General features: G+C 39.0%; 1 protein-coding gene across 1 annotated transcript; it reads left to right on the top strand.

The window, feature by feature from the left end:
• Window positions 1-27,285: 27,285 nt before the first annotated feature.
• LOC124153492 (carbonic anhydrase 2-like) lies at window positions 27,286-68,031 on the top strand. The gene is made up of 7 exons (XM_046526695.1): window positions 27,286-27,484; window positions 28,962-29,030; window positions 57,113-57,289; window positions 60,844-60,994; window positions 64,490-64,601; window positions 65,632-65,859; window positions 67,805-68,031. Exons 1-7 carry the CDS (start codon window positions 27,391-27,393, stop codon window positions 67,904-67,906), a joined length of 933 nt encoding a protein of 310 aa, XP_046382651.1. The 5' UTR covers window positions 27,286-27,390; the 3' UTR covers window positions 67,907-68,031.
• Window positions 68,032-72,089: the final 4,058 nt, after the last annotated feature.

The raw sequence follows: 72,089 nt of genomic DNA, 5'->3' as shown, positions 1-72,089 counted from the left end.
TGTTGAATAGCAGTTTACATTTTATCCTGGATTTTTTAAAATTTCAAGCCTTGCTTGCAATTGTATAATGTAAGTATGAATAATAAGGGTGGTCAATAATATTTATAATATCCAAACTCCATAATTTTACCAATGAAGGATATCTAACTAATCAGAAACTTTATTCTTAAGAAAAAACATTTCAATAATGACTGTGAAAGACTGTAGGGAGTAAATGTGACTTAGTTGCATGGAAATTCTTCTCAACTATAGAAATTTAGGGGTTTAGGTGACGTTGCAGTTTCCGCAAAAAACTTTTAACCTATTCAAATTTAAAAACTACCAAACTTTAGGTGATATAATTTTAAATTTATCACCAAAAGTTGATTTTGTTACTAATAACCGCAATGTCTGCCGCAGAAACCAGAGAAACACGAGGGTAGCCCCTATACAATAAGCAATGAATAATTAAATACAGACAAAATATTCAAGCGCGATTCGGCATGGTCAAATATTATGCGATCAATTTAACGTTTTCTTATGAAACCACACCAAAAATTCATCTCCAAATTAAGAATTAAAAATGTTATTGGACCACCTTATTGCCACTGCACCCACACGCCGGTATACTCGCCAATGATGATACAACTCCCTAACTGCTGTACAATATTGCAAGGGGTAGGCTGGGCACCATCAGTTGGATTCTATTCTAGGTAAGCTACGACAGCCTCTTATATAAACATATGGGAACATCCACTTTAAAAGTATTCTCTTGATGGGAGACGTAATTGTGAATGACTCGTTGCTTTTCCTCACGAATGATCTCGAGGTCTCAAAAATACCAAAATTTCATGCAAAGTGATACTTAAAAAACACAGTCCGATGTGGGCGAGAATGCACTATGTAAAAGTTTCATTTTCGTGGTTTTATTCTGAGCCATGAAGAAGGAATGACTTATTGTTAATTAACACTTATTGCTCAAAAAATTAGCTCGATGCTTTCAAAAACTTGGCAATAATTTTATTACTAATTACAAATATTTTCCCCAGGAAAATCAGAGAAATGTATAACACTTAAATGACAATTATTTTGTTATTCCTAATAATTTTTGAAAACAATATACCTCTAACATAGTCGTCATAATGTGGTTATAGAATTTTAGTTTTGTAAATCTTCTACATTTGAGAAACAAGCGCATTTTGATCAAATTGAATAATTGTTCACAAAAAAAAAGAAAATACGACCCGCAGAGAGGGAAGTTCTCTTAATGCCCTTATTTTCTTGAGTTCACCAGCTCGTGATTTGAATACTTTTTCCACTAATAATACAAAAGAGGATTCTCATGTCGGCCTCTAAATATATTGTCACCCATCGTGCATTTGAATGGGTTTACAGAAGTGGCTGATGGACAAATTGATCCGAGTTTCACGGGGAAATAAGGCATAACTAGGGGCTTTAACCGAAATTTATACACATGATAATGTGATCCATGAAATTCATTACTTGTCAATACAATTCCTTGCAATAACAAACATTATTCAGCAAAATATTGGAAAGAAGTGGATCGCATTGCACATCACCGCACCGCGGAAGTTACTGAAAAGCGATTAAAATGCGACCGAAGTGGCAACAGAAATCAGCCTTCTATGGGACGGAATCGGGCCTCCTCTATGTAGTCTCCTTGACTTTTTCGTAGAGTATACCTCGTGCATCATTTTAAGACAGTTAAAAGTTCTATTTAAGGGTGAGAAACCTGATCTATTTACCCGTGCTGTCCTTAGCATAAACGTTCAAATTTGAGCAACTCGTCCAGTTTTTTTTTACTCAATCCTCTTCGTTCCATTAATATTGCAGGGGATGATATTTAAGTACTAGTAAAACCTCAATTGACCAGTTAATACCATTAATTAGGCGTATAAAATGAATAGATTTTCCGAGAGTCACGATACTGAGGGTTCTTCAATTTAGGTTCCACTGAATAAGTTTTGGAATAAAGTTCCAACACCGTGAGGGCGACAAATAAATTTTTTGAACAGTGGACAAAGAACGCAACGCAAACAATTTAAACTGACTAAACCTCGAGGTAAGGTAAAAATAAATAAAATTAGCATTAGTGAGTGAGAGAGAGAGAGAATAGAGCTCTTCGAATTGGAGCTGAAAGGGAGTCTGTTATACTGATTTCGGCAATCTAATCGAATTTAAGTCAATGGACAGGAATAGATTCAGTCTTCAATATTTTATCTTCAGATGAAATTTTACGTAAATACTAATAGTTCTCCCGTGATCGCTACGCTCGTTTGACATGCTGAAATAAATGTCTTTCAGCCTCCAAGCGGGCCTTCTGAAGCGCCCAAGTCGCTTCTCTCCCCATGGACCTGGCAACTGCGCCGCCGCCGCTTTTTCCCTCCTCTAAGCGGAGTTCACGAAAAAAACCCGCCGGCGACGGGGCGCGGCGATGCGATTAATGAGCCGTTGCGCGAGTTTCCCAGCGCACTCGATCGCAAACATGAGAATTAAGCATGATGCTCTCGCCCAGATAGAAGAATGCTGCGGTACAACGGGGCGACGGTCTATCCATTTTGTTATAAAAATGTCTCGATTTAATTATACAGTTTCCAGGGTAATTCTGTGAACATTTTTAATATTTAACATAATCAAATCACTAACTCTTATTTCCATAGTCTTTAATTTGTACTGACCTAGGTTTTATCACACAATGTCATTTTCAAGTACTAAAAAATAGGCATTATGTGCTGAAACCAAGATCGGTCGAAATAAAAGAGTACGGAAATAAAACGAAGTAATTTCAATGCGTTAAAAAAAGACCTGGTTCTATTCCGCAGTAAGCTAATGCTCTCAGATATTAAAAATTAAATCACAAATGAGCCTTTCTGTGATTATTTGAAACAATAAAGACAGAGCAGGTCATTGACAGCGATTTAATTTGGAACGAGATTTCATTTGGCTGTCTTACTAAATCCTTAATATTAATTTATGAGTTATTAATTTAATTAATTTAAAAGGAGGAGTTAATTCCTTTATACTGCAGGAGATGATGTTTAAGTTCAAATAATACTTCCATGGACCAGTAAATTCAATAGTAAGCCCTTAATTTGGTATATTTAATTAATGGATTTTCAGTATTAATACAATACACATAATAATTATTATTAGGCACAAATCAGAGCCGTTAGAACTTACACGAGCAATTGAATTCATGAATGCTGATTGAGATAAACCTTGAAATGCGATTAAATATGATAAAGTTTTTTGAATAAAATATCAAGGCGGAATTCATTTTTATTGCTACTCATCCTCGTGTGAAAGAATTTCGAGAAATCATTCACAAAATTGTTTGAGTCACTTTAATGACAAAAATAAATTCAGCGAGTGGCCATCCGCCTCTACCTCCCACACTACTTTAGGTAGTACACACAAATATGAGACTTACCCTCCCCTCCAAAAATATACTTCCGTCCAAGGAGTGAAACGGATGTTCCAAGACAGGAAACTTGAGTTGTCATTCGGTCTATGACGGTTTTACGCGGGGAATTTTAGTCTGCACTCCGTTGAGGAGTAATGAAAATAGCATGGTTCAAAGTGACAAATCGCTACAACGAATGAGCCAATGAGATTCAGAAGAAATAGCACTTGTTTTCAGTCACTTTGGAATATACATTTGTTATACTTCGTGCATCAAACTTCACATGAAAGTGTCTCCAGAAAAATGGCCAAAATACTTTTGGCCATTTTTCTGGAGACACGGCTGGAAACACCAACCGCTTTGTTATCACTGCCCCAAAAATTTTCAGTTGGGAAAACTCACATCACTCGGTTTAAATGAGGCCCAACACAGTCGCATGTATTGAGAAAACTCATGGGAAATCAAGTTCAAATCAACAGATATACGTTTCCAAAAGGATAGATAGATTCGTATTTACCTCTGACAGTAAAGGATTTAAATAATTGGCCGGTCGACCCGAAGAAATCAATTCTGTGATAACACGTACATTAAATTGCTTTCAACATCCTTCAAGTTTCCGGCCGGTGTTATAAAACCTCCCGCCACCAGCTTATTTAATTGGAATTCATGTTAGTATAAATATTTATTAATAATGCCAACATATTTCAATTCCTGGATTCATGACACTACTAAAATCAAGATAATTTTATCATTCAACACGACTTAAGCAATGTCCATTGTCCATGTAATACTACACCCTTAATAGCAGGCTTAATCAGGAACTGTTCCCCTGATCAACCCGTCTATTTTCACTTGCGTGTACATCCCCGCGAAGAACCGATTACTTAATGATACATAATCGCACAAAATCTATATGGCAGGAAACAAATAAGAGCACCAAATATTCTTGGTTGGAACTGATGATTGCATAACACTCAGGATAGATTTCGTTGTTGCAAGTGTAACTGCGTGGAATTTACTAATCACTATGAAAAGTAATAATATTAGATTTTTTACTCCACATATGTTTTCCATTAACGTGGGTTGAATAACAAAGTTAAAATTATTACTTTTCATAGGTCCGGATGGCATTCTTTTCATTCTCACCACCTCCCTCAGTCAGATAATAAATACTTTGCAATGCAAGCAGTTGTAGCATCTCATTTCCTGAGTTCTTCTCATTTCGAGAATGGGAAATCTAAATGACGATTGCATGGATATGGTGAAATCACAGCGGGCGATGGGTAGACTTGGTTTAAATTATGTGCATACTCTTAAAGGAACAATAAATCCATGCGCATAAATTTATCTCACACTGGTAAGAATGATTTCCGTGCGACAAGGTATCTTGAACGTTTTCAGATGGAGAATTTCATTGCGATACGTCCCTCCTTCGAAGATACTCGAGAAGATACCAAGCCTGATCCCAAACAAATGTTGATACTCACACGGAGTTTTAGGGTAGTGTTGGCAATATATTCAACGACCATACGCGATGAAAAAATTCATGAAATATATTAACGTTAGGGAAAAATTTTGGGCAATATAAGCTGTATTTCTTATTTTGGCGGGATTTATTATAATAGTCCGATGAATTTCTCAAAATCATTCCATTCCATTTCTTTATAGTTTCCATAAGGAGAAACACGCCTCAAGGAAGATCGATCGCTAAATATTTTGGTCCCTGGAGAAATAAACTTAACTTAGTCATTAAAAGAATTCGAATATACAATTTGTCAATCATTGCACCGGTATAATTCAAAAAAATGTTATTTTATGAGTGTGTGTTTATTTTCTGAACGTCTTAGAGTCACAATCGATTTTACTGCGGTGTATTTTTCGGCACACGCGGATATGAAAGGAGTTAATCAGCGAATGATGATCTTGGTTGATAAGAAAACGAAGGGTAACCTTGACCCCGTAAGCAAGCACAATGGATATTTCACGAGCATATATTCATTCTTAAGAACTAGGGTAGAATTAACCATGGCGTATTTTTAGACACGAGTGTACATGGAAGGGGATGTGGAGCATAATGATGATATAGAAAATAGGATAACTTTTGGCAACCTTGACTTCGTGCGTAAAGAAGCGCAATATACATTTCAAGTGTATGATATTTAATTTAATTGCCTGACCTGAGAAAAGTCTGTTAACTATTAAGAGCTAAAAGGTGATTTAAAATTCTCACAAGGAGAACAATGACGTACCAATCATCAAATCACTCTATATTCTTTCATACAAACATGTAATTATATACTGGATGAAGTAATTAACTGTTGAGTTTTAACTCAAACTTGTTCTTGAAAGCATTGTCAGCAAATTCCTATTTTTGTTTTCACGATGAAGTCTCGAATAGAAAGAATCAGTGGCGTAGCCTGGGGGGGGGGGGGTGGACCGAGGGGGTCCAGACCCCCCCCCCCCCCCCAAATATAAAAGCACAATTATTTTCCTTAATAAAAGAAAACAAATTATTGAAAAATCATGAATGAAAAGTGTTAAAATTAGTTTAAAACCCATTACATAGTACCCTATTTTTCAAAAATTTCCCCCCTGGTTTTGGACCCCCCCCTCCCCCCCCCCCCCCCCCCCGAACGAAATTCCTGGCTACGCCACTGGAAAGAATCAAGTGTGTTCCGTACGAAAAGGTACTGGAATAATAAATTTATCAAGACGTAAACATCAAACACCTTGAAATATAAGTGGGGTTCGCAAGCGAATGATGATATTGGATAATTTAGGATAACCAAGGATGACCTTGACTCCGTAAGTACAGGCAAAAAATATTTCAAGAGCATGTAATACGTATGCTTCATATAAATTATTTGAGTCGCGGGGTGAAAGTAATTGCAGCGTATTTTTCGGTACACGAAGACATTGAAGGGGATATGGAGCACATTGATGATCTTGAATGATAGGGTACCTACCAAGGGTGACCTTGACTCGACCTTCGTTCAGAGGGGGACAGTGGCACAAGAGGTCCGTGATCAAATGAAAGGTGATCCCCGAATAAGTGGGTGCCGTGCTCCCCTGGGGCGATATATCTGAAGGATCCCGCCTCGAGTGCATTTGATAAGCCACGGATGCGTGGAGACGTGGCCCGCCCACAGAGAGTCACCCAGCCGAGATATTGCTGAAGAGAGGCCCGCTCCTTAGGCATATCATCCTCGCCTCGCCACTTTTTTTAAGGGAGGAGAAGCCTCCAACCCTCGAGGGAAGACCCTTACCTCGCTAAATTCATCGCTAAAGGCCGTTTATGACTGGGAAGGGGTCCTTGACTCTCGGTCAGATTTTTTTCTCCCGGCCATTTTCATCGATGACGCGGACGATGACGTAATTGATCGACCAAATTTAAAGCGCCTGTAAAACTGTTGCCTTGTTCTTGGATTTTGAAATGATAGTAGCTAATAATAATGAGAGATTTAAATATGCACAGGAGGTTTACAAAAAACCAATGAGACTGAAAAGAAGGAATGTTTGGATACCAAACGGTTAATAAACAAAAAATTAAAAAAAGTATTGTACATGCTCGACAGAATACAGGTTTCAGTATAATATTTGGCCAATCCCAGGTTTTAGCCGAGATGGAGTTCCAAACGCCATTCGTTCTTCAATGCGACGGAGAGGTAACTGAACCCGATGAGGATATCGGCGATTTGATTTTTCTCTTGGTCGCATCACTGAATTTTATTTAATTGGAGCTGGAATTCAATTTAGGGTGGCAAAAGGGCCGGATGCATTGGAGAACAGAGGCGGAAAACTTTTACGTTGCCACGGGAGAAATTAATGAAAGTGCTCCCACGAGGAAATCCGGTCGTGGAAATTCAAAATGATTCCCAAAGCACTGCATGAAACAAGTAACGCATTCACTCGAACACATCCATGCGTAAGAACGCAAATATACACTTAGGATGGAATTATCCGTGCAAAAAATCATTTAGCTCAGCTGGTATTCGAGCTTGGACCTCCCAATAAGGCGGTCAACGATGCCACTTGACCGGCAATCGAGAGACCCGAGTTCGAATCCCGGTTAAGCCGAAAGATTTTTTGTCCATGGAAAATGTTATCCTTGGTGCACAAGGAGAGATTGATTCGTTGATTGTTAACTCTTGAATTATATTGAAAATTTCCATTTTTGCTAATAATTAACAACAATACTCGAAAATAATACAGCGTAAGGAAACAAGTCGTCCCATTAAAATAAAAAAGTGGAAAATATCATACCAATAACAGTATATTATGAAAAGTTTTCACCATATCGACCTTATCATCCTAACTTACATTAATTGGAATAATCTCCTCAAGAACTGCGTGGAAAAAGTGCCATAAATGACAGTGTAAGAGTACGTGCGTAAAAAAGAATGAAGGTACGCAAAAACTTAATGGTAACAAAACTAACTTAAACAAAACGTAATTGTAATTGCATAAGTAGTTTCATGCCCATAGTCTGTGGTCTTAATTAGCTCCATCAAAATAAATAACAGTGGAAATGATTAAAATCGCAGTAGTTCACTTGGAATTTAAGTAACTGCTATTTGAAATTCCGTATCGAACAACTAGAAAAAGTTGGATTAGTAAAACACATCAGTGTATGATAAAAAGCAGTGAATAAACGTTGCAACATGATTTTCATAAATCGAAGAATATAATTTTAAAGTGGCATTATTACAGCCTGGTACTTAAATAAAAATTATAATATAAGACTGGATTCTTAGACGCCTAAATATATCCCTAAGATTATATCCTAAGTCCTATTTGCCAAGAATTGAGGAGCTTTGAAGAATTCTTACTAGTTTACAACTCGCCTGTGTGTTACTATGATTCATGCACCTAAAATTATATACTACCTCTTTAATAGATCATGTTAACAGGAATTTCTCACAAATTTTGCGGAGCACAATTAAATTAACAGCGTTTTGTCAATATCTTGGACATATGTAGTTCTTTCATTTTGAGTTTTCGTGAGATCTTTGAATCTCCTACGCACACATAGAGAAAAAAGCCGAGTACTCTCTCGATGAAAATCTTTGGCATCCAATGTATTTCCATGGAGCTTCAATTCATGATAGTACGTAATTAGGAGCTTCATCTTGTCAAAAAAAAGTCTGCGCAGACAAAAATTATACAAAGAATTTATTGATTAACCGTTTTATCTCAACAAATTCATTCTTATTCTCAACAAATGTCGGTCTCATTAATTATTTCCGGTGCATATTCAAAAATCATTCTTTTCTACTATAATCATGTAACAACAAAGGCATGTTGAAAGATCAATTTGACCGACCTTTTAAATTTCTGGACAACATTGTGATTTGACCTTAACCAACGAAGAAAAAACAGACATCAGATTGACGTTGTGACGATTGTTGATGATGGTTGATAATGGTTTGAGGTGGAGTTCGATCAAAGACGGCCTTATACCACCTCACCATAGTTCATCCACGTCCAATGGTACAGCTTTTCTTACACAATTGCAACAGATCTGATATATGGGTCCAAAAAATCCATCAGTAACCACCTACATCTGGAAACTTCTCCTACCAGTGGCGAAACAACCGGAATGGAGGGAAAATTGCCCCCCACGAAAATTATGTACGGGGATAGCTCCCCTCCCCTAGAAATAAGAGGTGACGGCTCACTTTTGATGGACATTGCTCGAGTTGTTCGACAAAATTATATGAGCCATCATCCCTAGCGATCGCGATATGATTTTGAACGCTCCACAAAATTTTATGCGGAGAAGATGATCCCCTCCACATAGAGAACAGTGTTTGGGAAAATTTTTATTTTCTCATTCATATGACGCAAAAACGGGAGGATGCAGGGAGGAACTCCCCCCCTCCCCCAAGTACGAAAACTCGGGGGGTTGCTGCGCCCCTACCCTCTCTTGGCCTTCTAAATTTCCCCCTCCTCTCCCTCCCTCTCACGTAGCCCTCTCCCCTTGGGAGTGGTCTCCACCGTAAAAGCACTCAATACATTTTTTCCGCTTCCTTGGGATTTCCCCGCCTGTTTCACTTCAACCCTTCACCACTTCACCCCTCCTCTCGTCTCCATCTTATCTCGCAAGTTATTCTCGCCGTATGCCTCCGGGGCGTTCAAACCAAAAAAGATATCCTCCCATTGGCCCTGAAATCCGTTTTCCTCAACACTTCTGGAAAATATCGCTGCACTGTAGTCACGTCGGCACGCATAGGCACACAAAAACATCTGAATCTCTTTCCTTAAAAGCGCTAGTAAAAATATCCGACTGCGTTAAAAAATCGCATAAATGATATTTATTAACCTGTTCATGTAGCCAATTTTACCATAATACTCCTTACAAGAGGTCCTTGAAATTTTCAGAAGATACATTAATGTAGTATTAGCCAGTGGCGTAACTAGGCATATGATTTGGGGGGGATGGGACGACCTGGAGTGGCGACCCCTCCCCCCCAGGCAACAGGGGTTCCGGGAAGATTTTTGAAAAACGACATTCCTGGATATACATTTTACCTCATTTAGGCCCTTAAAATTTAACTTTAAGCAGATGCAGTTATTATATGCCAAAACTAGACAATAGTTTTTAATTATTTTTTTGTCTGAGGCTTTGGGGAGGTATCTATCCCCTCATCTCCCCCCATAGTCACGCCTCTGGTATTAGCTATGAGAATCGTCAAAATCTACAAAAACCTAGCTTAGGTTCACACTTGAGTAAGTTCTGCAAATAGATGATAAAACATACTTTAAAAAAATAAAGAGTATCAAATAGCTGAGTGGCTTCAGTCTAGATTATAGCTGTTGAAAATCGTAAAATGTCACGACTGAGTTCATTGTGACAATCGTCAGTTATAGGCTAGACATTCGCCGACAATGCATGGCAGAGCTCGTCGGAGGAGAGTGTATAGCATTTTCCCCTCCGCCTCAGTGTTGCCTTGCATCACAGCGGAGAAATCAATTCTTCCGAGGTTGGAAATGATCTGAGGGAGTAGTAAACAATAAAAAGGGAATAAAAAAACGCAGTTTCATGATTTTTCTGGCACTCGAAGCGGAGCCGCGAATGACAAGCGGCGGTGGCGGGCAAACAGAGCGCAGAGACCTTCATGGAAAGGCGAGCTCGTCCTCCAATCCACCCACTCGCTGCTACTAGACACGACCCCCGATCGCAATAGACGAGCGACACTTCTTCACCAACCCCTCCGGATCAAGTTTCGTTCAGAAGAGGGCGTGTCCGTCGCCCACGGCTTTGTCAATTGAGGGTGTGAGTACACAAGGAGCACCATAGGTGTCTGGCAGGGAAGACTAATGAGCGGAATATTGTCTTCATTAGAGAATATGAGCTATGCCACCAAGCGCTTGCGGTGACATCTGTATTCGGTGATGATTAATCGTTTTTGAACTGAGATGAAACGAAAGGAAATTGAGTAAAACCTCAGATGAGGTTTAAGTAGCAAGCGATAAAGGGAACTGGAAGATAATATAAACAATAGTAAATTACGCATTTGTAGTGCCAACACCTGCGAGTGACTCCGTAAAGAAACACCACTGGGCCTAGTCCGTGTTTATTCCTTAAATTATGTCCATTTTAAATGACCTAATGCTCAATGCTCTAGTTTTTACCTCGCACAAAACAGCTTCCACCAGTGTCATTGCACGTTTCGCAGCATGGACCATGTTGTCTTAAAATACCAGAAACATTTCACTTTGCCTTGGAATTTTAATTGGGAACACCTGGCGCAAAATCGGGAGATCCGGATTTGAATCCCGGTCAAGGCAAGCATTTTCCCTCTGAGGAATTGTCTTAGTTCAAATGAGCCCGTGCGAAACTCCCTTAAGGTACACAACTGAGCTGGTATTCCTTAAAGAGATAATTATAAATTATAAAGAAAGAAAACTGTCAAAAATTGGTTTAAAATATGCACGAGTAAAACCCCAGGTTGATGACATATAATTATGCTAAATGTTATATTTTTTTCCAATTTGTCGCGAGATACCAGTGCGTTTAACTCGATTCTTTCGGCGTTGTCAAAACCCAGTTGGAAAAATTTAACTTTTCTGTAGAAGAAGAAACAGAAAAGAAAAGGCCAAATATTTTGCCAAATGATGGCTTTCTTCCATTCTCACTCATCATCATGGCAGCGTCCCCAGATTTCAAGTGAGTTTTGATTGGTGGGTTCTGTTTTGGTATTCCGTAATTGCTTGATGCTTTGATATGTCTTGTCAACGTCGCGATTTTCTAAATGTTACCGCTTAAATGTTTTCAGTCAGTGAGTCCTAATTAATATCTTGATATCACACGGCAGACAAGCATATTATTTTTCAGAAAATGATGAGGTTTATAATCCAGTATCAGTCAATATGCATCTATAAATATATAAGTTGATGATAGACAAAAAGATATTGGACAAGTAATATTTAAAATGCCAATGTTCGATTCAAAATGTTACACGTTCAAGGAATAGCTGCTGTCTCATTAACAATTCATTTTATGTTATAATTTTTTATATTTAAATTTTGTTTGTTTCCTTTTTCGGCCGGATGTATTAGATGTTAGCTTGTTTTGCATCGCTAATATAATCCGGAACGCGCTCTTTAGAGTGAAAGACTTGCGTAGTAAGCGAAATTCTTTATTTTTATGTTAAAATTCCGACATATTCTGTTTGGCAGGAGATGGTACGGAGTGCCCACGAGGAACAAATGGCGAGACATTGAAAATTTTGGAGGGTAAGAGCCTCAAAAATATATTTTGGGTTATATAAATTAAATTAACATTATAAAGTACTACAAATGGCGGTATAAGTGGAAAGTGGACGAAGAATGGTAATCCCGCAAAAGCCGACCTTGGTTGCTGGGGGTAAAGTCCTCGCCCGCCAAACCGCGGGTTCGAATACCGTCTGGGTAGGTGGCCCCTATCCAGGGAATAGATGTTTGCGTCGTGCTTTGTTAATTATTCCGTTTTAGAAGTCCTTTATGTGCTACTTACGGGGAACTTGGAAATAAAAAAATAAATAAATAGTGGCCCAGAGAAAAATACGAATCGCAGTTTTGGGAAGGTGTTGTGCCATCTGCTTTTTGGGGGGTCCAGACGTCATGTTCAATGGGGAAAGCCTTAGTGCCACGGTACTCCTGATTGTGTAAAAAAGTGAAATGGGCGGAAAAAGTTAAAACTCAAAATATTTTGTGCTAACGTAAGGATATTTTCGTGGTAAGAGACGACTGGGACATGCCTGAGCAGCAATTTTTTTTGGCCAATAATCGAATTCTAAAACATCCGGCAAGATATATAGCCATCGAATAGGATTGCTTCGTCATCTTTGACTTAAAAGTAAATTTTTTATCGGTTATTAACAAGGGTAAAGAGTGTATACAAATCATAATTTTACAAGAAAAAGATAAATTCCATCTCAAAAAATAACTAAGCTAGCATCTTTAATCATATTCTCTTGGAAATGATTGGTTCACTGAAACTTGAATTATACGATTACAGTAACAGATAACCATCATAAAAATTTTCCTAACTGCATATCATCTGTGATTAAATAAGACGATAAAAATTGGAGGCTGAAACGAAAATAATTTATGTGAATAATGAATGAAATATCAAAAATACCCACTACTTGAATATAAAAATGCAGACTGAAATTTAATATAGCTTCTTGTGGTCGATATTTCTGCCATCCTTTTGAAAAATTCGAAACCAATAATTTTCCTGATAAAATCATCTCACCTGATGAGTTGCGCGTGAGATTTGAAGTCGACCTCGATTTTAAGAAAACTGCATATTAATTTAGTGGACTTAATTGGTTGCCCGTATAAGGTGGCAGCGATCAGACCAATAATTCAGGTCATGAGCCAACTATTGGCTGCGTCAATTATTCATAGTTTTGCCTCGCATTCACAGATGGTGACTCAGACCAGGTGTTTCTCCGTTTTATGATTAGTATACTCGGGTCTGTCAAGGCCCTATACACGGTGAATGATCATGCGAATGATCATTCACCGTGCAAAATAGAACATGTTCTAAATTTCACTGAATGATCATGCGCATGACGGTTCATTCGCGAATTTTTCCGATGTACAAGGCGAATAATTTCATTCACATGATCATTCAGCATGATCATTCGCATGATCATTCACCGTGTGTAGTGGCCTTTAAATCCACCGCATTGAGACGCGAGAGTCATTCTCAGGGCGGGCTGACGAGACACAGCTCACTCTGAAGATGATCAAGCAGTCGAGACATTGGCCACCATAAAAACATAATGCTAGTAAAAGGCCCGATAGAATTTCGTGTAAGTACTTACTTGCTCATGAGTGGGAGTGGGAGAAAAGAGAATTCTCCAGAAAACCCTATCCAGAGGAAGGAGAGAGGCTACAAACGTTGTCTTCACGATTTTAATAACATATTCTGCTTGATGCACGAATCAAATAGAGTTATAAATTTAATAAATGTTCAGTCAAACTCGTTCTTATTTAATTTAAATTAACAATTTTTAAATGAGATATCAATACACTCATTACTTGTCCCTCTACGCTATTGCTAGACATTTAGCGTGCTTAAATACAAATCCGAAGTTCCTTGGCTCGAGACCAAGCGAATAAAATTTTGTATCCTCCTTCAATCACGAATATTTCAAAACATTTTTAACCACTATGTTCTTTTAGTGTATTTGACTTATTTAGAGTCTTATACGACTCATTTTTCTCATGTAACAATGTAGGGGAAAATGACAAAAGTTAGGCTGATTTTACGGTTGAAAAAACTGCAAAAAAAGGACGACTTGGACTGAATAAGTATTAAAGTACCAATTTTATTTGCATTCTGCACTTCTCTCAACCAAACAATAAATTTGGCATTCAAATCGCGGAGTCAACGTTCATCACCTTCCCTTGTAAGTGGTAGGACGGGACAAATTAATCGGCCATATCGTGAGACATTATAATGAGCTGAAGGCAATCGTCAAAGCACAGTGGAGGGGAAGAACGCCAAATAAAGGCTTCGAATTAGTAATTACAGCACGTGTGATGAAATATGCATAAGGGAAAACATTTGTAAATGTGAAACGGTAAGCTCATAAAGTAATAGAGAGGAAAGCAGTATTATACCAGTCTGAGGAAAATGGACGGTTGAAAGAAATAGATCATTTCTTTTTATATTAAATTCTGTAGCCTTCTACAACTTACTATTTTTCCGACGCGTTTTGCTGACAAGCGGGATCGTCAGGGTTTTACATGATAATTGGTAAAATACTAGATAAGATAGTAAAAAAAATGCAGGTAATCAACTTCTATGAAGTAAAGCCTGATGCTGTTACATATTTATAGAGAATATTTGGAACATTCCACCGCTGCAGGCCACAGTACAAAAAATATCAATCGGACCGCATAAAACCAAATGAATTCATCTGTACACACCACAGGCTGCATCAAGTAAAACTCATAATCCGTCGGCGACGAATTACCAGATCCCTTTTCGATGAGATTTTGTCATAATCTTTTATAGGCACGCAGATAATTTCGATCAACGTCACGACATTAAGAGTCGCAAAAATGAAATACTGCGACGTACTGGGAATCATTTAGATAAACATCACCAAAAACATCCAATCGAAAGATAGATGCACTCTTACAATCATTTCAGCGGCTGTTACTAAACGTGGAAATTTCATTTAGCATAGGCCGTACTCTACATGAAGCCAAGACTTCCTTCGCTAGCCATTTAATTTCTCTCGTGAGTATCTCAAACGCGTACAAAATTCAGGCTCAAGAGGAGGTATCGCGGCCTTATAAAACTAACTTTTTTGTGAACCCGGTTACCCATTTAAAATCAACTTCCTCGAGCAAATGACGGCTTTCCGCCTGAATTTTCCTTCCAAGGGCGTACTTCGGCAACCCCTCCTCCGTCGCAACCGCAATTCCTGCCATCGTCGTAATCGCCAAGGCGATTTGTCGCGGCCGCCAATCACCCGATGATGAAACACGTTCCCAACGGCTCTCTAATCCCAGCGCCGGCCGAATAAACCAACCCTGGCCATTGTTCCGGCACGTACGGAGAGAAAACAGCAAATAAGTATACTCGCATCGCTTGTAGGAAAGATCTCAGACCCGCAATTTCCTCAGCTGGCGCATGATTTCAGGAACCATTTGAGTCCACGTACCACACGATTCGAATATCTCCCGGAACCAGTAAATCGATGAAGGGGATGGCATAGAACAGTCTGTTCCGTACAATCTTGAATTATGTGGTTAAGTTGGGCGCATTTAAATCGGTTTTCAAAAATGTTCATTGCGCAGCGATGAGCACAGAGCGCATTTTCTCGATATTTGCAATAGATTATTTGCACTCGAAAAGAGTGGCGATGAAAAGCTACGGATTTTAGAGATTGTGCCAACACGATTATAAATATCAGTAAATAGCCCGGATTGTAGGTTAACTCTCTAGGAAATGCGGGTCGCTTTAGCGTCATCTATGCGGGTGGCAACTTTAGTGAACCCATTTAAATATGCGGCGAGTTACACCACATTTAGTGACCGATTAGAGATGTCCTCTACCGACATATTCGTGTTATAACTATTGAGGCATGTTCATAATTGCAGGCCCTGTTTCTCGATAGCATTTCTATTATCAGTATCACAGGCGGCCTGTTGAATACCGACGCGACGGTAGGCTGCCATCGCCGATCGGCCGACGGCGTAATAAACTACTAGCCCTCTCCTGTCATCCATCCTTCTTTATCACGTTTCATCCTCTCATTCTCCAACACATCGCCTTAAGCGTTCTCTCGTTTCATCGACCCTCAACGCACTGTCCACACCGCGATTTCAAACTCCCTTGCGGCACATTTGGTAATACCACTCCTCGATGGCAGTGCCTCGTTTGTTCGCACGCTTGATATCTGAGGCATGTTCACACCAACTTTACTAGAGACAAACTACGCACCATAGAACGCAACGCTTCTCCTCAGTCTCTTTGCTGGTGTTTTCTTTACGCTCTCACACAATTAATCAATTACAAATAACTCTCGTGGAAGGTTATTCGGGAATTCCACCGAGTCAGGTTCTCCAACGCCATCTCGGCAGACGTTTCGATGTACGAGTTGTCCATCATCATCAGGGGATCGTCATCATGCCCTGATGACGATCCCCTGATGGGTCTGAACGCCATCTCGGTCGACGCGTCGGCCGAGATGGCGTTGGAGAACCTGACCCGGTGGAATTCCCGAATAACCTTCCACGATTCGATACGCCAGGAAAGCCTTCTATCATTCTTTACAAGCAACTCTCCCTTGATGATAAATTCATCACTTTTATCTCTGTTTTAGTCCAAAGATTGATGTATATGATTCGAAAAATCTGTGAATTTTGAATGCCTGTTTATATGTATTTTTTAATCTCTTAAATCTCAATTGGTGATTGCATCATCTGTATATCAATAATGACGAAATAAAGGCTATCGGGGTTAGGTTTAGATCCACAGAGACACAAAAAACACTTCCTTGAATAAAAACGTTTGACAAACAAGGAAGCTCTGCCGTTTTGACGCAGGGGTTGGCAGTTAATTTTCCTGTTAGGCAATCGTCGGAGTCCTTGATTGGAGAATCAGTGCAACTAAATGGCTGGCTAACGAAGGGCATTGGATAATCGCCGCGCGGGAAGCCATCGCGGAATCTTCGCCAACGCGGAAAGTCGAGCGGGTGAACGTGATGAGACCCCGTCGCTTCCCTTACGATAAGCCCGTAACGAAGTCGAGAGGTCCGAGTCATCCCTTAAATGAAGCCCTTAAGCTGTCCCCAGGAGGAATGCGACTTGGCCGAGTGCACTTAAGTGAATAAGTGGAAAATGGAGGGAGAGTGGGTATTACATGATTTTCGATTCAGGGACATAAGACCAGGCCCAGAACTAGGGGGGCAGGGGGGCACGCGCCCCGGGCTGCAGATTTCAAGGGCGGCAAAATTTAAAAAGTTTATTTATTTTTTTCAAAATTGGTATACTACGTCCAATATCTTTGCGAATATATTCTTTAAATACAGTGATTTAACATGCGGGCTTTCGATGGTACAATATATATGTCAGTATTTATTAAGTCTGCGAATATATAATTATATTCACGCTGATTTCTGAAGTTTGAGTCAAAAATAGTGCTGCTTTCATTTAACTGTCTAAAGTATTCTGATGTCAACTACAGTAATGATTTTCTCAAAAATCAGAAATCATTAAATGCTTGCGTCTAATTTCTATCACAACTAAAAATTTAAGACAGACCGATGCAATGACATATCAAAATTCAATAAATTTGCAGTGTTAATCAAAATATTTTCTATTAATAAATCAAACACTACCATTTGAGAATATGTGACATTTCGAATCGTTCCCAAATAATATCGTTAGAACAAATGAAATCCCATAATTTTTTCGGTAGTTGATATTGGTAAAGGAATACACAGCGAAGTTTTCACGAAGATGACTTTCACTTCGTTTCTTAATGGATTCTCCTAAATCAGGAAAATATGGAAACTACACCAGCATGAAAATCCTCTCCTATGGTGCTTTCCGGGATGGTCGGTTTGAACGAGGCGACAGTTGCGATAATCAGAACAAGCTGAACTGTAATGGACGGTCTGACAGTGACAATTCTATTTGAGCTATTAATGCATAGTGCCCCGTTGGCAATATTTGCATCCAAAGTTGTTGTGAGGACTGTGGGTTGTCACTTCAGAACACGGATCTGTCACTCAGGGCGTGTCCAAGGGTTGCAGAATTTACAGGAGCGTGTTTGTTCGCAAGGTAGGCAATCCAGAACGACGACCGCATATAAGCCGCGGGCATCTGATCATAATTACAACAGGGTAAAAAATTGAATATCGTGCTTGTAGCATTGGCACTAAGGACTGTGTAGTTTTTATGAGATTTCTCCGGAGGAGATTAAGGAAGACCGTGACTACACGTATCCTACAGCTACGCAACCCGCTAGTAGTAGAACCAAGATGTCCGCTCGGCATTGGCACAGAGCGCAGCGCCTCCACACAGTGGATAGATACGCTCTTTGCGCTTTGGTGTTGTCACCAATATTAACCCCGCAACACGCTAAGCATGAGGTAATTCCAAGGTTATTTTTTTTATGGAACTTTAAAATATCTACGACGCAGGTGAACTAGAGAGTACTTCTAACGTCACGACCACATTTAAATTTGACCTGTTTTATGCCACATTTATACTGGTTTAGGCTGTCGGTGAGAGAAACTAAATCTGAAAATTACTACGAATTATACCGTGTCATAAAAAGATTTTATTTTGCTTTTGTTGAAAACAGTACTTCTTTTGTGGAGAGTCGCAGTAACTATCGGATTGAAGGGAGGCGCATAATTGTATTTATACTGCATCCTTCAAGTGAATATTAGGCAGAGGTAATTAATGAAAATAACAAAGTACATAAACTTATACAAAAATTATCGAATGTTCTTGTTCACCATGAAGAGGCATAGCAGTTGCTCCCTTATCTGGAAAGATTTGTTCTCAATTCCGTGACGCAATTTCCAATGTGCGTCAAGCTGTGGAGTAATTTTTTCATTATTTCAACCATGGTTCCCACGGGACGAGAACCCAACCATCTGTCAAGGATCCATAATTATTGCAGAAAATCAATTTGTTGGGAAGGGGACGGAAGGAATGGGTCGATGTCCATGGTGACGGCACGGGAAGAGCGAGGTATCCTGTCTTCATGACCTTTAGGGGGTTTGTCGTTGATACTAGGGAACAGTCGGGTTTCGCCCACATAACTGTGCTAAATGCAACGGCACGCGAACCCCTCTGACATTTGAAAGTTCAACCAAAGGGAAACATCTGATTTCCAAAACAGGAGCGTGGGAAATTTTGTTGTACAACCTTTGCATAGCAGGTTTTGAATTAACCTTTTCCCTCACACACAATCTATGCAGCTTTATGGAGCATATCACATTGAGAAATCTTTATGCGACATAGGGCACATTTTCAAGGCCAAACCGAATTTTTGAGAATATGAGAGCCTTTTTGGATAATCATTGGTACAATATCAACGTGAACATCCATGTGCATCAGCAAAAGTTAGCCGTCTCAGCTTCCCCTTCAAACTACCCTACCGGTATAAAGAGTAAAATCTTAAAATTACAACTAAAAGCAATAAAGGGATTTTACTTTATACAAATTTGAAATACACATGACTGAAAGTCTATACATATAAAAATTAATATCAATAACAAATTCAGCAACTGAAATGAAGTTGAAGTCGTCGTCATCATCACCATTCGTCTTCTTAATATGTTTTTTATTGTTTTAACTCAATTTTCCTCTCAAAAAATCTCTTCACAGACACGCATTTATTCCATTTCACATCCTTCTTTTCCTATTTCATATATTTTTTCGAGTTCTTCGTTTTCTGTTCTTGACATCTAATTGTCTCTGGACTATTATATTCATCAGGCCATCTTCTCTCTAGACATGGCCGATCAGGTTTTTTCGCCTTCTAATCAAGATTTTCACGAGGCTTCACCTCTCTCCTACTCTTCGAAGGGCTTCCTAATTCTCATTTAGTCGATCCATTTAATCCTCATAATTCTTCTTCAGCATCACAAGCCTCCACCCTTGATTTCTCCGCTGCTGTCATTAAACAAGCCTAACTCCCGTAGAGAAGCATACTCCACATGTAATCTTTGATAAATTGAAGTCGTATTCCTTGGGAAAATCATATAAAATCGTGTGCTAGACATGGGTTTAAGCTTTTCCAATATTAATTCATTATATAAGTACAAAATGAAGCTGATTCCGCTTAAGCTGAATAAAAATGAAGAATGTATTAATGAAGGACGAAAGTAGTTTATCTCTACATTCTGGCAATCATCTTCGAATTTTAACGCAATAAACACGACATAATGACCATTTACTTCCTTAAAAGAAGTGCGGCTCCAGAGCAAATTCTCATGTGATAAAAATGAAAAGGGCCTAAGGGACAAGCAGATCCACTCTGAGAAAGGTTTCTGAGACCAAGTTTCACATAATAGCGACGTGGAAAGGAGTGACCACTGAAATACGATATGTTTACGTCACAAATAATGATGTTTTATTGGGCTAATCGCTGGAGTCAATTCATCAGGAACACCGGGAACGTAGGGTAGAGGGAGCGGGTTGCAATGGAGTCACGTCTCAATTATTATTCAATCGTGCATTGGAAGACGCGCAGTGGAAATTAAATAAGTCAAGTGGCCGGAACAATCAGCGACCATAATGAATATCTGATAGCTATACACTCGGCAGGATCTATCGCGGTTCAATCGATACGTTGTAGAACGCTAGCATTGAAATCATCGATGGATGAGAATCAAATGATTATTTTTTTGGATTCGCTTCAGTGGAGCGAGAAAATTTCACGTCAAAGCGCACGGAAAGAAATTAATTGGGAAATAAATCTTCGTATAAGTCACGGTAATGTAAGAAGGGTTTGAAGGATTAGAGAAAACCAGATTTTGAGGGTGGCAAAGAGAAATAAACGCTTGATATCAGAAATCATAAATACGACCATAAAGCTCTTGACAAGGACAAACAACTCACGATTTTGCAGCGTAATTTTTGTTTTTATTTTCATTATAGTCATTTTCCAATTCAATGCACGTAGACCACTGACCTGCACAAAAACTAATACCCAAATTTATATTCAACAGCTTTAATAATGAAAATTTTATGGTTAAGAAATAACTGAAGAGCACTAAGCTGGATTTATGAAGGAAAAGTCAACTTCTGACCAAATATTTGTCGTTAAATAGCTGGCCTCAAAGTACTGACAATGTAATAGAAACCTGTTGGTATTCTTTTTTGGTTTCAAGTAGGCGTACGACATTCAAAAGTACGAAGTTCAAAAGCGTTCTACCCGCCATAATACCACTCCACCCAGTTTTTTAGAAACAATATTTTAAAATTACTTTCTTTTTTAAGATACGTCATTTTTATTAGATTAAATAATAAAAATTTAATACCGTCCAGCGGAAAAAAAAACGCTGAAAGACCAGACGTGGCTCACTAAAATCTCAAGGGCGCAATGGCCACTCTTGAGACCTTAATGGGGTCGAAAAAAATGCAATCGCTCGCAATGTGAATCATAATTTGACCTCGCTCCAATGTGCGAGTCGATTGAATGGGTGGGTTGCCCCATTACCATGCGGACGGAAAGGGGGCATTATTCTCCTTGGAGGAAAGAGAGAGAATACCAATCAGAAACCTTAACATAGCCACCCACAACTCCCCCCTCAATAAAGTCTCTTAGCCACCGTCTTGATTTCAGTCCCCGAATATTTAGCTCACGAATATTTAAATGGAGGAAAATACAGACGCCCTCTTAATGCGTAATCACCTACCGCACATTTAAATTGGTTTACGAAATTCGCCACTCGCGTCGCTGGCGGGCACAGAGATCCAAATTCCACGGCTAGAGTCATAACTGTATCGACATTTATATTTGTGATGATGTTATCTAACAAATTCATCAATTTACAATGGTATTCCTCGCAATTTTAAGAATGATACATGAGATATTGAGAATAAATGGATCTTTGTCCTTTTATCACCGCGCTGCGGACATTTTTGAAAACCGATTAGAAAGCGCCAAAAGTAGCAACAAAAATCAAGCTTCCACCAGAAGGACTGGGGCCTCCTGTTTTTAGGTCCATTGCTTTGGCTGCTGCAGGTCACCATCAATACGAGCGCCAATGGATATGAAAACTGAATACGACATGGTTCGATGCATTAAAAGAAGTAATTTTTCAGCATTTTATTATAATTATAACTATTTCACTCCAAATATGCGAGTTTCTAAATTCTAAGCATCAAATCAAATAATAAAAATCAGATGCTTAAAATTACTTGCAGGCGCATAATTATTTATTTAGAATCACTTTGAGATTAAAGTGGCTAAATATCTAAATTAACGAGGAAATCCTTTAGTATGCTAGCAGGGGTGCCGACTTACAAAAAATATTGGGGGGGCCCAAACCGGGGATCTTGCCCCGGGAAAGTTTATAAGTAGTGAGTTTTAAGTTTTTAAGCATTTTGGATGAGTTATATGATCTACATTAGAACCCTGATACCTAAAATCTGGGGTCGAATCTGGACATTCCGGGGAAAATCGACAAGCCTGACACATTTTTTCCTCACACCAATAACGAATTTTTGAGGGGGCTCGGGCCCCCTCAGGTCCCATGGAGTCGGCGCCACTGGTCGCAGCTCCGAAACACAATCATGATTCACACCATTTTTTCAGTTAACCTGTTTACTACCGTAATATTTATTTGTTTTATATCATTACTGAATGTATTTTAAAAGGTAACTATAGTCAAACAAGGAAAATAAAAATAGTACTTAACATATTTTTTGATTTTACAAAGCATAATATAACTTAATAAATTTCTCGAATTATTGGGGGGCCTGAGCCCCCCCAAACGAATTAATGAGGGGGCTCGGGCCCCCTCAGGCCCCATTGAGTCGGCGCCTATGTATGCTAGCCAGTTTTGAATTGATATGCACTTATTTAATTATTATCCCGATGATAGCTCTTCAGACTAAAGTTTATTTACAAATTTCTTTTTCAGGGATGACAAGTAATGTACAAAATTAAATTTTTGTTTAAAATGCACGGTGTCCTCATGTTACTTCGTAAAATTTTCTTATGTTACAATGGGAGCATCGGTAATATTTCCTTAATCATTAAATCTTCTCTGAGTTGGAAACTCAGTTTAAGTAAGTTCAATATAGTAATGCAAAATATATCTTTATATGACGGTGAAAGTGACAACCGAAATCTTGTTCCTTACTCCCCGCGCCTCAGGACCGGAGATAAAACGTCGTTACAACGGGGTCATTAACCGCTATCTCGTGATTCCTGGTGAAAACTGAGTGGAAGTGATGGGCAAATGCATAAAGAGCTCGGAACAATGGATGGCAGGGCAATTATGTAAGGCGCACGGGATGAGTTGACGCCTGGCGGAAGCCCGTCCGAGACCTTCAAACATTGCCGACTTTCATGTGCTTAAAATGGGAATATGCGCAACATTCAAACGGAACGGACAATGAGTCTGAAGTGAAAAAACGGTCGTACGGAATCCATGTAATTTTTCCTCCCAGTCGCAACCACATCCGAATTATTTTAACTGAGAAAATAAATTTCATAGTTGCGCGATTTCCCATGCATTTAAATGGAGCGCAATTCTAGAGGTCTTTCTCGAGATGAGCCACTTCATTGCCTTCACTTGGGAAGGGTGTATCATCATTTCATTGTTTACAGTTCAGTGCCAAATACATAGTTCGATATAAAATTAGTTCTCTAATAGATACAGTGGGGCAATGTAAGATATCATCTCATGAATCTAAGAAAAAAAGTATTTTTCTGAGTCTAGGTTCCAAGGACTAAGAAGGCTTAATCGAGTCTAATTGGTGACTGTATCAAGAGATTTTCGGAGGATAAATCGGGTCGGAAGGTTCAAGATTTTACCACCAAAAACGCTTCTCCTATATGTATCCTCGACGAAAGCCTCATAACTATACATTAAAATTGTCGGACATAATTTGGGGAATTATATTCGATACATATACAGTTTAAATAATTAAATAAATATCTTCAACGATGACCTGAATGAAGAAAAGTTTTTATTCAACGCTAAAAAATCGTTATCGTCTGGATGGCCTCACTTAAAGGTCTTCGCTATCTCCACTAAGCACTTGCGGCGGACAATTACAAGGATAATTTTGAGCACAAGTTGTTTCTTTAAAACTTTCTGAAAAGTCCACTAAAGTCCTAATTCATTGATTGCGTGTTTTTTGATTGTGTTTCGGTCAATACGAGAAAACTGAGCACTTTCTTAGCGTTTTGAAACTCTCAAAACAATACGTTTCAATCCAGCAGTAGAGAGTGACGAGATGGCACTGCAATTTCCTTGGCATAAACAACCAATAGCAGGTTCGACTTCGCAATATATCGGAATCATTATTTCGCTAAGCCAACCAAAAGATACTCGCGGCTAATCGAGGCAACACATGTCTTCGAAATAAACGGCATTTAATTCGCTGATTCTGCAACGTAGGTACCCACAACGCCGAATTTCAACAAACAAGCAAAGGGAATTGAAGGGCAATAAAACTCAAGGCAGCCAACGAAAGACATCCGAATGAATCAATCCATTCATTGCACCAACATAAAATGAAACAGTGACGATTTTCCACTGAAGGGCGCAAAAACATTCCTAAAAAGTATCCCAACGCTCTTAACTCGAAGTGTTCATCCCTATTCATTCCCTACATTCACCCGCCTATCTGGGATTTTCTCGAGTAATATTCAAGATGAAATGAGCTCGGCTGATAATGCCTCTACGAAATCGTACTATGGTAGTGGGAACCACGAGAAGAAGATAAGGGAAATAAAAAGTTAGACATACTTAAAATGTCATTCTTTCCTCGTACTATCAGGGGCAGCAACGGTTTCTCGGTAAATAGAATTTAAGGCGTCACTCGCTAGGTGGACTCATTGCTTTTTCATGATGGCATATGTTTTGTTCTTACTGCATGTTTCCGGTATTTTTCTTTTTATTCATTTAATACTTTTAGACCATGGTTTGACCCGAGTCTCTTCGCGGTGAATAGTATTGCGTAACGTGCATTGTTCTATTGTTGCATTATAGCCTTGCATTAACATACGGCGTAGGTATATTACTAACAGTAGGTAATTTTTGGCTTTCCATATGAGTTTTTTTTTGAGGTGTGATATTGGGTTTCATGGAACGATAAACGCTTGCTAAGAGCTCGCGATCCCTGCATGAATGGGTACGTGTTGTTTTTGCTATTATGAGTGTTCTTTTATGTTCATGTTGCGTGCATGTAGGGATCCTGTTGTATGCTGGGGATTAATCACTCCCTGCCAATTACCCTAGAAATGAGCACATATGTGGATAGACAGCCAATTATAAGCAGCGAATAGTTAATTAGGTATTAAATATATTCGTGGAATTACACTTTTCTCGTTAGCCTTCAATATACACAAATCTTTTTTTCATTTACTTTTCAATCTCGTCGGAGAGTTTGCCCATATCCTTTGTATCTGGGTAAAAACCTGAAATGTCGATCACCAATCCTCTAAGCAACCTCATTACTTTCGGCATTTGCTTACTACATTTTGATGGACACGACATGTGCCAGGGCAGATAAAATTATTTTACAGGACTCAACTCCAAGCAGTTTGAAATACGTTGTTTCACGACCACAATCATACTTTCTGAGGGCAGACAAGATGAGACTTAAATCGCTTCCAAGATAAGGCAAAACGACCAAAATGTGTTATCGGTTTCTCAAAGAACGTAATTACGGAGGGGTGTATCTCATAGTCTTAGACAAACATGAGGTTTACGAGTGGATGACTCAAAATGCGCTCAGAAAGCGTTTGATTGTGAACGGCTGACCGTGACCAGCCGATTAAGACAGATAAAAAGTTAGAAACCTTGGATTTCAACGGTTGTCGCGGTGGGGACATGGGAAAATTGGTTTCCATTTCGAAAACTAAATTTTTTTCTAAACAATGTCAATGAAAATGGAACGCTTGTTTTCGAATCCACTCAGAGAATTGCTTTCTTTGGGGCAGTGACCCGATTGACAGAAATCCTCTATAAAGCAACAAAAAAATCTACAAGTGGAATCGTACCGTACCACAAAGATTAAATGTATGGTTCTGATCATTCAAAATTAAGAAAAGTATATAATCCCCGGAATACCAGAAAATGAGCAGCAAGACACAGTAAAAAATAAGGTATCGCTACAATCTTCTCCAGCCAAATAGATCGACTTTATTTGAAGGCCCATTGATTAAAGAGCGTAATTACCTACGGCGCTACGGCACTTCTTGCCAATCGTTACGATAGTAAATAAAACAGGCAAAACCACGGATAAAATATTATCTTTGGAAAGATGATTCCGTTCCTTACATAAAATAACAAATATATTTGTAAGTATTACACGCATAGTTAAATAAAGTATTTATAATGCCAACGGTCTCCAAGACCGGACATTTGTACATATTTGGGTACATGTTCGTCATTCCCTTTCTTCGGGGCGGTTCGCATCTCTGTTCTTTTAGCTCTGTAACTTGTATTGTTCGATTTGGTAGAATCCTGTGAGAGCTAGAACCGAGCGAATGTTTTTCATCGGAAAATTACCGCGTCTAAGAGGCGACGAGGATGAGTGCGTGCGGTTTCCCCCACATTTTTTGAAAGTGCACGATATAATACTGATAGTAAGTTTTCTTATGCCTCCGTTGGTTGTAGTAATGAAATTATTCGGACAGAGGAGTGTTTTAAGGTTTCACAATTACCTACGGGATTTTCAGGGTGCCAGCACTGCCAGCAGTGATACGCATGGCGTGGGCTGGCAGTGGGTATTCGTATTTCCCATGTCTATATTAGTGTGACCAAATCCTACAGTTAGCTTTGATCCTTTTTTCAAAGTTATCTTTAAAAAAAATAAACTTATAAATTCCCAATGAAACTTATGAATTCGGTTGAGAGATATTAGCATGGACCCAACGTAATTGTAATCAAAGCTAAAAATAGTGGCTGCGTTCCACGATGTAAAATTCGGCCATGGCATGCAAGCGAGCGTTTAGGAATCTAGATACACCTCTGGCACTTGTTATCCATAAATGGATTTTAAAAAATTAAGGCTTAATTGTTCACTTTTAAAACAGGCTTAAATTTTCGCTCCATAAGCACGAGAAAAATGCCGCCATTCATCGGCGAAGCACAACAATGAGATCCTGGATAGCGCTTCGTAAATTCTAACAATGCCGTTGCCATGTGATCACCCTCAACGCTCAGGAAGAAGTCCGAATGTAGGACCCTCACATTTGGCTCCTACACAATTTTCCACACATGTATAATCTAAATTCTCCGGTCCATAACGTCTCATGATGCGCCATGTCCACAATAATTCCTCCGCATCTATACTTGTGGATATTCTGCGAAGACTGCATATTATACATCTTTTCATTAGTGGTCCTTTTACTGGCAGGTAAGGTCATGTTTATGTACATGCATTTTCGAGACATTTTCTTTATTTTATTGCAAATTATTTCTCATAATTTGAGTAGTAGAGCCAAAAATGGCGTCACAATCCTCTAAAAATATATCTAAATCTCGTTTATTCCCAGTCAGATTGCATATACTTATAATATTACAATCCTAATGTCTGTTTCATTAATTAAATATCCCTAGGGAGCGATTTAAGTGAAATTTCTGTAACCATGCGTGAGTGGCGGCGTTCATAGAAAAAGTTAACGCAGAACCTCTTGAAATAAACGCGCAAAGTAGCGTATGGTTCGGTATGTTTTGAAGTAAAGGGAAAATTAGCTTGAAATTTTGTAATCCTCAGTGTCGTAGTCATTTTTCCTTTTACACGCTTTTCACCCCTGCTTTGTCAATTTAAACCGTAAATGATGAAATAAGACACCTTGCGATGAGAACGGATGAAAAATAACATGAATATTTCATGAATAATGGACAGGTAAACTCCGGAAAAGACACCGAGTAATACAGTGTATTTAAATAGTGTACGCGGCAGTCTGCGGTCATTTCATAAGAAGCGTGCAGTCCTCGCTATTTTTACTATAAACGCCACAAAGCTGTAAAGCTATTTTTTATTAAGTGCTTAATAAAAATTGATGGCTATTTTTTCAATGAACCGGCCTAAATATTGATGTACCGTAGCCCTCCATTTCCCCGACTAGTTCCCTCAATTCCTTGATGTTATTTTATCTTATGTCTTTCTTTACAAGTCCCAAGTAGGAGCTTATCTCTCGGTCTTTCTCGGGAGAAATTTTCTTAACACGTTGCGTACGGATGACGAGAATTCTCGTAATTTTTTTCCCGAACGTTCCGGACGGATGACGAAGATTCTCGTCATTTAGGCGCGTCAGCCTAAACAATTTTAAAGCGTAAAATACGTATTCGTTAGTACGTTTTCAGTTGTTGTTCGTTATACATAATTAATTGATGCATCATAACGTTTGATTGGGTAAATTATATTCTAAACATTAGCTTTTTAATCATGTTTAAACCAAAGGCATATTTCCAATCTAAACACCTCCACCCAGAATCGGTGTTCCTAGGAATTTAAATGCCCCGGTACGCAACGTGAGAAGTCATTCGTCAGCGCCGAAGGCGTGTATACTTTGCTGTACCGGTGAGATCAAAACTCACCACAACCAGCCAGTTTACAAAAGAAATTTAAATAAAATTGGCTTTTTCCCTCCAACATTATATCCCTCACGCAACTGCTATACCTTGTGACATGGCCCATCCCATAGGTCCATCCATCTCTATCGCCGGGTTCTCCACAGTTCCTTTTCTTCTCCAATTATTCTTTCACTCCTCGATTATTAATCTATCAGATTGATCAGGTATTAATATATTGTCAGTACGAAAGTACATGACTTGAATTCCACTTTTCAATAAGCGTAATGGTAATCCAATTATTGTTTCCCTTGCAGCTTATTACTTTTCCAAATTACCTCGAAAACCACATCCCTTGAGGTTGTACGGATATTCCTATCATAATGGTAAGTTTATAAATTTTATTTTCATTATCGAATTTAAATCGTTTGGTGCATCGCAAATACGAAAAAACTAAGTGAATTATTTTTTTAGCTTTGACCATAAAAATTTATAAGTACTCATTGGTAATTATTTTGCTCATTAATGGAACCCATTGATACTCCTGCTCGACCGGTCGCATTAAGCCTTTATTCTTGACCTCTTCCTCGTATAAAACCGACATTAACAGATTAACCGAGGTTAACAGATGTAACGTATATATCTTGAAGTTTTCAAAATGTATACGTTACATCCTTGTGAATACATGAAAATTCATTCGAAAATTAAATTCATAGCCTCCGAGAATGTACTTACTTATATTCCTATATATGTATATATATGAGATGCAAAGTGCACACAAACATGGACGATTTGCCCTGAAAATTTCAAAGTCTTAGTGCGGGATTTAAAAGAGAAATACATACGATAGATGACTGTGCGAGCGGGAGGAAGTGCATTCTTATGTCGCAGCAGGAACTTATTTTAAATATAAATTGGACATTGGATGTTAGCTAAGATAGTCGAGCTCAAGAATAGTTTTTCTCGCCATTTACGGAGCAAAAAAGGTCGATTTTAAAGGATGTTGATGCGAAAATAATAAATTGATGAATATAAGGGTAATTAATTTTCAAATGATGTTGGATAAGTAATTACCCTCGTATTCCTTTTTATGAAGTGCCGAAGCGTAACTGCCGAAATATTAGAACGAGCAGGCAGTGGCGGATCCAGGATAGGGACAAGGAAGGGGGGGGGTCTAGTTAGGAGGTAACCTCCCAGCAGTAGTGGGGTCCAAACAACATTACCATTGTATCTAGTGTAAATTGGATACCCAAGGGAGGACTATAACACCACTATCTCCTCTCTGGTTCTGCCACTGGATTGCAAAATATCAAAAGTAATATAAAATAGGCACTAAGTTTGGAGCTAATTTGTCTTTTAACTTGTTAAATTTGGTAAATGTATCAGAAAATATAACTAAATACTTTTGTACTAATTGTAAGTGGCAACCTCCGAAAATTTATATGCTCTGAAAATTGCGAGTTGATAGACAGAAATTTGAAAGCGAAAAGGGCGCGAAAGAAGATTGGTGGGGAGGAAAAGATGCATTTATTGGAATTTTCGCTGTAGGTAATCAAGCAGGTAAAATTTTCACGCAAATCTGCCACAGGAGATGGATTTTAAGCGCCAATATTTTTTATACTAACTCTCTTACTTCGAAGTCCCCATTACTCAGTTATTTAGTTCCCTTACGTTGAGATGTTATTGTGCCATGCGTAACTCATTTGCTGCAGCTCATGTGATAACTTTCATGAAGTATTATCCCAACGATCACGACCGTATAAGTATGATCGCATACACTCAGTCTCTTGCCGGTGATGAGCAGAAATAACCATGGACGGCCTTCATCCTTCAAGCGTTACGAGCGCATTGAAAGAGACCAGTTAGCTCATAAACATGTCCGCTTGCTCGCTTTCTCAGCATTTTAATATTCTTCGAATAAAAATATTATTCCGCCGCAACCGCTCACTCTACTCGTTAACAATTTTACACTCACATCAAACATCCCCATAGCTTACGTAATGCATTCCCTTCTCAGTATCCCTCGGTTTTTATTCATTACCGTTAATTTCTTTGGCCATTAATGTATGTTTCCACGAAGCAATAACGCCCCGGAATCTAAATCAAAATAAAAAGTGCAAATGTATCATCGTTTACATCATGTTCTTGGGTACGCGTTTTAAGTGGACGCACTCCAACTCGAATTAGTGCTTGTGCTACGCGAGTGCCTTTGAGAATACATCAAACGGAGAATCACAGTGGCTCACAGGTCGCAACGTGACGTAGTTCTCGAGCAAGGGATAAAACAGTTACATTTCCATGCCATTCAAGAAAATAATTGCGGACTAGCCGGTGGCGTACTTGTCGAAATCCGCACAACGTAGGAAAAAACCGCTGAGGTAAAACCGTTTGAAAAGACTGGGTTTTGAACCCGGAACTCCCGAATATCCGGGTTCAAAATCCGGTAAATGATTTTCCCCCGGTGGAGTTTTCACACATTTGCGGATTAGTTACTATCCAAGCAACTAACTCAACTATTTGTAGCTGGTATAGTTTTCCCAAATATTCAAGACACTTTGCAATAAAATTTACAATACAACTCAAAATGTCCGTGAACTTCCGGCCGGTTTCATTTCCCACCGAACATCATTCACTTAGAATATTACAAAGAAATACAGAACTGTAAACTAATATCTGAAAAGTTGATATCCCGTGAATAATGAATTGATCCAACGATTTGATCGATGGAGTTTTCTCTTTAATAGGAAAATCCACCAAAATCGTTGGCACATTAATGGCTGATGCCTGGTTTCGCTATTTAGTGGGCCCTTTCCGCTTCTATAGCGGTGAAGTATTTACCCCGTCCCTACCTTCCAACCCTATCCCTATCCCAGAGTTATCGATGGGCTTCTATCGCGGCGGCACCTCTTTCCTTGTTTCTTCCCATCTAAATCCCTCCCCGGGAGGGCGGGCGTATAAGTCTCTGACTTGGTTCCCGGCCTCGGTGTGTTGTATCCTTCAGAGGACCCACCTAGGAGTCCTCATCTCTCTCTCCCGTGAATAATGAAATAAAATAATAGTATTGACGGTTGAGCTACCTTTCGAGACTATGGCAACATGAAGTCGGCTTTTGACTGGTACTATGCGTAAAGCAAAAGAACCGTAGGAGTAGAATGAAATTGAGATTAAGATACAGAGAAGAAACGCTTAAAAGCGTGGCACACGTCACACCAATGGAAAGTAAACAAACGAACTTAACTTATCTTTAGTCGAAGAAGAAATATGCTAAATGGTCAACCCAAAGTTTATCTCTACAATACCCCTACATCTTTATTTCCCGATAATCATCACATAACCTAAACCGTAATAAACTTGCGATCAATCAATGAAGGTCACAAACCGTGGGTAGGACATAAAACCTTTTTTCCAATACACAAAAGCACACGAATTCTCAATGGACCACACCATGTTCCTATTCGTCCGAGATCAACAGAATGAGGCCACGTAAAAGGTGATGGCCACTTATTCCCCGGTTTACGAGGTATAAACAAACGAAGACTGTAAGTACCAAAGCTTTGAGCGTGGAGGCGGGTTAATTATACTCAGAGGTCAGGTCGGGCGATCGCCGAGGGCCCCGAATTTTGGGGGACTCTACAGCGCTCGCGTCCATTCTGAAGCGTAAAGGAAAGCTGCAATAAAAAATATTAAGGTTACTTGAACCAAATATTTTTTGCAATTTTAAAATTCTACGTTTTCATTAGTTACTTTAGTTACAACAGAGTCAGTTAACAATGTTAAATTTTAAAAAATAAAGCTGTAAAATGATGAAAAAAGAGAACCTAATGTTTTTTTGAAAGGGTTGTTCGAAAAGGCTAATTTGGCGATATTTTTACATTAGAGTGCAATTACTAGGAACAAATTCACTAAATTGGCAATAGAACCATAATACATTATGATATTATGATAAGCTGTGAAATTCTCGTTTTTCATGACATTTTTTTTTTACGAAATTTCCATTTTTTTATTAACTTGCATCTGGTATTTAAGAGCCAGAATACCGCCAAAATCCATTTCCGGGCATATCATTTCCTAAAATTTTCCGGGGGAGGACACCCGAATCATGAACCCCAACCGAGGGCCCCAATCCCCCTGACTATACCACGAATTTTAAAAAGCGTATCAATACGCAATAGGGGAGTTTCCCTCATCAAAGGAAATAAAGGCACTGATTGCGATTCGTTACCCACCATTAGTGTATTCTTAATTTACAATTTATTTGGTTTTAGAAATCCCAGTTTAGACGAATGCTAATGGTCAATTTTAACCTCATTTGAAAAAGGCTAGATTTGCGGCCATGCGATGCCACTCCACGTGACGTGACGTAGATGCTATACGAGTAGTCAGGAGTTTTCCATCTTCTGAGATTACCAACGCATGCATGAGGCACAGATCTCAGGGAAACATGTCTTAGTAATCACTTATTATAATTATTGCCTATGGTCGGAAAGTTTCCTTCGTTTGATAGGGTATTAATAATCCTTATTTAAGCCAAGCGCTACCTGCTAGCAGCCTGCATCGTAGCGGCGCTCAAGGCCTCGCACCACGGTGGCCCCACACAGCGGTAGGTGGAACCAGAATGACGTCACACGGGAGTTTTCCCAGCATTCATACTTAGCCGTCGCGTTTTCGCGCGCTTGAAAATTTTCAATTTTCATTTAATCGCGAAAAATAGATCTTCATTTAAAAATCTAAAAGTGTGAAATATGTACTCCAGGAGTAATGATCTTTCAATTTAGGCAATTAAAAAAATAGGGAACCACCCTAACGTTGAATACAGTACCCCAATCTTACAAAGGATACGCAAGAGCCATAGACCGTTAAATTTACTACAAATGCCTCAACGCTCCAAGCGATTATTGTGTTCCGCGATAAAAAAAGGGCTCCAATTGAGTGCATGTATAACGAATTTAAAGGAACGGCACTCAACAATCCATTTTTAGCTACGGTAGTTCATGCTCAATAAATATAGCTGTGTCACCTGATATAAATCCTGAAATTTAAATTCTAGAATTAAATGTGTTTGTATATTTACAAGGGTATGATTTTATCGAAAACTGGCCGATGACGCTCAGGGGCTTTCTAGCATGGGCTATCGATTGATGAAAATCATGCATCTATAGCACGAACCACGATACTTTCCCGGGAATATGGTTCTGCTTAGGCGAAAGCCTGCCTCAAGATGCTAATCCGTCATCCCCTATTTTCTCTCTCCTTCACTTAGACCATCATTTCGCGGGGGAGCTCACACCTTCTCAACCCCCTCCCTGTTATTCACCCCATGATATTTATATCGACAAAAAAAGAATAATATTCAATATGAATATCACAGCATGCTGCGGGTATGCCCCCACGCATGATTCATTTAACTTATTTAAACTATGATACTTAATATTTTCGTGGTTTTCCTCATTTCTGGGGAAGTGGGCAGGTGCCCCTAGTTTTCTCTCAGCGGCTGATAACGTTCATGGTCTTCAGATCTAGCAACCATTTCCTCCCAGACCGAGATACATATCTCTTCTTTTTCATTTCCTCAAGCAGTTAGCTTCATGGGCATTCCTTCCTCACCCATTCTGTGCACGTGATATTACCAATCACGCAATCGCGGATTTACAATTCTCTCCATGTCCTCGCCATATAAATTAATTAAAATAGCCTAATGCATGGGTAAGAAATAGATGCTTCCAGGTGAACCAGAAAAGTGTTGAGTGGGTTCTTTCCTGCTCAAATGAATGGCTGTACCAATACTGTACACTGGTTTGCGGACTCCTAGTTTTTTTTTTGACGGAAGGGTATGGAAACTTAAATTGAAGTTAAACAAGATGCCTCGCAAATATAGAAAAGAGTAGGTCTTTGAAGCAGGTATTAAATTGATGCGCCTCCATTTATTTATAAACGGATTTGATTATTTTAATCCAACAATGCCTGGAGACTTTTACAAAATGCGATAAATCCATTATAAAAAGGAAAAGCTTGCAATAAAATGTATGAGGGCCTAAAGTTGAACGCCAAAAGTACGGCAAAGCAAACTGTTAAAGTCATGGAAAGAAAAGGAGACGTAAACAGTGATGGCGTATTTAATTTTACGTCATATGAGACATGACGGGATATTAATTAAAGAACGTTAAGAAGAGGAATTAGAGGACTTCAATAAAACGCCTTTGGTGGCCAAAAAATAATTTCTCAGCATGTTTATTTACTTCGCAAATTTATTTAAAGCAATCCCACCGATGAAAAATCTCAAAATATATCCAACAAGGGAGAAATTTCGATGAAAATATCTTATTTTGCTTCAGTAATGTACACGCGCCTACTTCGGGAACAGAGAAGAATATGCTACCCACGGGAACTGCCTCGTTGAGGCCACATAAGTTACTGATGCCCGGCTAATTGCATGTCAGGAAGAACTGAATCCAACATTTTCACAAGTGTTGTTTTGTCGCTGTAATTTCATATGAAATTAGGAAAATCCGACTTCGACTTCTCCGAGGTTTTCATTTTCAACCACAGCGTATCCTGTGGTTGACAAGTCCAACTGTCACGCCTTTGATTCCCTACTTCGCTTCCTGCTGGGCGCAACTCTGGCCTTCGGCAGCGATCGTAACTTCAGCCCACTCAGTTCGCTAGTTTATGGCCGTTCGCCTCACTCTGCTGTTTTCCACAGCTGTAAGGAAAGCCGTAAACGAAAATGGACTCCTGAAGGGACTGAGAAGGAGTAGACAAGCATCTTTCTGCGTCTCATAATTTTCCTAAAGGATGACAATGGTCCCCAAAATTTTCAAAATAAAAAAAATCAGGTCCACCTCCAGGTTTTCAGTGCAAAAATTTGAAAATATATAAACATTCCTCATCTTTTCGAACGATCAAATGATATTTTTCACGTAGATTAAGGATTTTTCTTTCCAGATGCATAAAATTACACTAATGAAGTATATTCAATAGCTACAAACATTTTTATAAAAAGATCGGCGAAACTAAAAGGGAATAAGTAGTTGCATTGAGATTCAAATTTCTTATTGTAGTTTTAAGGCTTAGGTACTCACATTATTTCTTAAGAAAATTAAAAAACGAGTATCGAAAGGAAATGGCAGCAAAAATAATGCTAACTGTATCTAATGCCTCCTTGGATCAGAGGTTTTCCGATAATGCACAGAAATTTTCCAGTTCTGATATCTCAAGAATACTTCCTTAATTTCAGAGTTTTCATCAGCTATTTTTCGAGATGTCCGCCACATTAATTAACCAATTTTCGGACCTACTTTGCGGAATACAGGCATAAGGAAATAAATAATTACATGCCCATTATCTTCAAAATTTTATTTACCGATCTGGTCCTGGCGTTCACTGCGCCAATTTCAAGGGGTAGAGGTGTGAAACCATGGAGGTTGAAAATGGTTCTTTGAAAGTCGAAAGCAGGTAGTTAAACATAAACTTGTAAAATACAACCAAGTACCTATTTTTTTCATCGTACACCATATATTTTTTTAAGAAAATTTATAATGGAACACATTATTAACCACCAGTTGCACCGCTGGAATGAGCTACGACGATGAATTCTCTAGAGAATGAAAAAATAAAAATTAAAAGAGCAATTGATAAAAGGGCTGCACAAATTCGACGCCAGTTGTAACAACAGAATAGTCGCCAACAACAGAAGTTCAAACCATTCGCAGGTCAGTATTCACTCAAGGAAAAAAACAAGAAAAGGAAAATCAATCGTTAATTCAGTCATCGCCCAAGCGAGAATCTCGATTCCTTGATTGAAAATTGCAGCCGTTAGGTAATCGCCCCTCGAAGGCCGTGGAGCAAATGACATTTCAATTCCAGCCATTCTACTGCTGCACATAGCTGTTTTCGATACACGTGAAGCCATTCTCTGAATCAAAACACAACCAAAATGATTGAAAATATTGGTAGAACGTACAGATCGATATGGGGCGTGGCAGTCCAGAGGATAGGGCATTTGGGTAGTGGATCAGATGGTGCCGGGTTCAAATCTCCAGTGAAGATTCCGGACAGTCCAACCAAAAATCTCGGAGTAGGAAGAGGGCTAGGGAAAGGATTAAGCTCCTTACCCTGAATGCGTGACTTTAGCACGCCAGATTTTTAATCTGGATTGAGCCACATCCTATTATGTCCATTCCAATTCATCCTTACTGAGTGAGTAGAAATAAATTTGTGCACAATATCATGACCATCTCGATACTAGACCATAAACTAATTTCATAACATTTATCTTCCCATTGTCATAAACCCTTCTGAAATATCATTCCATGGCTCGAGACTCTTTTCAATTCAAAGTCCCATTAGGGGGCAATCGCCTGAAATAAAAGAAAAGGACAACTGCTTCCAGGAAGCTGGACACCAGCTCATTCCCCGTACGAATGTTGAGGGTCACCTTAAAATAGGAACTGTGATTCCACCTAATCAAGGGCCGTAGCAGAAGCAGTGGCGCCGACTCCATGGGGCCTGAGGGGGCCCGAGCCCCCTCAAAGATTCGTTTGGGGGGACGGAGCCCCCTCTATAATTCAAGAAAATAATTAAGTTATATTATGCTATGTGAAATAACAAAAATATATTGTTAATTTTTATTTCCCATGTTTGACGGAAGTTACCTTTTAAAATAAAGTCAACAATGTGTGTTGAAACAAATAATTATAAGGTTGAGCAGGTTATCTGAATCAAGAGGGGTGAATCATGGTAGTGTTTCAGTGCTGCGACACACTTTGAATTTAACCTCTTCCCGGGGCAAGACCTCCAATATGGGCCCCCCCAATATTTTTTATAAGTCGGCGCCCCTGAGGAGAAGGAAGGGGGAGAACCAATGATTTATAATAGATGTTAGTAGTAAAAACCGAAACAGGGACTAACTTGATAATACTTGAGGCTAAATACTGAAACTAATTCGAAACGAAAATTAATGTCAGGGGCAGGAGAGTAGGAATAGTACTCGGGCTACTGCTAATAGCTCAGAAAATTCGTATACACGTTGCGCAAACCAAAAAGGGTAATTATATCTGGATAAGGAAACAAATGAGGACGCACAAAGTTTAAAATATGAGGAATATTGGGAAAAAATAAACTGTAACCTTAATTTTGTTTATTAGAGCTATTCCGATTTTCTTCCTATCCATCTAACTTTTTCTATACTACTACATTCATACCTTATCATGCAGTTACATCACCTTATTTTTTATTTTAGAACAATATAAAACATAAATGACCTTAAAGGGGTTCTTATTTAAAATTACTCAACCTAACCTTACATTGAACTTAGCTCCCCCAATGAAACCATCTATATCCTCAACTGGTTGGTGCCAGCATTAACTTGCAGATGACACAAAACACTAGCTCACTCCCATTCTCGGTGCATCGGTTCCACAGAGGCTGACACTCGGAACTGAGTCGGAAGAAGGTGTTTCGATTGGTACACCATCCGTAGCTCCTTCACACTACGCAGGCGAGGGAGAGGGCGGAGGACGCACGTGACGGAGCGCGTTGCGTCAGGTGCGCCGCGTGTTGCCCGTCGATGCAAATGCGTGGTGACGCAACAAGAGGATACGGATTGCGCAATGCACCGCGCCACACGGGTGCGATGGATTGCCCAGATTTCGCCCTCTGCGATCCGATTGTTTTCCTCCTCAACGTGCCGGGGGAAAGTGAGGGCAAGGGTATCAACAGAAGGGAGTAAACAAGCCCACTCCCCACCGATTCACGGATTAGACAAGCGCGTGAAGGGACCACGTGCTATGGTCCGTGATTCGAGTGGATTAAACCAGTTCACCTTGTGCCTCCGCTTCATGGGCGCTGCAGTTCACACGATCGGCGACACAATCATTAGAGGAGGAAAACGAAGGAATATTCTGCCATCGGGGCATTACAAGTCTGTCATTGTCAAAGAAAATCTAAACAGGACCGTTTTCGACCTCTGTGCATACGAACAAAGAGAAAATGGCAAAATATTACATGGCACTAATAAACATGTAATACTTTTATTTCCACTGCATTTATCACTCAGAAAGTAGACGGGTGTCAAGATTTTTATTAAAATATATGCGCGTTAAATATATTTTTATTTAATTTACCAACTTTCCCGATTTTACGAAGTTTTATGAACTCGCTTTATTGCCTGTCTTCTTGACCGGATCAAACCTTGCAACTCAGTTTTAACTCACTTTCCGAATACCAGGGAAGCTGAAATAATAACCTTAATAATTAGTTAAATAATTTCCCGGATAACTCAGAACTAGATGGCAAGGCAATATTCCAACACTTTTATTATAATTGGAACGCTATGTCGGTTTTTATTCTGAATTTAGCCGCAAATATGGAGATTAAGTCAAAAAATGGCCACCAAGACCCGATGACAGTGCTGTGATAATTAATAGGAAGGATATGCTAGAAAATCATATTAGGAACGAATTTACTTGCATTAAAGTCCATCGAAAAATTGAGGCGTGAAAAACATTTTTATAATAATTTATTTATAAAAAATCGGTAGGAATATTTAATAAATATAAATGGGGATTCCATAAAAGTCATTTACTTTTAACTACTCCGCAGCCACCTTGGATCCCGGCACATGCAAATGATTATCCCACTCTGGCATTTTCGCACTTAAATGTGCACTTACGGCGGACTCCGTAAAGGTTCGCCGCTGGCTATTTCATGGTTAATTTCTGGAGTAACACTAGCATTTAAGATTTCTACGGCGTAGTAAACCCTTCGGGTGGTGAAATTATTCTTAAATCTTAAGAAGCGTCTCGCTCGCCTGAGTCCTCACCCTGTGGATCAAAAAACAGAGATAAGCTACAGATGAGTGTGAAATTGGGTCGAGTTTCCCTCCGTCTCTCCGCCGCCAGTGATTTCGAGAAAGATCTAACGCCCATAACGTTAGGAAAGTAAACTGAGACGTGAGGTGAGCTCTCACATGTCCATATCACCTTTCAGATTGAATTACAGAGTAAGTCTGATGAGATAGGAATTCAGGCTTCAATTGCAATGTTAATTTATTGATATCTCCACATGCAGCAAGATTACTCTCATACTTCATTTCATTCGATTTATTAACGGAATTATCGTGTTTAAAAAAATTTTCTCATGGAAAAGATTTTTAAAATAGATGAAGAAGTAGACACTTCTTTCCAACATTTCGATTTTTAATGCCGTAATTTCAAGTTCACTCAGTAAAATATTAATTCAAGTTTTAGTATTGTTGAGATTAAATATACGGCACTTATTTCTAAAAGTAGATAACGTCCATGAATGAAGTTACATTGAAAAGTTTACGATGAAGCCAATTTCCACTACACGATGAAAACTGGCACCTAGGATGCAATTATCACATTACTATGTCCAGACATAACTACAAGTGCAACCACCCAAACCAGTGATAAGGATGGTGTTATCCATTCAATACACTTAGTTAACTTCACTCTTGAGGATGAAGAGGTAAGAATACAACTGAATAGAATTGCCGCGGCTGGCACACTTCCGTAAGCCATATTATAGCATCAGCCGAATGGACAGAAGACAAAGCCGAAATATTTACACTATCCATTTACATTAGACCTTTCCCATTTTACAAAACATATTTTGAAAGCTACTAAAACATATCTGCTAAGTACCACGAATACCTTTCATTCTGAAAATAAAGATAATATTTCTTGAAATGAATGGTGGTGGCTGTTTCTTTGTACCCATTTTAGGGTACTTTGCACTTTTCCACTCCAATATTTATTTAAAAATGAGCCAAAATGTTGATGTCAGAGTCCTGATGATACTGCAGTGCAGTGAAACATTTTGATTCATTTTTAAATTAATATTAATGTGGAAAAGTGTTAAGTATCTTTACCTCGTATCTAATAATATTTCATGTTTGGAGCATAGTAGCCTTTCATAGGATAGTAAAGCTCTTCTGCTATTATAAACACGACCTACACTCTTTCTTTATGCCACCTACTTTTAAAGGGCAATCGCGAAGTTACCATGATATTTAATTACTATCAATCATTTTACAATGACCACATTTTTCAGTTTTAAATAATCCTTATACAACCTTAACTTCGTCTATCTGAGGGCGGTAAGGGAATTCTAATTTCTAAATGAGTGAACATGGCGTTAGCAGGTACATTGAAACCACTATAAAGGGAAATAAAAGGAAACAGTTTAAAATCCACACATCTTAGTATTCCCTTCCATCAGAGGCATTCCTTCCGGGAACGTTTAAAATCAATATCCCTAGAACATTGTATTTCCTCCACCCGGGACATGTGCGCGATGCGACCCTCCACAGGCGGGGATGACGGGCAGAAAAACAGTGCCATCGGCATCGGACCATAGCCGCTGCCGGCCAATCAAATGCGATCCACCCCTCCCCTCGCCGACACTGGAATTAGCACCATCACTCACGCAAATCTCTCCCGGAAACGCAGACACCTTTCGTCATCGTTCGACGGCTGAACGTGTCTATTAAGGCTACGTCTTCGAGCGATGAGTGACGCAACAAATTGATTTTTTCACCAGAACACTTCAGAGCAACACTTACAAAACCAGAACAATTGGAATTATTTTCCACAGTGTCATCCTACGTACTACGTGGCAGCTTGGTTCTCAACACATGGGAGATTGAGAGCACTTGAAAAAAGAACTGATGCTTTCCCTGGTTGGGAACTGAGGGGAGGGAAAATACGGGGTACTGAGGGCGGAGTTCGAATCGTAGCCCGAAACGTCGGCAGCCATGGTGGAGATTACCCGGTGGAGCACCCGAACAACGATCACTACCAATGAGAGCACTTCATCTATACCTGCATACTGCCCTGTAAAACGCCAAAAATAGGCGTGTGGCAAAATGTGTTAGGGCACTGGCACAAAATAACTTAGTACATACGTTAGTCTGGTGATATGTAAAAAGGCCTAGCAATTACTTAATTCCTTCGTCGTTCGGGGGGAAAACGATTTCCTAAACCTTTCAGTTCGGCAAAATGCCTCCTTCATTTTATCGTTTCAGACGAACCTAAATTCAGAGCGGGGTTCTAAAATGATATTCTCCTTTGAAAGATATCTTATCTTTGTTGATCAAACAGTCTAGACCTAGCACACAATCTCTGAGCCTCTGGCGGCTCCCTATCGCTCCAGGGAGACAACTTCGAGTGTGAAGGAGTGGAGTCAGTGGAAATATTTAGTCAAAAGCATACAAAGAAGCCCTGTAAATCAATTGCTTACTCACAATCCCCAATTTTTTGATAAGATGTAACACTAATAAAACGATTTCAAGAGAAAACTAAGAACTAGGTATTCGCGAAAGTTTGCGCCGTCGATAGCCTCTTCAAAGAAAATTCCGCGATTGAAATGATAATCTTCTCCGAGTTGTACCTATTATATTCACGATTACTTGATCCCCCAACGAGTATTAAAATCAAATTAGACATCACGGAGTCCATATCCACTGATTCTTGAAAGACTCTGAGAAACTAACTGATGTCAAGGGAAATGTTGGCTACCGATTCGGAAGTTAATGTAACTACTAATCAACTAATGGTCGGCCATATTGCTTTCCCCTCAAATAATTTTTCCTTAAAAGCGAATTCCAGAAAATAGAGGACAACTTCCTTCCTCAGTAAGGCATAAACTATCATAAATACCATGTACAACTTTATATATTAAAATATAAACTGAAATTCGTAATTACTCAGGCTAATCACCATTAAAATCGCCCCAAAAATCTGAACCTTTTCTGAAATGGCAATTTAAATACAGAGGCCTTGATGGTGTGCGAAAAATTAAATACAAAAATCAGAAAATATGAGATGGTTTATGAAAGTCGCCTCAGAGGAAGCACCATTCCCACTCGATCAGTTTTTTCCTTCCAGCATTACTTGCTTATTCTTACGCCAATATCCCCATAGTTTTATGGAATTTAGAGTATTCCCGAAATTTGCCTGATAGTCAAATTTGAAAACGTAACCTCAAAATTGTCTCAGTAAGGAGTATTTTTTTAAAATTTGAGATAAGGGTTAATGGGTTCATTTTTACCCTGAAAATTTTCAGACGACATCGTGAGTATTCAGTGCCATTTCGCACTCGTCCGACCGCACCTTGAATAAGCAATAAGCAGCGAGCATATGGGATCCGTTGTAGAAAGACTTAATCCGCGAACTGAATAAAATACAAAGGAAGGCTGCGCGGTTCGTCAAAAACTGCTACGGGCGTAGAGACAACGTTACCCAGACGTTAGGGGAATTAGGCTGGGAGCCGCTGGAGACTCGGAGGCTGCGCGCTGGGGTTAGATTGCTTGAACAATTGAGACTGGATATTAGAGCCCAACTTTATTTCCTAGTCCGACAGAAGCGATAAATTAAGCGAGATGTTTTGCCAAACGGATAGATAGGGGAATTTGTTTTTCGCCCGAACCATAAAGGACTTAAATAAATTCTAGTCGTAATTTCCTTAGAGCACTTCAGTTTAGGTTTTCCTGGAGATACACATATGCTTATACCACTTATTTTTTATATCAGAGCGCGACCCGGGTTTCTAGGAATTATCATCATCTTCAGGCGCAAATTATGATGTGTCAAAAATAAATCATAATTTGAATTATCATCATCTTTAGGCGCAAATTATGATTTATTATCATAATTTGCGCCTGAAGACGATAATAATGCATTGAAACCCGGGTCGCGCTCCGATATAAAAAATAAGTGGTATAAGTAATTGTGTATATCCAGGAAAACTTATAATGGAATACCACAAAGTAAAGCAAGAGTCAGTGAATTTTGTTAGAGCACTTCGATTACTGCTTCGATGCGTAAACGGCTGGTGTCCTAACACCCCCTGCTACACGCCTTTTAGGCGGATTGCGGGGTATTATATAGATGTAGAATGCCTCACGAAAAACGACAAGATAAGGCCGCAAACACGCTAACACGGATGTTATTAGTCATTGCAATGAAATCGCAAAGAGCAGTAGTCATTAGCCCCTCCGTTAGATCAGTATTGGTACTCTGCTGGAGAAGAACGAAGAGGTGCAAACTTGAACACGAAGCGACAGAGAGCGTTCACATTTCAGAGTGATGATAGGTAGAGCAAGCGAAGATAGTTTTTTCAGCATTTGCTCTGCATACTTGCCCTTGGAACCTCCCTGTTTCCATCTCAAACGGCCTTCTTCAGCTTGTTGACAGAAACGCTGGAGCCCGGTCGTTGGCAAGAAATCCATTCCAATGCGCACAGTATTGCGATCAGCCAAGTGTGACGAGATGAATGTTGCGAAAAAGCTCACGCTGAAAACAATATTTCCTTTTGCGCCGGATTCCCATGTCTACCGAGAAATCCTGATCGACATCTATCTGCATAAAATAAAACAGATAAATCACCTGGATATATTTAAACCTAATTCACATGATGACATCATGATGACGTTTCCAAATCACAGTCAAGAACTTCTTCGAGAATTAAGCAATCGTCACGATATCACGGACAAAATTGAAGCCATGAAATCCTAATCAGCGCAAGTCCATTCAGCAAAATTTTGAGACAATTCACTTTTTCTGTACATAATCAAAGCTATTGAATCCATTACTCCGCCTTATCCCCATGAATAGATATGCTTCTATCCGCAATGTATCAGTCAATAGAAAAAAAAATGGAATCAGCAGCAGCTCCAGAAGCCCTTAAAGATATGCAAATGTGATAATCCCTACATCTTGCTAAGTAGACTTTTTCCCTCATTGGATTGATGGATGGCCTCCATTGTAGAGTACAAAACATGTAGTAGAATAAACTTATCATAATTGTAGGCGTATCCTACAGGTATTTGTATAATTTTTCATAATGATGTACTGTTGGAATGCCAAACCACGCATCACCACACTTCCACGTTGAATTAAATGCTTTTTGACCCATCGTATCCTAAATTTGATTGGTGAATAACAGTAAAATTTGGAAGAAAGATAAACACAAAATCAAGCGACTCATACCCAGCTAAACCCCGAGAATACTTTAAAAACCTCCCTTACAATTTTGTTGAACTGACCTGTACCGTAAATATGGACACATGTTACTCCTTCATCATGTATATTGCAGCATTTCACTCATGTATAAACAAGCTGTATTTCAAAGTTTTCATGCCTGACTTCGAAATATATTGTCATACGACGGCAAATTCAGCTTGAAAATTAGCGCTATAAATCTATTTAGAGAAAAATACACCTATTCCCAAAGTCTTTCAATGGAAATATACTAGCCCCATTCCGAAAACACATGAAAAAGGCTACATTTACTCTAGATCGTAAAAGTATGAATATGGGAGAAAAAATTTAAGGAAAAAATCCACTACATAGAGTGATTACTAAATCAAACGGATAAAGTTGCTCGTGGCTTGAGGCGACAAACAGCATGATATTTCATCGGCATACCTCCTCGGGAGAGTAATTATCAAGATAGAGAGAGTGCATTTTGCATTAAATAAAGGGCGCTACGAAGACGGCAAACAAGTAAATGGGCCCCTCGCATTACGTAAGCCAAATGACACATTTATTCCACCAGATCATTATATATTACCAACATCATAACCCAATCGCGTGAGACACTAGTAATGCTTATATTCATACAATGGCAAGTCCACACGAACGGTTGAGAACAATATCCATTTACTCCTAAACAGTTGATGAAAGATGGAGCCGAAGTGGAATGAAGAATGCAGCTCTTCACTTCCGGTATCCCTGATGCTACTCCATGTCTTTCTCCACGGAACATCATGCATTAGCATTGCCCATGTAAGACTTTTTCCCTTGTTCCCCTTGAAAGCTTTTCCTCCGAAGGAAAGTTAATTTATTGCACTTCTTCAACTTTATGAGTGCATCGACACTAAAGCCATTGAGTTAACCATGCGTCGACATATACATCGAATTTCGCAACATTGACTGCCCATTTCTCGTTCAGATAGAAATATCTTATGCGTCGTGCATGCTCTTACGGCCATTTTTTTTACAATTAACGGACATCAGGAAAATGTTAGGGAAACGATAATGAAGTCATCATCATTCCAATACAATGAGGAAAGCGAAAAGTGACTTTTATTTTAACTTACCTGAACATTACTTATGACTTAGGAACGCGTCTTACTACACAGATATCATGAGAAAAATCTGTGTATTGTCGCATATAACCATTAATGAATAACCATTAAATCGGATGCAAGGAACCGACGACGTAAAATTATGCGTTATTTCAAAAACCTTATTGGAAAGATCCCACTCATTAAACAGGAAATGTGGGGCCGCAATAGAAATATTCCCAAAAATTAAACGTAACTTTACTTATGACCCGCTATACTTATTGGAAAATAATTTTTGTAATTTAAGATGAATATATTTACAGGTTGCAATTTGAAGATTACGATTTGCTATCGGTTTTGCACCTTGAAACTTTCAAATTTGCTACTTCTTCGAGGAAACATTCCATCAGCATTTACACAATAATAAACAACCCATGCAGCTACAGTGACAGCGCGTTCAAAAGAATTCAGGCTTTTTTTCTCTCGCCCGCTAATAGGTGAGGCAAATGTGCTGCAGACTTCTGTCGATCTCACTAAAATGAATTTTCAGCACAAAAGAGAATTCGTTTTGTTTACTCGTAGCATAGGACGATAGGCCGACGTTTTTCCCACCCTTTAAAGAGTAAACCTTAAAACATGTTTCATAAAATTGGAAGAAACTAAATTTAAAAATTTAAAATTTTCGCAAAAATGCATCACCCAACAAAAATTCAAAGCTTTCCTCCAAGTCACAAATATATTTTAAAATTTTGATCATCATCATAATGAGTCAACATTCCTAAGATTGGATTGACGCAGCTCTCCATTCCGCTTTTATAATGACGTATTTTTTCTCTTTTACATCCGTTATAGTCTATCCTATCCAACTCATTCGGGGCCGTCCCTTGCTCTTCTTCCCTTCCACCCGTCCTTCTGCGATTGTTTTCATCAGCCTATCAACCCTCATAATGTGGCCTACTAAGTTGTTCAGTGTTTCTCCCTTAGGTTTTCAGAAGGTTTGAGAACTTTTCTTTTCTTCCACTCTTCTTTGCACTTCACTTCATCATTAGATTTTATCTTCATCATTTTTCGATTGCGCCACATTTCGAATTCATTCACATTTGACCTCTCTGCACCTATCAACGTCCAAGCCTAACTCTGATAGAGAATCACACAAGAAAAAACTTGTTTTTAGCTCCACCAATTCCAAAAATGCGATTTTCTAAGAATGCATAATTGTTTTCTGTTCTGTAATCGGATGCTTTCAACCAACTGAAGACGATATTTCCAAGTATGTACAGTGACTCACACTCGGCGTTTCAGGTTTTTAAAAGCTTACGGTACCGCACGTAGTAGACAATTTTCCGTCATGGCTAAGACCGGCGAGTATTTTTGGAAGAGGTATGGATAGGGAAAGTCACAAATAGGGTGAAAGCATTCGTCTGGAAAGAATCCCGGAATCGCACATTTCATCGACGGACAAAGAGTTAGTAGCCAAAGAATGTGGATCAAATATATCGGTGTAATAACGACAACTAGAAGCAGTGTTAAAGCAAAGAGGTCACAGCCCATGTCAATATTGATAAACTGTTTTCAATACAAGGATTCGATTCCTTCACTAGGCCCTGAAGTTGTCAACAATATGTCTAACAATTTAAATAAAAAGGAAAATAGGCCCTCCTCTAATCTTCGGATTCTCGCAATTTCAACAAATGTTTTCAATACTAACCTACGCAATTTGTTGATTTGTCCCATGTAAACCGGCCTTTATGCATATTCGAAAAGACGATTTACCAAATATCACCGCTTCTGTCATATTCGCGCCGTAATTAGGAAATGAAAGCTTAACAGTATGGTTATAAACAATAATTACGATTAATCTAAGTATGATAGGCATTGCTTATGCGTAGCCTACGTTATATACATATACATATGAATAACGTAGGCTACGGCTTATGTTAATGTTTATTCTTAATCAATAATATTAGAAACTGATTAACAATGGTTGCTCTCAACAATCAAATCAAATATCCTCCAGGAGTACATAGATGCAAGTGGCGCAAAGTAGTTATTCGTGTTTTTGACCGTGTTCCACCAATTTTAAAAATCTGAAAAAATAACACTTTAGGGTAGGGGCAACAACAAATATTTTTTCGGCGTGTCTATTGTTTCCTAATTTTTTAAATTTAATTTTGAAATTTTTAAATTTATGTGAAAGTTTAGTTTTCGGTCAAAAAACTTTGAAAAAAATCAGGATGGTAGAACGTATTTGTATTTACATTTTAAAATCAAGATGATGATTTTACAAAAATAAAAACTGGAGATATGATTAAAAACAAAAAATCGGGTTTCAATTTTTTTGGGGGTTATTATCCATTGTTAAGGCCTGAAACTTAGGGGAAACACATAATTTTGGATGCACTTTAAGTGTACATTTTTTTTCAAAATATCTGGGGGCACTTTTAACCATCTTAACTTGCTAGACCCTTCGTTTCCTTGCGGCGCTTTCCTGATATTTCTTTTTAAATTTTACATTCAATGTAAAGGTAAAATATCACGTTGGTTTCCTTGCTTTAAATTTCTCAACATGAACTTAATTTGATCATACCACCTCCGAAAAGATATTCTATCTACACGCAACTCCCCTGAGAGAATGGATTAGTGCTCTCAAATTTTAGAGGATTACATGAATAAATCATATTAAAAAAAAGCACTTATGCACAACTTTCTCAGAAGATTTCCTTCATCAGGTGAGGTCGAGGATATTACTTAATCGATAGACTGAGGTGGTCCTCGCACTAGTAACGGGACACCTTACAAAAACGCATTTTTACCCCAATTGGTCAACCAGCTAATTAGACATCTCCCGAAAGCGCGTGTAAATCCCTTACCCATCAAGGCATTAGGCGAACGCGTTTACCGTTGCATGGGCGTTGCTGTTGCTTGCAGGGGCGACCTCCTTATTTGTAACGCTTGTTAGTAGAGTCGCCACATGCGAGTGGAAATCAGTCGACCCGTCCTCCTCCGTCGCTAAAGCTTCCGCACCAAGCAGCTGGCCAGCGGCTGAAGCGCTTGCAAAACATCGAGCGACTTCACTTTCTTCTCTCTATGGTCTCGAAGATGCCCGTCAATCACTCAAACGCTGGTCTGAGGACGGAAGGAAAAAATCCTTCGTGTTGAGCGGGCGCATTCCAGCACCACAGAGAGGCACGATGGTTGCCAACCCCCGCAAGGTCGCCCGTTCATTTCTCGCTCTGGCGAATGAGTTATGGCTCTCGCCACGACTACCCTCTCGAGGAAATACATTTTCCGGGTAACATCAAAGGTCAATCATAATGTACACAGAAGTATAAGTCTAACAAATTCCACAGCAGGGATCGGTCAAAAAAGAATATTTATAAGCATCTCTGCAACAATGGAGGGGTTGCAGGTTCTCTACCCTTGATCGAGACTTGAGCAGTCAAGGCTCTTGTATGCATAAATATTTTTATAACTGAATTGGATGAGTTTTTTAGGTCTGGTCTTAAAAAAAAGACGACAATCCAAAAACTCATCTCCATAAGTTATAAAGAAAAAAGTGCCAAGAACCACAACGTTTTGTTATAAATATTTTTACATCTTTTCAGATGCGAAGTGGTTATACTTTAAATTAGGACCTTATTCACTACTGAAAGGTATCCAGTCTCACGGTGATAAAAGAAAGATTCATTTATCTCAACATAATATTATAATGATTGAAGTGCTATTTTCTCTCCGGCTTGTTATTTAAAAGCATAAAAAGAAAAATAACAGGGCACATCGTGAGATTATGGATAAAAATATGATAGATGGCCTTATAGATTACTGCTGGACGGACAGAATTTTCTATGTCTAGAACGTTAAAGCATTCTATTCGGCTTAGGGATCATGTTAAGGAGAAAAATTAATTATCATTCACTCTGACGTTGACACTGGGACGAAGGGACCGCATGGATGGGCGGTAATATCCAGTAACTTCTCATTGAAATAAAATAAATCAAAATATTCCAAAATTCCAATTTAGATTAATTTTGTAAATTTTATTTAGCTTATATGACCTTATTTGATTTGGAAAATTATTATTAGCAATGAACTCGTTCACTCATTTATAATGCTGTAATTTGTGATAGAAATGGACAAATATAGAGGCAAGTATTTTACCGTTTTTAGATCCGTCGCTTACTTCTCGAACGATTCGCGTTAAAAAAAATTGAGACGCAAACACTTACGTATATACGATGATGACGTCATTGACTTCATTTGAGCGGGTCACCGCGTCTCAGCTACTCCTAAGCCTCTCACAACGGCCTCGCATGTTATCACTTTATGATCGATTCCGTCCTTCAATTAGCGGTCTTATTGGAACGAGTTGATGAGCCAAAACTCGAAAGATGACGTCACCAACTCATGAAATTTGGGCGGCAACTTCGGCATTTTTTAAATTATGGAAGAATAGCCGAATTAGGAAGATTTTCGTTCCTTGTAGCTTACCTCTCCATCCAATATATCGAATTCTTGTAGCGAATAGCGAATTCAGGTCTGAGTGAACCACGCCATCTCAAAGTCATATTAACGATACAAAGTTAAGAACTTATAAATTTTAACTTGACTCTTCTTCCATTCGCTGCTATTTCGGAAGGTATGCGTGATACGAATGTATGTGGTAGCGATTTAAATGAGGATGTATCAATATTAAAATTAAAAAGAAGAACTTTGTGCTATCAAATAAATATTTATTCACAAATTTACGACCATGGTTACAACGTTTCAACGTCATCATGTTGATTGTTTAAGGCGTAACTTTGAAACGTTGAAACCATGTTCCTAAATTTGTGAATAAATATTCATGTGAAAGCACAAAGTTCTTCTTTTTAATTTTAATAATGAATCGCTTTCACAAAGTTACGCCTCAAACCATCAATTTCAGGAAGTATCAAGATCGGTTCAAGAGTGGATTCTAAGAAGGAGCAGCTAGTGGCAGCTAGTGGCAGCAGGCCAGCCAATGGCTGATGATCGTCCAAGGAAAAATCGAAAACGACTTTCTCACGAGGTCACGTACTCAAACTAATCCCTCCTTCCACTACAGAAATATAATACACACAAATCAGCTCTTAATATCTTACCTCCTGATAGGTGTCTATCCATCTGCCTCCGATATTAATACTTCAGGTCATGATGAAATTTTTCACACACCATCCACACATAAAAAGAGGGGAAAATCCATCGTGTAATGTGCATTACATACAAGGTTGTATATACAACACACGAAGGTGCTTACACACAATTATTCAATGTGTCGGTGAAGAAGATAGTCAAATATTCAATTGTTCCATCATTTTTACTTTTTTGCATTTATTTCTATGAAACACCATGACGTAGTTATTCAATGTCCATACCAAATGGTGAAAATTAATAATATGATCAACAGATGAGTATTGTTACAACTTTGCTTCACTAAAACTCCTCTACATGTGCTTCTCTCCAAATACCCCGCATCCATAACCTCCAATTATATATTAATCCCTAAAAACCGAAGCAAATTCATTTCATGTTTCGTTATTTTCTTGTTTTTCTCTGGCAACAATTCATTCGCGACTGCACGTCTATTTCTTGGCCGCCTCCCATTCATTCGTCTGCTTCTTCATCCTTCGCAATACTTCCTTATTTTCTGTCACCGCAGACCACTCCAATCTCTACAGCCTTCCACGGTTTCTCAAAGATTCACCTACAATGACAACTAAAATACTCATTCATCGCGAAGAAAACGCAAAAAATGGCTCATTCATATTCCCAGAGCCCAATGCATTCCTTTTTGACTATGCAACTCATCAATATTTATAGAAATGGTAGGAAGACCGAACAATGCGTAGTATGGCCGACCTTAGGCTTACATTGATGTCCTCGGATATAGAATCAAGCATTCATGAAAGAGAATACTTATCCAAAGTTTTTATCCCGACTTGTAACCAGCTATAAGTACATCAAAATTTGGTTTCTCTGTCGAGGGAGATTCTCATTACAATATTAGGAGATAACAAATCAGCAGTAAAATAAGAAGGACAACGTTTCCATGAGCTTTGATCTCTCTTAAGAATTTTTCAGCCCACCTACATTGCTCTCATTCACATCGTGGATCTGCATGAATGTGCATCGAACAAGAAATACTTTTACACTTCCTTCCTTGAAAAAGTTATCAATTATTCTTTCAACTCACCGCATTGCCAATGTCTACGAACACTGATCACTATAATACACATAGTGTAATGATACATTGTCTCTGCTAAAACAGAAATTCCGCACAGAACAAGGCTAGCTTCACTCTGCGAGGAGTGAAATCACCAATGGTCATTGACCATTCTATCCCCAGGGCACCGGTGGCATACATTTTGTTGAAGTGAAGGATTTATTCGGAGATTATTACCTTCATTTCCCGCGGAGAAGAATCAGATATACTCGGACGAAGCAGTTTTCATGGACGCTTTCTCTCACTCCCTCTTTACGACTCTCTAACAGTTCCTCCGAAATATTCGGGTCAGAAGAAGCAAAACGCGTAGAAGCGAATATCTTTTCCTAGTTTTATTTGAACCAACACTTGAAAACGTATATTCCAAAGTGTTCGGTAGCGATATCATAGTAAACCCATTAAATACTCGTGCTGACGCTGATATGATTTTCGTAGAGACATATAGAAAAGGGGCATTGAAAATCATTTCGTTTTAAACAGAAGGGAAAAAAGATAAGGCTGCTGAGCGCAAGGGTAGGAGGTGGGGGATTATGTTCGCAAACAACCATCTAAGGAATGCACTGGAATGTACTAGTAAGAGGCTCCAACTATTTACATGAATAAATACAATTTGAAGGCTTTATCTATTAGGAATCCATTAAATCCCTCAGAAATCTTCAGGAATTATCGTTGATGGACAGATTTGAAGTCAAGATATTTATATTTTATCTTTAACAAACTGGGAAACGAGTTAGTAAAAGCAGAATTTCGAAGCAGAGAAATTTGACAAACGCATTAGGAATTATAAAGCGATTCAGAACGACAAAAAGAGAATGAATGGAAGACCTTCAATCCAATTAATATCAATGATTCGAGTGTGAATGTGCTCCGCATTTCTTTCATATCCACTATTCTTCATTAATTCGATAAAAGGAAAACTACATGAACAATCCAATCAAAGATGGGTCTCCATATGAGAATAGTTTTCACGAAAGTCTAGGGTACTTCATCCTTTCCCCCCAGAGACAAAATGGACACAAAAATCATGTTTTTAAGAAGCTAGTGACAACTAATTACGAATTAAAAACTAGATATTTTCGAAGATCCAACCAATTGATACACTAGGTAAGTTTTCCAGGAGGATTGTGATAGCGATCCCTTCATTTCTGAAAAATGGAATATATGATTATCTTTGTACGAATTTCCTAGTGAAAATATTCTCTTTGATCAGGAATCGAACCACGGACCTTTAACTTTCCGGGACACTACGCAGACCATTACGCTACCCAGGTTCTATGATATCCATAGCAATTTCACCAAGGCGTAACATATAGTACCTTAAGCCTAGCCCAAGCCAAAGGTCCGCGGTTCAACTCCCGGTCTTGGGGAATTTTTCCTCATATTTCACCGCTGTTCATCCGGCAGGATTTGAAATATTACTTATGATAATCTTTAATGTGGCTCTCCTAATATTTTTTTATATTTTACCTACTGAATACATCATTTTAAAAATTGGTGCATATCTATCATCCAATTGTGTAAGCGTATCAGACGTCAGGTATAGCATACTTCCAAGGCGCCACGAAAAGTAAAGAACCCTGGCCCCCAAATAATCGGCCAAAATCCGCCCTTGTACCTACCTTGAGTATTGCAAATATTACCTTACTTGAACGTTTATATCATTAAATTGATAAAATGTTTTTGTTATTTTTACCATGGTTATTTTATGTTTTCAATAAACAATATGTATAAATGGCGAAAGAATAAGCATTAAAAAAGTTACGATTGTCGCCCAAGATAAGTTTTCCATACACGACGGTGCTACTTATGCTGTATACACCGATACACCATGGGTAACAAGGAGGTCTATGTAATGGCTCAGATTAAACCTTTATCAACATCGAAGTTAGCTTTTGTCGAGAATTGTATTTTGTATTAATTCCAACGCATATCTTCACATCATAATAAATTCCGTGCGACTTACATCCACTTCCCACGACCTGGAGCCTAGAGCGACGAATTGGTCATGAAGCAACGGGGGGCGCGCGAGGCAATGGAAGCGGATTAGGAAAATATCGGTCACGGGCTTCCGAGCTCAAGCGATTGAAAATGACTTATCTGGTCGCGGGAATCCGTGAAGTAACTCCAGCGCCCTCGCCGGAGCTGAATAACGACACTTCTGGCACAAGGGCGTCCGGTTGCTTTCCGTTAATCTTATTTTTTTCGTTCGCCTTGTCTTCTATTTCGCCGTCAAAAGGACGCCACGGAAGGGTGGATGGGAAGGCGTGAACCTCGCAACGTAACAATGGAAATAAAAACTGCGGGAAAGCTTCCTTTCTGTATCAAAGAGGTGATCGAATATACCGCGAGGGGCGCAAGTGCAAATCGCAGATAGGTTTTGGATTCTGCCGGGTCCCAAAGAAAGTCCACTCGTATCGTGTATCGATCGTGCTTAAAGCAACCTCATTTATGGTATGGCTATAAAAGATTGCTTGGTCCATTAAAGTGAAGTTCCATTATTCTTCATGGTCCAGCGATAAATATCACTGAAAAAAAAGGCTAAAAATAATAGCTTTCTTATAAATCCAGGACTCCTCATCATACGAACTTTAACAGTTGATTGTAAGCGATTACGCCATTAAGAAGCGAAAATATTCTATCGCAAATAGAAAATATTGAGGAAAAGTATTGAGTCGTTATAATGAACATAAAAATCTTTCACGAAAATAGGCTTAATTTTGTTTATTGGATGAAATAAACTGCAGAAGAAACCATTGAATTAAGTAATTCTCTTCTTGTTTTTGCATTGAATCCAATTTTGTAATTACCGAGAAGAAGAGGATCGACGATGTGTTTAAGACATGGTGGGCTAGAAGAAGAAACTTCTAGATGAGATACGGAGGAAAAAGTTGTTTTTCATGGAGCGAGTTCTGAGCGGGGAAGGTGCGTTAAAAATCAGTGAAAGAGGGAAGAATTAGACGAAAAGAAGAAGTAGACAAAGTAGGGGAAGGAATAGAAAACGATCTATCGATTGAATGAAATGGAGTAGGCCCAAATGTGAATCGAAAACGGAAGTCCGAATTGAGATGGGAGACAGGATGTAGTAATTCGCATAAAAACTTACACTAAACGGTAGAATGAGACTTTATGAATGAAATAGGTGTTTAAAGGCGATAATAAAATTGCCTCATTTCACGAATAATTTTATCCTATTCTAAAAACTTGTAGCAAGAGTGCGTTCGATGCACGGGCATCGGCGTTTAATATGTTTTGGATCGATTGATGTAAATAATCCAAGTAATATAACGAGAAAAAGATGTATGAGAACCTTTGTGCCCCTGGTAAACACACAAAAGTCACCCGTTCTTCACGAGGCATGTCTCCATGGGTCCGGAGAAATGATTTCTTCGCACAAACCATGAGGCGACTTCCCATGGCAGTGCGAATTAGTAACACCAGATGAGGGATAGGAGGGTTATGTGGGGAGGGATTAGGAGAGGCCAGGAGGGGTTGTCTTCAACTTGCGCAACGGGCGGTGGGGTGCGGCGCGTGGGACCATTTCCGACCGAGTGACGACGAAGAGGTCGTCTCGCGACGGCAATCGAGAGTGGCCGCGCGTCCTACGCGAGGGCCGGGCGACGTGGATGTGAGGCGTGCGCTGCACCTGATGTACGAGAGAGTGATTGCGTGGGTGCAAATGCTCATTGGGAAAAGTTGGCTTACCAGCATCGATAACAAAAGCACTTTGCTTCAACACGATACATGGGTCATAGCATCAGAATATGGTTACCCACCACTAATTCATTACGGCCGGAAAAAAAAACAGTTCAATTCAACAATAATTCCAAGTTTTAAGACCAAGAAGCCTATCACAGGACTGAAGTAAGCACAAAAAATCCAAACTTTGAAAGGCCGCAAAAACGGGAGGTCACGTCGATGTGAGGTCAGCTGACGGTATGAATGCTTAGAAGCCGCTGTTAGGGCATGGCCAACCACTGCAGTACATGAAAAAAATGGCAATGTTGTGGGCGTATTCCCTTATTTGCCATTAGCATTGCTAGAAGGCTCTCTGGTAAATATTTCTAGTTAGATAAATCCGTTTCATGGTATCTAATGATACAATATTTATCGGAGACTTAACTAAGGATGGATCTACATAAATGCAATGGTTCTTTATATATCTCTTCAGGAATTTTTGATATTGTATCTCGGGTTTACTGTCATCTTCAAATGAAACATATTGTTTTAGCATCATAAATTCTCTTCCATAACCCAACTTCGTAGATTTCGTAAGGAATAAGAAATGAATTTGCCGACTATGCCAGACATATCATGAATACTTATGAACAGCAAAACTAAACCTTCCACACTGCTTTACAACATTAGTGACTATTGGTATGAAAACAAAACGCGTTGATATATGTATAATGCAGACTGCTCGACGCATAAGCACAGTGACCAAACTGAGGCCTAAATTGAAATATCAGATTCACATTAATAGTTTGGGAAATGGATAAAGTTAGAAAATCTAATACTCACAGCTTTTATTAAGATCTCAGTACTTTTCTATCTTTGAAAGCATTAGATTTAATTGAAATAAACGACATGAAAACAAACGCTAACATCATTGGCAGCTAATCACGTGATCTCGGTTTTTGCCATTTCGATCTTGGTGGCAAGTGCAGCAGCCGAAAATCAAACTTGTTAACATTTACTCCGAGGATAACGCTGTGCGAGGGACTCATCGTAGGTTAATAACTTAAATATTCTACACACCCATTTTGAGGTTTCATCAAAGAATGTGAATGGAATAGGTGAAGTTATCGATATATTTATTTAACCATTACAATTCTTTAATTCTAATTTATTAATATTATTATTTTTGTATTGATAGGAATGGAAGGTCAATTAACTATTTCCACCGCATAATAAAAGCCAGAATATTAAGAAATTTTTTCAGATACAGACATCGTAATTTATTTTATTTGGAGGGGAAATCACCCAACTAACATATAATCGCATCTGTATATCTGAGGATAGAATCGTTTGGAATATTTTGTTTTCTTGGATTTTCGTACGATGCATTACACAGGAATAGTTTATATTAAATTTGAAAAAAATATGTAAATGTGAACAAACGATGTCTTTGGCCACTGCAGGTCCACACGAGTGGCCTCGCCACTTCCCCGCCAGCGCCGGCTGCAAGCAGTCCCCCATCAACGTGGACTCGGCGCGGGCAGTGAGGTTGGACTCCCGCGCGTCGTGCCGGCCGCTGCTATGGCGGAACCGCGAGTGCCTGCCCAACGCCTACACTATGCTCAACGACGGACGAAAAGGTAAGCCCACATTCTCATGCGGGGTGGAATAGGAATCTCTCCCCCGCGGACACTCTTTTTACTCTTTCATAGATCTGTCGGCGGCGGCGTATTGGCGAACCAAACTGGTAACACAAGGAAAATTGGTGATTCACGGCCGACGATTGAACAACAAGAAATAATTAAGGGCTCTTTCACCAATTTTATTTTACTTTCGTGTGTGATAGAGTGCGTCCATAATGAGATACGGCGGAGACGGAAGGCTTGCATGGAGCGAGAACTGAGCGGGAAGGGGATGTTAAAAACCCTGCTAGATGGAAGAAAGGTTGGAAAGCGGGGAAAGGGGAAACGAGACGGTCACTCCCAAATTAAGATAATAAATTTTTAGATGATTTATTCATTAAGTATCATAGTCACCGTGAAAAAAGTCAAGGTCGTACAAAGATTAGTTCTCTTAAAGGCTAGGGAATAATGATTTCAGGAGGGCTGATTATTCAAGCTAATGAACGGTATCCAAATATTTACCATTCCAGAAAAAATATTGTTGCTATTGATGAGAAAAAAATGCGGAAATAAATTTATAACTATGTTTGTCAACCTTTAATTTTTTCAAAATTGTAATTTAAGCGAGACAAATTCCAGTTTCTCAAGCCACGAGAACAATTCGGGCAATGTTTTCCTCGCCATGGTAGAAACTATTATGTACTACTAGTTGCTAGATTTTCCCACACTCATGTAAATATGTGACTGATTATGAGTGCAACGATTTTTTAGGATACACCCATCAGATTAATGATTTATCAACTTAATGAGCATAACAACAGCCAAATTGCTGAACTCATGACCAGTTGGATTTCGGGAAAGGCAATAAAGATAAAAATTCGGGCTGGTGAACTTTTGGACGATAATCTCAAGGATATCCCACCACAAACAATAAGTGTGCCATGACCGTCATCACGATCGAAGATTGCTCGTACCTCTCGAGTTACAGAGATTGAAGGCAGGCATATTCGCGCGGAATTGCCGTCGTGTTACGCCCTTCTCCCACTAGATGGCCTCCCAGCCACTCACCATCTCGGCAGCAGTTCGTCTTCCCGCTCTTGAGTACTCAATCAAACAAGGCCATTGGGATAGCAGGAGCACACGTAATCGGTAATATCCGCTAATGGGCAAATATATTAATGTCCAATGCGCTGAAGAGGGACGTAAAACCTCCCCTAATGTCAGCGTGGGGGCAGAAATTTTCAGATACTGTTATAGTGGCACCAAGGAATCACATCATTTGGTCGTTAAAAAGTCAGCCAATCAGAGAAGACCTTAGATGCCGGTTGGATGAAGTGGTGTGAGGTACCGGAAAGACCCTTACGAAAAGAAATATGACGGATTTTGTTCACATCATGAGATTGCTTCAGCATCCTTTACATGGCTGTTTTTAACTTCTGTCGTTGCTCTTTCATTCAAATTCATATTAATTATTTAGCGTGAATAAATCTTGCATACGGATTTTCTACTTTGTATTGCCGTGAGTATTGATGCACTCACTTCCGATATAAAGGATATCATCATAAGTAAACCCATAGGATTAATATTACGTCCTCAATGTTTCTGTCGACATCGTGCTAGTTGGAATGTATATAACCCATAATTTTTATACTTAATTAGCATCAATGTGGAACCACTACGACAAAGAACACGAAATTTATTTTTAAAAACGGAAATAGTGATTCATAAACGAGATTTTTCGACAGTAGCTTTAAGCCTTGGATAGTAGTCACCATTAGGAGGTAAAGATTGCGTACTTTCCGTATGATAATTATGGAATATACTGCGCGGCCTTTGTTACAATGGGCATCATTTATTATGCTGGTTGTACTTAATTTTGCAGTCAAATATTGTCCCTTAACAACATCAAGGCCGGATGATCGGGGCCGAACATTAGAGTATTTGAGCTTAATCCGACGACGGTAATCAACATTACGATTTAAATTATAAGTTCAAAGATCGCAAAGTGATTAATGTAATGGAATTATACATTAAGTATACAAAACGATGATAGGCAGCGATTCTTCCGGGTTTTCTTCCGCGTTTATCGATTTTGCTGTACAATATTTTGCAAATGTTTCAGTTGGCGAAATATTGTCCAGCAAAATGGATAAACTCGGAAGGAAACCCGGAAGAATCGCTGCCTATCGTCATAATCTCCGCGGAAGCCTACTTAGAAACTCTGCAAAACGATGTCTGACGACAATTTTAGCTCTCCAATCCGGGTGACGATGACAGCGAAGAACGATAAAACAGGGTGGTAGATAAATTTTATAAATACTTATCCAGATGTGCGCTATTTCTCTGACGATATAATTTTTAGAGAGGCATGCAGAAAAGGCATAACATAACAAGGTTTTTCGAATTATTTACTTGCGGCTGAACATACTTATTCCCATGAACTTCGTCCATAATCGTATGTCGTGCGTCATTTGTTTTCAAAACCGAACAATAACGAATTCCCTTTTAGTTAGAAACTTTGCATTAAAAACACCAAAATTTGTTACTGTTCCTTAAAAACACACGTTCTCATAAAAAATGTGAAAAACAATGCATTATCTTTGCTCTGCAAATCTCTTTGGATCTACCAAACCCACTTAGCCTCAGCCAAAGGGGCTCATGAACCAGCGCTTCCAATTGCTTGTAGGTTTAAATGCCCAGGTAATCTATTCCGACAGCCGTGCTATAAGAACAGTTAATTACTAATTTCGAAACAAATTTATTTTGAAGGGTAATTGTAATTGCTACAGACCACCGTCTGATTGATGTGATGGGAATGGGATGTTGAAATGCCACTGATATACATGTGTGTAAGAAGAATAGGAGAAAATACTTCGGGAATAAGGGAAAAGATTATCAGATAAATAAAATATTTTAGGTAAATTCTTAATCTCCCTGAAATGACATGAATTTCCCGGAACGACGAAATTCCTTGATTTTTCTCATTTCTAGATGAGACAGATGTATATGGGTATACTCGTAGAAGACACTCAAGTAATAGCGAGTTCGAAAAGCGAAAGCTGTCATTTAGAATTTCGAGGGCGATAAAAAGCTACTACATGCTCTCACGGTGGTTCATATAAAGGTACTCCCATAAACAGTGGGGTAGCCAGGAATTTCGTTCGGGGGTAGAGGGGGGCGTTCCAAAACCAGGGTGGAAAATCTTTGAAAAACAGGGTACCAAGAAGACGAATTTTAATAAGCTTTAGAACTTTTCATAATCGAAAAATCTTCACTTGTCAAAGAAATCTTTTGTAAAATTCATGATTTTTCAATATTCTGTTTTCTTTAATGAAACGAAGAAATTTTATTTTTATATTTCGGGGGGTGGGGATCCGGACCTCCCCCCTCGCTACGCCACTGCCCATGATTTTACTTTCGTAATTGGTTTATGAGTTTTTCCGATGTGCCTAATAGCCTTAGCCTGTTACCGGACCTTTCTCTTAACCGGACCTTTTCTTATATGATTAAAAATACCTACTTGAAGAGTTCTATTTATCTCAAAATCTTAAAATGATATATTTCGTCCGCAGTGGCCCTGATCGGGACGTGGGCGGCGCCGAACATGGTGCCTGAGGTCACCGGAGGGCCCCTGGGCTCCGCAGTTTACCGCCTCGTAGGTATGCACTTCCGGTGGGGAGCCAACGATGAGTGGGGCGGTGAGCACACGCTTGACAACCGGAGGTGAGTGAGTGACCCTACGTTGACAGATTTTTTCTTTGAGGGCATTAGTAAAATACTTCACGTAACTTAGAAAAAATTCCGGGTAGTGCCCACGCCCCTTTTAGCACCCTCCATGGCTATGTGCCCGCCCACAGACCGCGTCGCATCATCAGAAAGCCAAAGAATTTGGTTGACCTCGATCACAGAGAAAATGATCGATCCACCTTAGTTCGAACTTTCCCGATTTTGCTGCTGAGATGGCTAAAATATTATGAATTGACCGCTAGCACCTAAAACTCGTTGTTCTTTTTTCGGACAAGGCGAGCTATTTTCCGATTAAAATACAAAAATACGGCAACAGTGTTGGTTTAAATACACATAAAAATAAGGATCGACGCTTTCAGAAAAAGAGCCTTGGCCGCATTCGATTTATTCAAGATTAAAAAAATAAAGTAAATCTAATGATCAAAGTTTCGATGACCACTAGATTATTTGATCGATAAATTTCTCAAATCGTAAAGGTGAAAAAAAAAAAAATTAGAAGCCAATAAATAATATCAGTTTTGAATTTAAATTGATTTTATCTGCTTGTGTCATTCAAAAGTTCCTCTCACCTTGACGCGGTACATATTAAAGTTCGAAGTACTGAGAAGATGAAGCAAATTTGTTTATCATTAATTGGCCAAACAACAAAAACCGGAGAAATGCATTAATTAAACTGAACCTGAAGATGATTTTGAGCACATTGAAATGTCAAAAAAATTAATTACTGATAAAATAAGCCATTCGGTTTTCCCATATGAAAATGTCTCTCGCATAAAATGCATCAGTAACTTCAATGCCAAGTTAAGACCACGTTTGGCTCGAAGAATAGATGTAACAATAGGATTATTCAAGATGCTTCTAATCATTCTTAACATTGGAAAAAATTGTATTGCTGTTCGTCAATTTCATGTAGTAGTCTGCCGCTTCCCTATTAGTGCGACTTACGATGGATGCAGCCTACGATCTGAACTGATTTTTCTAGCACTTTAAAAATTTCGCCGATTTTTTTCCACTCGCACAATATATAAGGGATTGTATGATTCTCTATGTTATGTTTCACATCGCTCATTATATTTTCGCTGTTCTTTAAACTGATTTCTCGTTCGCATATAGTGCCGATTCAGCATACGATGAAATGCACTATACGATCAGTCATACGAAATGGATTAATGGATCCTTAAACTAAAACAGGCCTTAGTAATAGCTGGAGGCAATAATAAACCCGATCAAATATCAATTCTGCGAACCAAAAGCAAAGTTGCAAAACAAAAAACGCACATCAATGCCAATAGCACTCCGATCGAGTCACATCTTTCTGCCTCTACTGACTTTCAAATCCGTCTTCGCTTATCCAAGAGACTTGCCAAAGGGCTTCAAGAGGAGCAAATACCAACGTTCACAGCCGAGCTGATATAACGTTCATAAAATGGAGTTGTTTTGAATTCCAACACTTCTCGTAACACGCGCATCAATAGCGGATGCTCGAAAGGGGAGATTCCGGTCGCCGCCGCACCGCGGCCCCGAAGGAGCGACAGGTTTTTTTTTTTCAACTCCGTTCCTGTGACTTATGCAATACGGTGTTGAAGGTTGGGCGATGAAAAAAGCGTGCCAATCAGGATACGGTCACGTCCCGCGGATTCGCATCGCGCAGACACAATTTCGCGGCGCCCTTCATTCGCGACGGTAGACTAAATCTCGTGATATCCGTGAATGATCACAAATAAGCACAAAGACACTGCCTCATTCCGAACGCATGCGTTCTACATCACGGGAAACAATTATGCGCGCACCCTAAAATAAGCTGATACAAAATGTGAAATTTGAAGAGGAAGCCGACGTGGATGAACCACATTTAGTAGATGTGGGGTATACTGGCAAAACACTTGGCGAGAGTTATGGTCTCAAAACGGGTTTGAATAGAGACAGAATAATGTTAATGAGTGATAGGAAACGAGGGATGACTTAGGGTGAACTGAATGAAGAAATTGAATCGGAGAACAGCAGCGTACGCTATTGACCTCTGAATCCGACGACAAACCACCCATAAAGTTGAATAAGAAAATAAATCGGAGCCTCAAGACAGCGGAGACGACACGGAAACACGCCAAGAAATGTCAATTATATTGTAGAACAAAAATAGGTGGAATCAAGCAGACATTACTAATAACGATTCGGAATACATAGGGTGGACGTGAAAAATATAAACTGAACCAAATAGGACAGTGAAACATGCCAAAATATAAAATTTTATAAAAAAAATCGTTGAAAATTTGAACACGCAGAAAACAATTGTAGGATTGAAATGGATCAGTAATTACTGATCTCATTATTTCAGTAAATTATATAAATAAAATAACATTTAGGAATCATTAGAACGTTAATTTACAAAGAACGTCACATTCACTTTAACAGCGGTTCCCAACCGGTGGTACCCGTACATCGCGGTATACGATGAACCAGTCGGGGTACGCCGAAAATAATTGCTAATAGTGGACGCCAGGAACTATGTATCTCTTAACCAGGAAATATGTATGCATATTATATGGGGTATTTTAAACAAAGCTTCCATTTATAAAACTATTTATCACTAAAAGTGTCACCTACCCGAAGTAAAACTATGTAATAAAATGTGCGCCTTTACATTTTTGGGGTAGCAATAATATTTATATATGTACATATAGAAGAGTACCGGAGAAAAAAGTTTGGGAACCGCTGCACTAATGTAAGTAAAGAAATACTGGTAAAAAAAACTGCATCAAAATCGTTTTCGTATTCTAAGAGGAGAAGATGGTATTGGCTACCGGCCACATTATGCCACACGCCACATAAGGCTACAATTCAGAGACTAATGCCGAACATGGAACAGTATGGGGTTAGGTCTCGAAAATTTGACGAAACAGCTGCAGTGAAGCTTAAATTAGTCACCCACTAGTCCAATCAAAACTCCACAGTAAAATTATATCGTTTCCTCAACACGAATTCCAACTTTGCGCCAAGAGCTACAACAAATTGTCCTGTCAAGGTATCAGTGGCGTAAGTACATAGATCCTCATTTCAGGAGGGCCTCTCGTATATATTATATTCAGCTCATGATATTTTATATTTCAACTCCAACGAATGCTATTGTGTATGGGGTTATATCACTTAATGCCGCGGTCAAATTCTCGCGCATTATTTATTAAACTAATGCAGACTATAGTACTTAAATTTTTCTTTATTTTCCGGCGGAGTACTATCTCCTTTCTCCCTTCTTACATACGTCCCTGTTAGCCGAAGAATCTTCGTAATGAAAGCGAGCTTACAAGTTAAATTGTAAATACCCTGGTTATTCCGCAATCGTAACTAAAAAAAAGGTTTCCGGCCAGCTAAAATTGAGGACTTAGATGGTCAAAGGGCACTCATCAAAACGACTCCTATTCATCCTATCACGATCGCTGTAACTCAACAAATTGTCCTTTCTCACCCATACAGCTTCCCCCTGGAGCTTCAGATGCTACTCATCAGGCAGGACTTCGCCACCCCCAAGGATGCCCTCGCCTCAAAGGAAGGAAATAGTATGACCATGGTTTCCTACTTTTTCAAGGTAATTCGGCATCTTCAGGTCGAATTCATAAGATTACATGCACGCGGTCGGATACTATTGACGATGTTTCAATGTCCACTCATAATGGCTCATCTTGAACCTGCTAAATGAAGTTTTTCAAGCGCCTTGATAAGAGGCACTTGATAATGGTGAAGGGCCTACCTTGCCTTTCATGTTGATAATTTCAGTAAAGAGTAGAGCCTTGCCAATGTCAACTCTAAAAACAAAATTGGGAGGAGCTGCTTGTTGGCTCACATATAATTTACAAAGTTTTTCTCATAAAGCCAATTAAAATAGGAATTAAAGTCTCTGAAACCAGTTTTTCATTCGGCCAGGTCACCATCACAAGGGAGGATTATGTGTCTTAACCTGTCCGAGGACGGGTCCCTCTTACCACGCCCTCGGATAAATTAAGACTCATTCTCCCCCCTGATGATGACTGCCTATCTAACCGAAAAACCGGTTTCGGAGACTTAAATATTAATTGCTAATTTCTAATTTTCATTTTTTTTTGTAAGAAATCTTCAAATAATTAATTGCTGATTTAATTGGCTTTACCATTAAATATCTAAATGGCAAAGTTTATCTGTATCTCAAATAAAAATTATTTACCTCAGTATATTCTGGAAGGTATTTAATTTTACCTTTTTGACTCCTACAACTGGTGAAAATGGTTTGCTCTATATTTCTCTGAAAATTACGACACAGTAGCGTGTATTTTAAACAAGTGATACACCACGAAAAGGATAAAACAAAATAAAGAATGTCGAACGGGTGTGATGCGTACTCATCATCCAACCTGTTTATTAAGATTTACAAGATACTTTCACACCAGTGGCGACGGGATAATGACCTCGCCCGCTGATACAGAGGTCGTGAGTTCGAATCCTGCCTGAGAAGGGTATTCACCCTCCATGGCTCGTATATACTAGTACGTCATCCAAGTTAGAGAAGACTTCATGATCCTAATTTCGCTAGGAAAATTAAGGCAGGATTGTAATTATTACTATTTCTATTCCTTACACCGCAGATTGCGGCGCGGGACAACCCTTACCTGGACGCCGTGGTTCTCAACCTGGGGCGGATCCGCCGGCCTGGGGCAAAGCACTGCCTGCCGCCCTTTCCCCTCGACTGGCTCGCCCCGCCTTTCAGCTCCCGATTCTTCGCGTACGTGGGGTCGCTGTCCGAGCCGCCCTGCGCCGAGGTTGTCATCTGGATCCTGCGTTTCACACCCCAGCTTCACATATCCAGCCGACAGGTTAGTTAAGCTAAAGGGATTGAAAAAAATCATTAAGAATCAAAAGTCACAGAAGGAGCAAAGAATGATACTGAAAAAGTCACGAATCACTAGTCCTTCAGAAGCCACCATACTATTACACCACGGATGATTATTAGGACAAATAAAGCATTGGAATAAATAGGGTCATTGTTCAAGAATATTGTGAGAAATAATGGAGTCTTTCGGCTGCAGTAAGAGGCATGAAAGAATGTGTAAGGAAGTCGGTCTCTGAGTTAAACGATAGGGCACGAAGAACAGCAGAAAACACTAATTGGAAGCTCATGACCTCATTAAATGAAGAAATAATAGTAATATTACACCAAATTTTACTCTTCCTGTAAATCAAGAGTCTAATTAAAACAAGAAAAATTTCCTCTTCCACGTGTTCGAGAAGTTTTCCCATTTTAGTCCTTTGCATTCCGTGATTTAACTTCGGGAAAAATACACAGAAAAGTGAAGAAGCCAAATACCTAATTATATAAAATATACAAATACCTATTATAAAATTCAAGTAATATTGTACAACGCTTTGGTTGGCACTAAGTTAAGTTACGGTTTGATATGTTGGGGTGGTGCCCACAAAACGGCACTGAACCCTGCAGTGATACTTCAAAAAAAGTTAATTAGAATAATTGCCAACAAAAATCGTTTTGAGCCTTCTTACCCCCTATTTGTTAGTCTTAAGTTATTGCCATTAAGGTACATGTTTGTTTATAAAACTTTAAAGTTATTTTTTTGAGAAGTGGTAGTTTTCCAGCAATTTCTGGAACCGAGCATGGTTATAACTTACGTAGGAAGGTGAATTTTCTAGTTCCTAAGCCTAATCTTTCTTTATTTAAAAGATCATTTCTTTATTAGGGGCCGAAGATTTTTAATAAATTACCTTGTTTGATCAAAGAGTTAAAGAGTATAAATAAGTTTTGTAAAAAGGCCAAAGATTGGCTGTTGTCCCATGGTGATATGGATGATATTTTTGATGTTTGTGAATAATATAATATTATTATATATTATTTTTATATTTTTGTGAAAGGAGGAAAAAAAGAAATTAATTTTGTTCTGTCCACATATTATACTTTATTCTTGCTTATTGTAAGTTATTGTATCACATATATGTTTCATAGTGATAATATTTCAAAAAAATTACATATACTTTCTTTTTGTTTCTGGTCTGCCGTGAAATTAATTTTTTAAGATGGTAGCTCCCATGCTGGTTTATCAACCATTGGAGCTACCTAAAGCTACATTTGTGTTGTCCTGTTAAAAAAAAAAGTGTACATTCAAGCTTGAAGTATTAAATTCAATTCAATTCAATTTTATCTTTCCAAGAACTCTTTATACTGCTGTTAAACCGGCGAGGGAGGCAGAAAAAATATTCAGTTTTTGCGGTTGCATGGAAAAATCCATAAATTAACTTTCTTTTGCGGTTAATTCATTACTTCAAACAGTTCTAACGATTTTTCATAAAAATATATTCCGGTGTAACTTAAGAGGATTATGCAGCAGAAAAATACTTGGAACCTCCACAAAACTTGGGGTAACACGTACACTATTCTATAAAACCAAGTCTACATAAAATACTATAAAAATAGAGAAAATATAAACGTTCGGAGAGAAAAATGTTCTCTCGGAACACTCTGGGCAACATTTGCTTTGCACAAAAAGTTTCGCCAGCTCTGCTGAGAGCGTCCTCAGTAATGTGTCATCGTATTGTACCAAGACACTATTGTAGGTAAAGGCAACTATTACTCACGGAACCCCAAGGAATGCTTGTCTCACAACTTCAACGCCGCACATATCAGTAACTATTACATTCGTGGGAGTTCCACAGTTTTTTCCCTCACATAGGACGTTAATTCATTAGTATACAAATGCACTGAATTTTAATTTCCAAACACTTACATATCTCCTCTTCTCCATCCGACAGCTGCATCAGTTCCGCATCCTCCTCTCAGCCGATGGACCCATCACGCGTAATTCACGACCCGTACAGCTACTGTGGGGACGGAAAGTCTTCCTGTACAAGTGAAGTGCTAACAGCCCCACCAGGACCTAAGACGCGCGCACTCGACCGTTGAAATCTCCACTCTGGAAGCAAGCGACCGTGTTCCATGCCATTTGAAATTTTCAATTAAATAAACACACTTAAACAGACCTCAATTCCATTAATTTCTTTCATCGGATGGTATTTCACCGGTATTCAACTGTCTATTTTGGAGTGGGCAAAGATACGAATACCGAGCGGGGAATGGACGTTATAATCAGTGTAAAAGGGAAGCGTTCTCAGCAAGCGGGGAAGGGGCGGAAGAGACGGATTTACAGGTGGAAGAAGAAAAGGAGTACGAATTATTGTGAATCGAAAAAGAAGGTCCAAATTAGGAAGGAAGATAGGACAGGGTAATTCGCAAAACGCTTCATGTTGACCTGCCTTATCGGTGGGATATTTCAATAATTGCAAAGCAATGGACTCGCTAAAACTTAATTATCTAGCAACTGGTGTAGCATCATGGCTAGAGGTCTAGGAGGCTGCTGCAGTGGCATAGCGAGGGTGGGGGGGTCCGGAAACCCTCCGAAATATAAAAACGCATTTAATTTGCTTCTTCATAATTTATCACAATCATCAGAAGTCAACTATCCAAGATGGAATATTTTAGGCTATCCGCGTGAAAAACGGTGAAATTCACATGGTATGAGAGCCAAGGAACTAGGATAGCGTAGTGGTCTGCGCAATGGCCTGGAAAGCGAAGGGCAAGAGCTTCGATTCCCTATTTCAGAGGAATTTTTTTCGTTGGCAAATAATTAATGATAATAATATTGGTAAAAGATAGATAGATAAAATAGATAAAAGGCAATAATAGATGTAGAAAAAATAGAGGAGCTAGAAGACACGTGGCGAAGCAAGCAGTTACATGGGATACATCACAAATTCCTTCATCAGGAATGCGTAGACACCTCACTATCAAATGCCTGGTTAAAAAGAGATGAGCTATATAAGGAAACGGAGAGGGCAATAGTAGCTATTCAGGACAGAGCAATTGGTACGAATAACTATAGGAAATATATAATCAAAGACGGAAGCATATTGAATGACCTATGCCGTAAATGTAATGCAAAGAGTGAGACGATAGAGCACATAATTAGCGAATGTACGAATCTAGTTGGTAATGAATACACCAAAAGGCACAATAATCTATGCAAAATTATTTATTTAGAAATAGCATATGTTACCGGATTAAAATTGGATCATGAACCATATTACCTGTTCACCCCTGTTACAGTTCTGGAAAATGAAAATTACAAATTATACTGGAACAGCACAATTTACACAGACAAACCTGTTCAGCATAACAGACCGGACACAATCTGGATATTAAAAAAAGCAGACCTTTATAATAGAAATAGCAGTTCCAGCTGACCACAACCTTAAGAAGAAATACGAGGAAAAGAAACAAAAATATCTAGACCTCGCAAGGCAAATAAAAACTATCTGGAAACAGGACGTGGTCACCATCATCCCCACAGTAATATCATCATAAGAACGGCCCTGAATGACTTACATAAGACATGATGTAAAGGATGCAATAGAGAATAAATACTTCACTATGAAAAGGCTAGCGGATAGGAGAGAGGAATGGAGAGCTGCGTCAAGCAAATCTTAGGAATGTTGACTGTTGATGATGATGAGAGTAGGTTGGTATTAAGTCGGAGCAAAGATTTTTGGAACTATCCAAAGAACAAAATTCACTAACTCTTGATCAACTTTGTGGTATTCCATTATAAGTTTTCCTGGACTTCGCACAATTACTTATACCATTTCAATATATAATACATTCCGAAAACACCTCCGCCGGGCAAACTGGATTTATTGCGCTGTATTAATATTAGATCCACGTCATAAATGTGAAACTTTCACTATGACGCCATGGGGAAAAGATATGCAGGAAAAGTCCCTATTGAAATTTGAGGAAATATTCAAAGCCTATTTCGAAAGGTATAGCACCCAAATACAGTCAGCTCAGCCAATGGATCAAGAGAATCTTGAGAGGTCTGCTTTGGTAGAAAGTGACGAGGAAGACCTTATGGATGTATATGCTCTCTATAAGCAGTCAAGACCCAGTACTGGCAGGTATTTTCTCCTTTTCGATTAATTTTACTTACCTTAACTATTTTGACCTAAGAGAGAAATTTTATTAGTCTCATAATTTTCATTTATTAATTTACTTAGAAATACAACCCTTTTTCTGTTGAGAGCTATTAGTTTTCATATATTTTCTCCTAGTTCATCATCCTAGCATTAAAAACAGAGGAAAGAACGTGAAGACTATCTTCAACAGCTGAGATCCCCCAGTGATGTTGACATGGTGGAAGGCAAATGAATCAACTTTTCCATTGCTATCAAAAATAGCTAGAGACTTGCTCAGCATTCCCGCTACATCTGTTCCAGCGGAAAGGTTGTTCTCAAGAGCAGCCTTGAAAATACGGAAGCATCGGAACCGCTTGGGTCACGATTCAGCTAGAAGTTTACTCCGTGTGAATTCGTGGGTGACGTGCAATTTGGCCAGTCAAATAAAAAACTTATGCTTAACTTTTTAGAATCTGATAATTATTTAAACTTTTTTATTAAAGTGAAAATTATATTTTATACATTGTCTCATCTACTATCCTGCTCATCGTACAACTTCTGTCCAGAAATCGTTCCAGGTTTTATGATTAAATCTCTGAAATAACCTACCAGATGAAATAAAAAATAGCAATAGCTCTAGATATCGTTCAAATGATGGCGGAAAAATAACCGTTTCACGCATTAATTTTCCACGATGGCTTGAGGGATGGAAATCACATCCGTTTTTCAATCAATCGGCACTTCCCTTTTTCCGCGACCGAAACCATCGCTGGTACAGTCATTCAGCCAATCAGATTGCAGGGTTCCCACCCTAACTACATTATAAAATTCACGGTTTTTTCCAGGTTTTCACGGTATAAATGCCATCAAATTCACTGTTTGTAGAAAAGACATTTTAGGCAGAAATATTGATCACGTAACAATCATCGGCCGCACGTTAACTAAAAATGTAACAAACGCAACAGATGCCTTGAATGCAAACGCAGCAATGAAACTGCTACCTTTTATGACGTCACCCATAGTTAGCAAAGTTCAGGTCCGGCTAAAGGGTGTGAGTGGGAAAATGGAGAGAGCAGGGTGGCAGGAAAGTGAAGAAGTGTCTGATTTTTTGCCAGGGTTAATATCTTCCAATCGCAAGCTTAAGGTCAATGTACCGTCATGGCACACGGACCAATCAATAATAGCGCTTCGAATACACGTGTGCAGAAAAATGCGTGGAAAGTATCTACACTTGACTCGGCCTTGAAACATGATCGGATTATCGATTTTTCTTTAAAACTGTCTATCGTAATTATGCAATCAAGTTTGAGAGATTTTTAAGGTTTTAAGACGAAATTCACGGCTATTTCCAGGTTTTTTCACGGTAGACGAAATTCACGGCTTATTCACGGTTTTAAGGTTTTCACGGTTGAGTTGGAACCCTGGATTGCTGCCGCTAAGAGTGATTGCAACGCCATACTTGGCTTTTAATTGAATTCAGTGGTAAAGAGAAAGTGACGGTGGGAATGACCGTGTGATTCAGAAGTAGATGGGTCAATGAGCGATCAGTTTTTTGGTCCCTGAAAACCTATCGCTGGAGCTATAACTCAATAGGGACCAAAAAAATAATTGTGTGATTCTGGCTAAACATAGCTCAGAGGGTATTCTTTAATAAAATTGATGCTGGAAATTTTTACAAGATAGAGGTTACCAGTCCCGTAGACGCTTCGTTAATAACGCTCCTATCCCAGCGATTAGCACAGAGGGTACAGAGTGATACAATCGTTTCCATTACATTTGCAATATAGAATCTCCAATCACGAGGAATAGCGCGGAAAGGAGAAGAATTTGATACGCCGTATCACCTCGAATTTAAATATCAGTAACAATCCCTAATACATATACATTTGAACATGGGACCACGTCCTTCCCACACATAATGCCTAGTCCCATTGCTACGATCCGTCAGTGACTATTATTCAGGTGATGGCGAAATATAGCGATCGTTATTACATCCTATGGATTTATGAGTCCTCGTCTAACCTTTATACTATGAATTTTTAGTCGTTTCTATCGTATGCCGTGGTAAGGGCTGGTCTTTTATCCCTCG

The sequence above is a fragment of the Ischnura elegans genome, chromosome 1, assembly GCF_921293095.1.
Source record: "Ischnura elegans chromosome 1, ioIscEleg1.1, whole genome shotgun sequence".
Taxonomy (NCBI): domain Eukaryota; kingdom Metazoa; phylum Arthropoda; class Insecta; order Odonata; family Coenagrionidae; genus Ischnura; species Ischnura elegans.
The sequence above is the reverse complement of the archived record's forward strand: the minus strand, read 5'-3'. Positions and strand labels throughout refer to the sequence as shown.

Bases quoted from the DNA above. Each gene is read 5' to 3' on its own strand.
- LOC124153492 (XM_046526695.1), top strand. From the start codon at position 27,391: ATGTCCACAATAATTCCTCCGCATCTATACTTGTGGATATTCTGCGAA. The intron at 57,290-60,843 runs GTAAGCCCACAT...TTTCGTCCGCAG, and splicing joins GCTCAACGACGGACGAAAAG to TGGCCCTGATCGGGACGTGG. The intron at 60,995-64,489 runs GTGAGTGAGTGA...TCACCCATACAG, and splicing joins CACACGCTTGACAACCGGAG to CTTCCCCCTGGAGCTTCAGA.